Source organism: Dermochelys coriacea, chromosome 3, assembly GCF_009764565.3.
Source record: "Dermochelys coriacea isolate rDerCor1 chromosome 3, rDerCor1.pri.v4, whole genome shotgun sequence".
Lineage (NCBI taxonomy): Eukaryota > Metazoa > Chordata > Testudines > Dermochelyidae > Dermochelys > Dermochelys coriacea.
Window position 1 is genome coordinate 20,502,631 of NC_050070.1, and position 60,948 is coordinate 20,563,578.

The 60,948-nt window shown below is 41.2% G+C and overlaps 1 protein-coding gene across 2 annotated transcripts; it reads right to left on the minus strand.

Moving 5' to 3' along the window:
• Window positions 1-41,541: 41,541 nt before the first annotated feature.
• TDRD15 (tudor domain containing 15) lies at window positions 41,542-60,521 on the minus strand. 2 transcript variants are annotated; one of them, XM_038394086.2, is made up of 4 exons: window positions 60,387-60,521; window positions 57,337-57,449; window positions 56,271-56,361; window positions 41,542-48,055 (listed from the first exon to the last, which is right to left on the minus strand). In XM_038394086.2, exon 4 carries the CDS (start codon window positions 48,050-48,052, stop codon window positions 41,663-41,665), a length of 6,390 nt encoding a protein of 2,129 aa, XP_038250014.1. In that variant the 5' UTR covers window positions 48,053-48,055; window positions 56,271-56,361; window positions 57,337-57,449; window positions 60,387-60,521; the 3' UTR covers window positions 41,542-41,662. The 2 variants fall into 2 exon arrangements, with proteins under 2 accessions (XP_038250014.1, XP_043366121.1); XM_043510186.1 differs by lacking the exon at window positions 60,387-60,521 and adding an exon at window positions 59,790-59,903.
• Window positions 60,522-60,948: the final 427 nt, after the last annotated feature.

The window sequence follows — 60,948 nt, forward strand, 5'->3', positions numbered from 1 at the left end:
CTGTATAATTTCTCGAAGAATTTGCATCTTGTGCTGGATCTAGCTGTCTTATGAGCAAAACCCCCATTTGATTTCAGTGACAGATTCCCAAAGTCACAAAATAAGTGTCACTTCCCCTCAGCCTCATTTTCCCCTTCTTTAAAGCAAGGATAAAAGCCATATCACAGGGAAGTCCTGAGGCACATGTAGTTTTTGGTTGTTGAAAGCTTTCAAGATTAATTTTTTATAAATTCACTGTAAAATACATCAGCTGCCTTGGGCCAAGCCAACATAAACTATCGGGGTTGCGTTAATGTGTTCTTCTGTTTGAAGAGATATTTCAAGTTACGGCAATAGCCTCCATTTTCAGCACGGGGGAACCTGTCTTTAATTGAAAGATTTTTAAATCAATTTAAAATTCAAAACAAGAGGAAACTTTTTGAAGTGAAACCACTTGAATGTTAGAGTAGATCGATGTTACATTTTCAAACACTCGTTTTTTAATATATGAGTGTTTTGAGATCTGGAACGCAGACGTTCATTTTAATAAATGCAATGACTGCCACTAACTTACATGATTTGAAATGATTGTATGGTGTTGTTGTTTTTAAAGTGTTGGGCCAAATAAGAAAGCATATTTTTCTCTTTAAAATGGAAACAAGCTATCAGAACCACAGTAAGATACACATTGGAAGTTGGATTTTGCCTTGAATTCTGGTCTCTCTATTCAGGGTGTTATACTGTGCCCATTATCTTGGTATCGTGAGCAGCGTTGAAAATTGTAAAGCTGTCCCTTCTCAGCAGAAGTTCCATAGCTTGCCAGGCTAAATATATGGATGTGTATTTGTTCTTTTCCATAGATGAAGTTAAGCATATTATATCAAAGAAAATGGCATTCCAGATTTCTTGATGTAGACACAATGGTTCCATTTTTAGAACAATGCATATTTATTGTGCACAGACAAGTGTACATGCATAGCATACACAGTAAGCCAAAGCAACATTTCATGCTTTCATTTCATAATCAGGCTTAGTTCTTAAAAAATCTCATTCTAATCCCCACTGAGCAAGTATAAAGAGGGCATCTCATCGCAAATACCTTATTCTTGCAAAGAATAGGTTCATCTAAAGTGCAACAATGAATAAAATATGGGGAACATATTTTTGAAAGGTTATTTTACTGTGTCACCAAGTTAATTTTGGCACAAGATGACTCAAAGCATCTGCAGTCTGAGCAAGAAGAATGAAACATTTTGACAGGCTCGAAACCTCATCCTTTGATTGTTCCATTTTTAAAAATTCCCAATTTAATTTCACCCTTTCTTTTAAAACATTCTCTCTGCCATTAGCTCCCCATTAAATCCTAGCAATGAAACCACCCTCCCCCCGACTATCCAATACTGTTTACCTCAGCCAGATGTTGCTACACCAAGGATGGTTTTTAGACCTTTATCAGACAAACTGCTCCTTCACAAATTCCAGAGGTACATGTTAACTTCTCCAAAATGTCACCTTGCTGGGAATACAGACTCAAGACTTTTTTACCAGGCTACCTTGGAGCCACCTTACCATACTACCCACAGTTTATGAGAGTTTGGAATGCAACCGTGTACACTGTACTACAATATAAACATGACATGCTACTCAGGGAACTGACACTTCCTATCCTACCTCTAAGATACAGAATAACCTCCAGTCCCTTTAAAGAAACCATAAAGCTGTCACTTTGTACTTTTCCTGCTATACATTGTTCTCATCTAATGAATAAACCGATACTGCATTGATCCTCATTTGGGAATTTAGGCTCTGAGTCAGCAAAGCACTTAATTACATGCTTCAGTTTAAGCAAGTGTTGGGCTATATAGGGATAGAATTACTCGTGTTTATTGTTAAGCACGTGTTTAAGCGTTTCACTCAGTCAGGGTCTGACAATTTATTCCTTCACTCCTTTCTTCTTCCCATCTCCCTAGTTTCATTATGTATTAAATGTATATATTAAAAAAAATATTTGAGGAACAAAGTTGTGATGAAAGTTAAACAACAGCCCAAATCTTGCCCTATAATGCAGTGGGTCACAGAGCAAATGAGGGTGCACTCTATTGATGAGGGTGTTTTGCAGGTCTCTCTCTGTGGCCAATCTGCAGAGGGTATGAGTCTGTTACAAACCCTGCCCCCTGTTTCAGAGGCTTGGCGCTTTAGCTCTCGGTCACTGTTCATGCTTTTAGTTCAAGATCCTTGGTATATCAGCCAAGATGGTGCCTGTCACCAGAGAACTTCTTCCCTTCCACCCCTACCACACACAAGCTTCTCAGGGCCTTTGGCTACTGCTGATCAATGAGCTTCATGACCTGAAAGATGAGTGAAGCAGACATGTAGAGGACGGCTTCATCCTCAAGGGTGCAATTTATTGTCTAGAAGCCTCAACACCTCAATCAATGTACTTAATTGCTGGTCTGGATGATATTTTGTAATGCATCCTCAAATTCTTCCCTGATAAAAGTTTGCATGTTTGTTATAGCCAGATTCAATAAAGGTGTGACTCTTCCCTCTCTAAGCTTGCGTTTCAGCAGTTCAGATCTTCAGAGTCAACAGGCTTTTGCTTCCTATTCTTATTTCTCCAAGCTTTTCAAAGCCTCCTCTCTACAGAGACCAGCTTAAAGGACATTATCCCTTTAAATAGCATCTTCTGTGCCCCAAAGCCCATGGGGAATGTGTGAAATTTTCCCCATCTCTGTAAACTCTGTCAGAAGTCCATTTAGTTGCTAAAGCCTTGGTTCAGTGTGCAGAAGAATTAAGCTCCCCATTTGTATGTTTTTTTCAGCTGACAAAATGGTTTATCAGTTCCCAAAGGAATTCCTTCCTAGTTGGTTCTGGCATTTCTATGGGAGTTAGACCATGATCTTGTTGAACCTTTACTCAAATCCTCCCTCTTCCCTCAAGAAACAGTAACATACCGAATACACAGAGTACCTTTAAGCTCTATCTCCTTTGAACATAGCCCTTTAAAGGGGCAAAGGCTGTATGGCCATTCCCAAGACCCAAATTAGGGCTCTCTATCCCTATTAGTTATTAGCTGAAGTCTTGCATTAACTTGACTTGTCAATAGATGGGCAAGACTCCACCTCTGCCCATGAATAAGCACTCTAGTCAGGGCATTTCCACTTCCTGATTGGTTGCCTCACAATTTCATCTCACTTTCCCAGGATATAGATAGCAGAGTAGCAGAGGCCACCTTATCACTTAAAGCTTTCCAAATCACCTCTTAGTTAAATTCATCTCCTCTGGGGTACTGCTGACTAGTCATTTGATAATCTGGAATTTTTCACAGGATTGGAGCAGAGGGGAAGACAATTACTCACTGATAATTCAGCTTGTCAGCATCCTTCCTTCTCTCCCATCCCACATCCCTTCCTTGAGTTATAGGTGGATCCTGTTGATTTTGGCTTTAAAATTTACTGAAGGACAAAGTTGGTGTTGGTCTTCATATCCTTTGACTATTCTTTGCTTTCATGGCATAGTGCACTGAAAATATGGGTTGTATGCAATTAACCATATCACAGAAGAAGAGGAAAGATCTCAGCCAAACAATTACCGGTGGATCATTTTCTTTTCCCTTCAAAATCTGGTCACCTTTCTTATTTTTCCATTATTTCTTCTAAAATTAGAGCCAATATGTCCACCCAGAAGTGCTCTCCTCCATGTGCAATTTCTACTTTAAAGAAATGCACAGTCCATGGTTGAAGGAATATCTTTAAAATATGACTTATGGGCTGATCTATTAATCAACGTGAATGCTGTTAAGGAATAAAGACATTAAGATTTGGTAATGTTAAATGGCTCCTTTTTTGTAAACACATTACATAGTTCTGTTTGCATTTCATCATTTATGAAGCAGCTAAATAATTATTCAAAACTAATTTATTAGCTTGAAAGTTGTTAGTGTTAATGAGAAATCACTAATATATATTAGTGTCTCACACGACTAAATAATTGATACCCCTCAGTTCACATCAGTGCTTTGAGAATACTATCAAACAAAAATTATTGCTTTCATTTTGTCCCATAACTTGCAAAAAGACGAAACTATTATGGTTTTTTAAAACCAAAATCAAACAATATTTCCTGGTGACAAAATAAAGGGACAAATTCCAGGTTTAGAAGCATAGCAACATTGTGTGCTTTTTTTTGGTGAAGATTCAATGAAGACACACCAGATTAATATGAATTCTATGAGAGTAGTGAGCATGCTGCACTTCCCAGGCAGTTTCCAATTCCTCACAGGATGAGTCCTATATAAAAAATTTTTCACTCTGTAACAGAGTTCACTCACCTCTAGGCACTCACTTGTGGCCAGGCATGGTGTAACTACTCATTGGGCTAGCACCCCCCGCTGACTGTTGCTCCAGCACTGTGGTGATTTCTCTATCTGGTAACTTGTCCAGTGACTCAGCATTCTGGTCATGCCATAGTTTTTAGTCCACTCTTTCTCAGGTCACAGTTGACTAAACTAAAAATCCCAAACTGTCTTTAGCAGAAACAAAAATCCTGGGGCTCTCCCACAGCCAATCCTCAGTTCAACCTAGTGTCCCCTTGCTAGGCTCAACAACCATTACAATGGGCTCATACACCCACATTATGGGAATGGTAGGGGAACCCAGTCCCCCCCAGTTACTCTTGGTTCTGGTCCAGCCTCTGTACTGCACAGCTTGATAGGAGTGCTAGTGCCAATGTGAGATGCAGGCCTGCATTTTCACCTGAGATAATATTTTGAGTTTTGCTTGCCTGTTTGATTTTTTGATACACATACATTCTTACTAATATGTGTAAACAAAGGACAAACACACAGTGTATGTTGCTTCTCCCTCACCAGATGGATTTGTTAGTACAATGAGAACAGACAAGAGCAGTTAAAGTGCTACTGGAGCACACACTTTAAGATTGCCTCAACCCCTATCTCAGGGCAAGGTCAAGCAACCAGGGGAGAGGGGCAAAGCAGGGAAGGTATAAAACACTAAAAGACCAAAGAAATGCTTGTCCCTGACCATAGCACAACCTCACTCCTTACCCCTCCCATGGGGTACAAAAGAAGTGAGACAAAGACCCCCAGGTCCCCCTAAACGGAACATGACCATAAGTTGTAAGGGATGAGACTGCGGGCATGCATTACAGGTAAAATTATTCCTCCTGAGGAGGGGAGGGGGGATGGGACACTGGGAAACAAAGCCTGCTGGAAACTAACCCCAATAAACATCACATTGCCTGCACTTTCGATTTCTGGTCTTCTGCTTTCTGTCTGCATGACAAGAACCAGGGGAGCGGGTGAAGGGAAAGCCCTCTAACATAGCAAGGTTAGCACCTTTACCCATATTACAGTTTTCCCTAGGCTATTTCCTGTCTCCCCTCTTTACTTCCCACGTGAGTCTCCCAGCCTCTTCCCTAGGCCTCCCTGACTGGAGAATATTTCACTCCTTTCCCTGCTTAATCAGGATCACTTCCAGGCCTCCCTGCCTGGAGAGCTTTCCTTATCCACTCTTCCCTTCGGCTTTCTTTCCTACTCTGTGCTTTTCCCTACAGATTCAGAATGCATAGAGGCATTCTTGCTACCTGCTTAGCACCTCACTCCAGCTCTTTCCCCAGCTGGGCCTTGTCAGCATTTAAATCTGGCTCCCTTTATACAGGAACCACCTGATTGCTCTGAGGTGGGGCTTAGTCTATAATCAAGGTTGGCTTAACCCCAGACTCTCCAGCCCACAGAGTAGACCATCCTGTTAAACCCTCCACTCTATTCAACCCTGTCCCTTTCTCTTGTAAGGGGAATTGAGGGTGCTGCACACCTTCCTAGATCAGAACCATAGTCACTAGTTCAGGTAGATTTAAAAGTGATTCCTTTTTTTGCTGTAAAGGAGTACATGTCTTGTTTTCTCATGAAAATTTTATATTCTCTTAATATGGGCTATGGATGCTGTCTCCAGTCTGCCAACCATCCCATTAGCCACTGATGATGTTGATTTCTGGTGCCAGCAAATGTGTGGATTTAGATACTGTGTCCTATGTTTATTACAAAGATAGTATGAGAACAAGATAGAAAGCCAAATCCTCAAATGGTATGAATCAGCACAGCACCAACTTCAATAGAGCTTCCAATTTATATCAGCTGAGCATCTGTCCTCAAAGGAGCATTATTATTCTTTGGGGGCTTCCAATCCTTTTCCTTGATGTGAGCATTCTTCATTCATAAACTTTTTTGTGATCTAGTTGTTTTCTTCTCCCCACTCAATATCAAAAGTGTTCTCACTATATATTCTAACTATACTTGAAATATTTTGTACATAAGCCAGAAAACTTGCTTTGCAATACAGAAGCCTCCAGTTTGTATACCTCCCCCTAGGCCTATTTGTCTCTTTACTATGCACCCCACATTTTATTACAAATCTAGCATGGACTCATCAAAAAGAAAAGTACTTGCATCAGGCCATAATATTCGATTTACCTTCCCCGGTGAAGGATTTTTGTATACAGTACAGTTTCTAGTCCTCTATCCAGCTTCCTTGTAAAAGCCAAAAGTAGTGTGAATTTCCCACCACTTCCCCTGGAAGACTATTCTGCAGTCCAATAGAACTCACTCTTATGACACAGTTCCTATATCACCAGGAATTTTTCCTGTCTTAACTAGAAATATTGCAGTGAAAATATGTCAAGTGTGATAGGATGGTTCTTTCTCTAGCATAACACTCAGGCAGTTTCAGAGTTTCTTCCCCTCCAGAAGTTCTTTTCCCACCAGGGAACTTTATTCCAGCTTTTCAGGGTTCTCCATTATGTGGCTCTCACATTTCAGTGGGTGTCTAGTCTCTGAGTTTCCTTATAAAGGTCTGGCTTGCCCTTGTCAGCTGTTTCCCTCAGTCACCCTATACCAAAATCAGCTACTTCTGGGCACACATGCTCTTCTCCCAATTCCCACCTCTTCTTGTGCCAAGCTCTCCTTTTTAAGCTTGCTTCTTCCAGCTGTGGCACATGCTGCAGGTGTGCCTATTTGATAATGGTTGAGCCTAGAGGAGCTCATTAGCCTTCTCTTGACTGGGATGGGGGTGTGCCCCATCATATCCCCTTTGACTACCAAAAAACAATTTCTTTATTCTTCTGGAGGTATTTACACCCTGCAGCTTTTATCACCATTACCCATCTTAGTCATTGCATAACCAAACCTACATGTATTTAGCACTTTTAATCTTTAATCACAAATCACTCCCTCTACCCTCATAACCTCCTAGATGTTCTTATCTGAACACACTCCAGTGTGATATCACTCTGGTAGTTTTGTCTAACTGCTTCTCAACTACCACAACCAGTCCCTGACACAATACATTTATGTGTGCCTTTGTGTATGCATGCATCTGTGCTCCGCTTTCCACAGCTCCCATTGCCCCGGGAACAGCGAACTGCGGCCACTGGGAGCTGCAGGCAGCAGTGCCTGTGGACAGTCAATGTAAACATTGTCTCACAGCCCACCAGCGGATTACCCTAACGGGTCGTATGTGGCCCAAGGGCCCGCAGGTTGCCCATCACTGCTATATAGTGATTTCGTGAGAGTTTTGCCAGAATGAGGACTTAAGGACTGTAAACAATAATGATTAGCAATTTGAGTGTATGAAAAATGTAACATATCCAAAATTAAGGGTTCAAAAAACACTAATTTCTCAAATTCAAATGGAAACATCCCATTGAAGACAGTCACTGAGATGATGAAATTATAACTCTGGAGGAAGGTTCTAAGAAAGGAAAGAAAGGTCCTGAGAAAGGAGAGTAACAGCATTAAAAAAGAATGTTGCTGATATCGAAGAGAGAGCATTTATACAGGTTTAGTTAATCAAAATAGCTTGGGAACACCTAAGCATGGTTTGTAAATATTCCAAGTAATTGTTCTTTGTGCAAGTACTATACTTTATATCTTCCAAATTTAACATTGGCACAATATAGGCATTGCAGACTATAGATATGGATAAGTATTTTTAAATGGCTTAGCATATGATTATTAGCCAGGAAATGTGGTTAGGGAAGAAGGGTGTGTAATCTAAAATGGAATGCTCTTTATATCATTCCCTCTCACAGACTATATGATAAGAAGTGATAAGAGGCGGTTGGATATCAAAGTGTGCATTAATGGCTTGGGTAGTGCCTTTTCTTTCAAGTTTAATAATACATGATTATCATATCCTGTATGATGAAGCAGCCATTCAAGCCAATACCTGGTTCAACAAAGCATTTCTTCCACTGACACATCTATCAGCCAGAAGTAACATGTCATTCAAACAACATTTGTATGTCATCCAGGCATCAGTAGAACCAGCTGTCTAGGCTAATGGAAGTACACAATCATCCTGATGATTTCTGGAATAATCCAAGGGAAATTATGATGATGATTCCCTTTGAGACACCTGCCTCTAAAATGGCTCACACTAGTTTTAAACAGCCTGTAATCTCACCTTGAGTGACTGCCAGGCTTCATTTGGATCCTTCATGTTTAATATATTATTTAGATTGCATAGTTTTAGGCCTGAAAGGAAGCAATTTAGATTGGAATTAGCAATAGAATGAGAAATTATACTGACAGGCAGTGAAGGTTTAGAGAGTTATTCAAAAATGTATCTCTATTCTATGTGTGCGTGCGTGTGTACAAGACACACACACATCCGACTAAAAATGCTTACGGACATAAAGATGCCGTGGTTGAGCACTCAAATAATAAAATTCCTAAATTAAGGATGCATGCACAACTTCTACTCCTGCCCTTTGCTACATGCATTATGATATAGACTTTAATTATGTCATCATACATTATTTTACAAAAAGGACATTACATATTTTCCAACAGTTACAATATGTAAATCAATTAGTGCTACCACCTTACAGATTGGACTCTGTATGCCTCTATATGCGGAGGTAAATTTGGCTTTGGCAGACAAATAGTCAACTACTATTTGTGTAGAAGATAATATGTGAAAGAGTCAATGGTCTGGAAACCTTCAGCCCAATAGGTGAAAGTTTCTGGAACCAGGAGATAATAGCAGAAACACTTTGCCAGCCTGAAGTATAGCTCTTATTAATATGTTATGAGATATGGAATCACAGTTAATTTTAAACAGGAGGTGTTTATTAAAGAAAGCTACAAACTACAGAGACAAACAAGCTCTCTCAAAGCCTGAGTTCCAGCTTTGGTAATTGTTTATCAGGGACTATATGCTGTCTGGAACTCCATACAGCACCACAAAAATCAATCTGGAGGCAACAAAGGTATAGAATCATAGAAATGTTGGGTTGGAAGAAACCTTGAGAAGTCATCAAGTCCAGCCCTCTGTGCTGTGTCAGGACCAAGTAAACCTAGACCTTTCCTAATAGGTATTTGTCCAACCTGTTTTCAAAAACTTCCAATGATGAGGATTCTACAACTTTTCTTGGAAGCCCATTCCATAGCGTAGCTATGTTTATAGTTAGAAAGTTTTTCCTAATACCTAATCGAAATCTCTCTTGCTGCAGACTAAGTTTATTACTTCTTGTTCTTCTTTCAGTAGACATGAAAAACAATTGATCACTGTTCTCTTTATACCAGCCCTCAGTCTTTTTTTCTCAAGACTAAATATGCCCTGCCCCTCCCCACCTTTTTTAAAATCTTTCCTCATAGGTAAGATTTTCTTAACTTTTTCTCATTTGTGTTGCTCTTCTCTGGACTCTCTCCAATTTGTTCACAGCTTTTTTAAAGTATGGCACCTAGAACTGGACACAGTATTCCAGCTGAGGCCTTGCCAGCACTGAGTAGAGCAGGACAATTATTGCCCATGTCTTAAATACAACATTCCTGTTAATAAACCCCAGAATGATATTATCCTTTTACGCAACTGCATCACATTGTTGACTCATATTCAATTTATAACCCTCTATAATCCCCAGATCCTTTTCAGCAGTACTACCACCTGTACAATTAAACCTCATTTTGTAGCTATGCATTTGATTTTTTTCCTTTCTAAGTGTAGTACTTGCATTTATCTTTACTGAATTTCATCTTGTTGATTTTAGATCACAGATCACTTTTCCAATTTGACAAGGTCATTTTGAATTCTAATCTTGTCCTCCAAAGTGCTTGCAACCCCTCCCAGTTTTGTGTCATCTGTAAACTTTATAGGCACACTCTCCACTTCATTATCCAAGCCATTAATAAAAATAGTGAATAGTTCTGGAGCCAGGACTGACCTCTGTGGGGCCCCACTAGATATACCTTCACAGTTTGACAGTGAACCATTGATAACTACACTTTGAGTATGGTCTTCCAACTAATTGTGCACCCACATTACAGTAATTTCATCTAGACCACATATCTCTAGTTTGTTTATGAGATTGTCATGTGGGATTCCATCAAAAACCTGACTAAAATCAAGATACTTCACATCTGCTGATTCCTCACATCTACTAGGCCAGTAATCCTATAAAACAAGGAAATTAGTTTGGCATGATTTGTTCTTAACAAATCCATGCTGGCTATTCTTTATAACCCTATAATCCTCCAGGTGCTTATAAATTGATTATTTAATAATTTGTCCCAGTATCTTTCCAGTTATCAAAGTCAGGCTGATTCCCTGGGTTCTCTTTTCCCTCCGCTTTAAAGATACTTACTATGTTTGCCCTTCTGCAGTCTTCTGGGACCTCACCCGTCCTCCAGAAGTTCTCAAAGACAATTGCTAACGGTTCCAAGATTGCTCCTTCAGTGCCTTAGGATAAATTTCATCAGGTCCTGCTGACCTGAATATATCTAACTAACCTAAACATTTTTAACCTTTCCTTTCCCTATTTTGGCTTGTTTTCCTTCCTCCTTGTTGTTAATTCCCCCTTGTATGTTGAATATCTGGTCACCATTAACCTTTTTAGTAAAGACTGAAGCATAATAGGCATTAAACACATCAGCCTTCTTGATTTCATCAACTGTTAGATCTCCTTTCCCAGTAAATAGACGAACTACATTTTTGTTAGGTTTCAGAGTAGCAGCCATGTTAGTCTATATTCGCAAAAAGAAAAGGAGTACTTGTGGCACCTTAGAGACTAACAAATTTATTAGAGCATAAGCTTTCGTGAGCTACAGCTCACTTCATCGGATGCATTTGGTGGAAAAAACAGAGGAGAGATTGATATACACACACAGAGAACATGAAACAATGGGTTTTATCATACACACTGTAAGGAGAGTGATCACTTAAGATAAGCCATCACCAGCAGCGGGGGGGGGGGGGGAAGGAGGAAAACCTTTCATGGTGACAAGCAAGGTAGGCTATTTCCAGCAGTTAACAAGAATATCTGAGGAACAGTGGGGGGTGGGGTGGGGGGGGGAGAAATAACATGGGGAAATAGTTTTACTTTGTGTAATGACTCATCCATTCCCAGTCCCTATTCAAGCCTAAGTTAATTGTATCCAGTTTGCAAATTAAATCCAATTCAGCAGTCTCTCGTTGGAGTCTGTTTTTGAAGCTTTTTTGTTGAAGGATAGCCACTCTTAGGTCTGTAATCGAGTGACCAGAGAGATTGAAGTGTTCTCCAACTGGTTTTTGAATGTTATAATTCTTGACGTCTGATTTGTGTCCGTTCATTCTTTTACGTAGAGACTGTCCAGTTTGACCAATGTACATGGCAGAGGGGCATTGCTGGCACATGATGACATATATCACATTGGTAGATGCGCAGGTGAACGAGCCTCTGATAGTGTGGCTGATGTGATTAGGCCCTATGATGGTGTCCCCTGAATAGATATGTGGACAGAGTTGGCAATGGGCTTTGTTGCAAGGATAGGTTCCTGGGTTGGTGGTTCTGTTGTGTGGATGCTGGTGAGTATTTGCTTCAGATTGGGGAATGGATGAGTCATTACACAAAGTAAAACTATTTCCCCATGTTATTTCTCCCCCCCCCGCCCCACCCCCCACTGTTCCTCACATATTCTTGTTAACTGCTGGAAATAGCCTACCTTGCTCATCACCATGAAAGGTTTTCCTCCTTTCCCCCCCTGCTGCTGGTGATGGCTTATCTTAAGTGATCACTCTCCTTACAGTGTGTATGATAAACCCATAGTTTCATGTTCTCTGTGTGTGTGTGTGTGTGTGTGTGTGTATCAATCTCCCCTCTGTTTTTTCCACCAAATGCATCCGATGAAGTGAGCTGCAGCTCACGAAAGCTTATGCTCTAATAAATTTGTTAGTCTCTAAGGTGCCACAAGTACTCCTTTTCTTTTTACATTTTTGTTGTCTTTCTCTTGTTCCCAATGTATTTCAAGAACCTCTTCCTATTGCCTCTTATGTCGCTTGCTAGGTGTAACTCATTTTGTGCCTTAGCCTTCCTGATTTTTTTCCCTACATGTTTGAGCTATCCTTTTTGTACTCTTCCTTAGCCATTTGTCCATGTTTTCACTTTTTGTAGCATTCTTTTTTTGATTTTCAGGTCATTAAAGAGCTCCTCATGGAGCCATATTGGCCTTTTACTATTCTTCCTATCTTTCCTTTGCATCAGGATAGTTTGCAGTTGTACCTTTAATATTGTCCTTGAGAAACTGCCAGCTCTCCCAAACAACTTTTTCCCTTAGATTTTCTTCCCACAGTACCTTACCTATCATTTCTCTGTGTTTGTTAAAGTCTGCTCTTTTGAAGTATGGATGTGTGTAGCTAGGTCCACATGGAAGAAAAACAGTCCTACTCCCCTCGTCAGATGCTGGCTATGACCACTGAAAAATCTAGTAATAGTCTTGGGGCCTCCCCCTAAACTACAAACCTTGCAAGCAAATAGAGAACACCCCTTGTTGATCAGGGGAGCTGCTGTTACCAATTCTTCCAGTTGCTTCTCTCACTCTACCAATTATCTCTGTCTTATCAGTATTGTGCCTCAGAGTACCTAAGCGTTCATCCAGGCTTTTTATAATGGTACCCATCACTGTAATACCCATGTCCCAGTCTCTGGTAGATGTTTGGTGGTCTACATACTGCCTCACACTGCATTCAGTTCCCTATCAAATGGGGCAAATTGTCACACGCATTTTTTTTAAATCATAGAGCATCTTCTTCAGCTGTACATTTTATTATTACACAATATATTTTTCTTTTGCAATCCAGTTAAATTTCATTGGCAGTGGATCTTTTTTAGGAAACTGTGTAGCCCTCTGGAATAATTTCTTTTAATGTTTATCCTTTGCACTTTTCATATTTCTGTCAACCTCCGTGGTAACAGCTGCTATAACACTCTCCAGCCTTGTGTGGTTTGAGAACTGTGCAATCCAGTGTGGTTTGCAGTCTAGACTCCAAGCAACCACCAATTTGTCAGGCCAATAGATTTTTTTAGGGTATTTTTTTTTGCACTTTGGAAACTATTATATAGGTGTCATTTCTCTGTCCTTTTTCGCTTGTGGTTTATTTCAAGGATGGTTGATCAGTAGACTTTGTATATTGGTTTTTCATATTGTTTCTTACTCCTGAAAATGTTGCTTCTCACATTAGTAATTCTCTCTCTGGGTTGTCAAGCTTGTATGTGAAAATCTTTTACTCAAACTTTTACTTGTTTGGGAGAACAGAAACTCCTTTTAGAGTTTTTCAGTTTAACTCCAGATTAATTTTATTTTTTTAAAAATAGTAACAATCCATGTTGACATAATACGTCTCATCCAAAAGTCTTTTATAAGAAAACAAGTCAGTGAATCATTGTTTCAGCTACCACTGAAGATGAGGCCACCTCTAGTTTGGAACATGGCAGCAGTTTAATAGTAAAGAGCAGCAAATAAAACAGAATGATAATATCAGCTGACCTGCAGGAGAAATTTAGATAGGCAGAATGTATGTATCCAAACTGGAATCTGGCCAGGACATGTAAAATGTGAAAAAGACCATGGGATTGCTAATGGTTACAAAAGGATTTTAAATTATTTTCTGCAAAGGTTTACAATGATTGGGTGGCTCAGTGATTGGGTGGCCACTGAACCTCAGCTACACACATGTACTGTGACTCTGAGGAAGGATGGTCCTGTGATTAGGGCACTAGCGTGAAACTTAGGAGACCTAGCTTCAAGTCCCTGTTCTTCCAGATTTCCTATGTGGCCTTGGGCTTAGTCTCTGTGTTTCTCAGTTTCCCATCAGTAAAATGAGAATAACTACCTCACAGTGGTGTTGTGAGGGGAAATCATTAAAGCTTATGAGGTGCTCAGGTCTCAGGTACTGATATAGTCCTGTTACTCTAAGAAAGATGGTTTACATAGAAGAAAAACAGCAATTCTTACTCATCACTTGGCTTCCTGCAAACTGTTCACCACTGATGACTTTACTCTCCTTTTCTTCAAGCTGAACAGCAGAGCTATATCATAGCTAGTAAATTTTCAGGACCTTATGTTATCCCTCGTGTCACAATACCCGGGCAGAGAAGCAGGAGTTACCTGCATTTGATTAACATGGATGCACAAGGACTTTATTAAAATACTTTACTCTCTGCTCACTTTGACCAGCCTTGAGGACTAATAAAGAGAAAAAAACCCTGCAAATTGCTAACCCGGATGCTCACTTATATCACCATAGCAAGGAAAATAACTCAAGGGAACACTAAACATCACGAGGCAGGGAGAGATTTTTGTATGCAATGTAAATATTGGACTACTAGTTCTTCTATATTGTTATTGTTACATTCTTTACTATATAACCTGTGTGGTAGAATGCCTGTCAGTCTCTGTTGTACCTGAAGGTTCTTGTAAACAAACAGCATTATGATAAATCTCTTGAGTTTCTCAGAGGCACTTTCTGCTGCTCTAAGCCTGAGGTCATTGTGCAGTCAGTCCTGCAAATATTCCCCTTGACTATCAACTAAGGCGGCACATGCCTATGTGCTATGATGCTAGAGCGTTTTAATATTAAACTCACAATACAGACCTCCTGGAATTGGCATATTTAGCAAGTTTGTGAAATCTTTTCACTTCTTCTAAGGACTGGGGGGAAAAGACTATTAAGTGTCAAAATGTCAATGAAGAGAAGAAACTGTCCCTGAGCATATGTTGTTAGAAAGCAGACAGTTCTGACAGAGGCAGCCCTGCTACTTCTTAGTGATCCACTGTCGACAAGTCAAGCAAAGGTGCTTACTTTCTTTTGGGCTAAAAGTGCAATGAAACCAATAATCTGTGTCATATGGATTGGATGTTAGGGCCTAATTTTTAAACACTGGATTCTAAATCCGTATTTGGGCTCTGAAATGCCTATTCTGCGCATATAGCTGCTGATTTGTGTGTCTAAATTTGAATATAGGCACCCAATTTAGGCACTCAAATTTGAAAATTAGGACCTCTGAGAACTAAGAGCAACATATTCATTAATAACTATCCAGAGTAGATATTTTGGGCCACATTGTGCCCCACAGCATCTGTGGTGGAGGGGATCCTTCTTTGTGCAGATATGCCCCTGCCGTATGGAGGGGTTGGTCAGCTGCCTCTGCAGCATTGGTTATGTCAACACTGCAGTCAGGAGGTGTGACTGCAGTATCTGTAGACATACACTGCTAACTTTCATCTAGGTAGCAGTGAAGCCGGAGCAGCACAAGCAGCTGCATGGGTTAGCCCTGCCCACCCAGGACCTTGGGTACACACTCAAGCAGCCTCAGCCCATGCTACTACAGCTTCACCGCTATTGTTAATCAAGCCATCTTCAATCTAGTTTGATCAAAGCTAGCATTGGTATATCTGCAGGTGCTGCATTCATACCTCCTGATTGCAGTGTAGACGCAATCCCTTCCTAGAGCCCCACAGAGGGCTCTGCAAAAGTTTGTATCTGCATTGTGGAGACTGAAGGACAAGCAGTGAGTGGTCCCAGAAGAAATGGACATGGAATCACAATAAGGGGAGATGCACATTGTTAGACACAATGAGTAATTTAAGATGGCAGCTGCATTACCTTCTTTGTGGAGCTGCTTTTAGGAGGTTTTAGCCATGGCCAAGGTGGGGTGGGAACCCTAGAAACTTGAACCCAATGGAGCAGCACTGCCAAGGGCACAGAGGAGTCACAGAAACATGGGGCCATGCCAAAAGCCTGTCCCTCTTGCAGATCTCCCAGGAATTCCTCTGGTCCCTGGGATCCTCCAGGGGTTAAGAACCTCCCAGATGAGTGCACTAACCCCTGGGTTATAGAATAGTCTAAGGTAGGTCTTTCTCAGTCCTGCCTGTGGCAGTTGTTCCACTTTCTATAAATAATTATAAAGGCATTGGGCCAGAGAGAATGATTCTATAGCCTGGTGATTAGTATACTCACCAGGGTGGTGGGAGACCCAAGTTCATTTCCTTGCTCCAGTGACTATTTACTTACTTATATACAATGGAGCAGCTTCCACAGGAGAAGCTGAGAGAGACCCACATCAGAATATCCCACAGCAGTTCAAATCCCTTCACCACATCAGGCTAAAAGGGAAATTGAACAACCCAGATAAGTGTCCTAATTCCTGGGCTTCAGCTTATTATGGAGGCACCACCATCACCTCTTCCTCTGGCAGTTTTGAGAATCTAGCCTTTAAAAATGCCAGGAAAGAAAATGTTTCAGGTCAAACAACCTGTGTTATTCAATTTGAAATGGACACTCTCAATTTACCAAAAGTTTTCAGAATTTTCAAATTTGGTTTGATCCAAACCAAATTTTTTTCCAATTTTTCAGAACCGCCAGTGAACCAAAGAAATCAATTATTTGCCTAGCTATACTAAGAGTTTATTCTTTATTAGGCCAATCCCCTTGCAATGGCACAGTTGGGGAGGAATTCTACAAGCAGACTCTTCCCCTTGGCATCCTTAGGGGGTAGGGGGTATCCTGTTCTGATATAAAGTAGTTTTAAGTATTGAGTTAAAGAAAGCCCTCTCACATTTAAAGCAAGCTAAGATCTTGAAAAACAACATATCACTTTCTACAAATGCAACCAGGTCTTCTTTATTAGCGGCTGTACAACCTTAGCTGTTAGACCACCTGAAGAGCTTTGGGCTAGCATTGCCATTGGGGTGAACTTACTTCTGCTTAAAATATGAACATTATTATTTTTACCAGTTCAACTGAGTTGGAATTCTATTCCAAAAAAACTTCAAAAACAGACTCCAACGAGAGACTGCTGAATTGGAATGAATTTGCAAACTGGATACCATTAACTTAGGCTTGAATAAAGACTGGGAGTGGATGCATCATTATACAAAGTAAAAAAGTATTTCCCCATGTTTATTTCCCCCACACACACACTGTTCCTCACACGTTCTTGTGAGCTGCTGGAAATGGCCCACCTTGATCATCACTACAAAAGGTTCACTCCACCCCTCCAAACCAGAGACCAGTGTTTTATCTTAACAAGGTAAAATACTCAGGGTAGATGGATGGATGGGCAGACAAGGCACATTAGAACTACCTATAATAGCTGAGTGGTTAAAACAGAGGGATATTTTTCTGTCTCGTGCCTGTCGTGTGTGTGTGTGTGTGTGTATTCTTAAAGTGGAGCTTCATTTATTTTCTTCAATATTGGAAACAAAAAGCCTAAACAAATTTTATCATAGTCATTTCCAAAGTTTATTAGCTCAGGCAGATAACGAAATACATTTCTTCCCAATTTCAAAACAGATATAGTGAAATTTGTGTGCAAATGTCCAGTACATTTATGTTTTGAAGGGTTATTGATGCAAGTAGCACCTGACATTTAAAAAAAAAAAAGCCTCTGGCTCATTCTTGCTCAGGATTTTTCTTTGTTGCAGCACTGAGAGTAAACATTAAAGTGGAAAAGTTAAACTTAAAAAGGTCTCTGTTACACTCAAAAAAAGAATCAATGTCCTTTTTTCGGTGTGCTGTGCAGTTCTGCAACACTGATTTGATGCACACATGGTGTACAGCTGTTTGTTGAGTCCAACCCTTGAGGGGAATAAGGATGGAAGGGAGAAACAAATCCCTGCAGAGACCACTTTTTGGGAAGAGAAGGTAGTTGAAAATGGTTACTTGATTATTTTTAGTTATGTGTAACTATCTAAGGTAATGACCTTGCAAACAGATGTGCAAACAGACTCCTGCATAGCCCCATTGACTTCAATGGGGGTCTGCCTGTGTCTAAATGTCTATTTTCCTGGATCCAATTGCAACATCAAGGCCTGTATTTGTATTTATGTATTATTATGATGTATTCTAGATTTTTCAGAAACAATACTGAAGACTTGCCAATTCTATGGCACCTAATAAAAGGTAGGATAGGATTATTCAGAGGTGATGATATTGATATATTGATTAAAGAAGTCTGTCAATGATGATACCAAACCACAGTTGACATGGGAAATAGCTTAATTCCTTATTTAGGGAATATCAGTTTTAAATATCTTGGAATGTAAAAGGACAAAGTAATTGCACAAACAGGTGCAAGGGTTTAAAATTGATAGAGAGTGCATCATAATCCTTCCTTTAAAAAGAAGATTAATATTGAAAAAATTCTGACTGGGAAGGGTTTTATAAATTCTTACATACAAAACCAGAGAGTTTTAATTCCATTGTTACTTTCTAAAGCTCTGGTAGTTAAAATTATTAAATAATATAGACAAATATTGATCGTAACCTGCCAAATAAAAGACCAGAAATTAGCACCCCAGCCCACCTACTAAGAAAATGTCTGCCAGATGAGATGAGCCTTGCCACCTGCCCCATACATTGTCAGACAGTAGAAGAGAAAAAGTGGATCAAGGCAGAGGTAACAAAAGGAAACTGCTTATGACGATACACTGCTCACAAACAAGATGACTCCCAGGGATGCCAAAATGTTGACTGTTACAGAGAGGTCAGGCTCCAAAGGGGGAGCCCTAATATTATACCTAAATAGAACAAGATTTCCGACTCGGTGGCAAGATTTGGGCTGGTAAAAAACAACTTCCACAGCCAGCAATAGTGATCTCAGGGTTTTATAGTACATTAAAATAAAGATAGTTGCTGCCTCCGTGAGCTTACATTCTAAAGGACAGAGACACAGAAATTCAACAGTGGGGATGCCCTGGTGTGTGTGTTTCCCCCTTCCCTTTCTTTTATATGGCTATAAACTCACTTTTGGGGTATCTGTCAGTGTGTAAGCTCTTTGGAGTGAGGGGCAGTATTTTTGTTCTGTATTTGTACAGCACCTTGCTCAATGGCATCCTGTTCCATGACTAAGGCTCCCAGGTACTATGGTAATACAAATTATAAATGAATTAAATTTTAAGAGGGACTGAAATGAAAAGAGTGTGGCGGTTTGATAAATGGGGACGAGAGAAGCATTCCATATACAGAGGGCAATGTGCTGACATACAGAATAGTGGGAGGAGATGACCAAGGCTTAAGACTGGTAGGACCACGATATGGGACTCGTGGTTATGCAGGATCCAAGATAGAGTCAGGGATAGAGCTGTGGAAGACTCTGAAGACAAATTAAACTTGATGCAGAGTTTAAGAAGGAGCCACTGGAAAGATTCAAAGTGACGTGATCAAATGTATGAGAAGAAATCTTCTGGAGATCTTTGGATTAAGAGTGCTGTATAATTGCAAAATATTACTACTTTTCTGCAGTGGCCATCTTTTGACACTGGTCTGAGAAATGCTGATTTTAATTAGAAAAATAATTGGCAAATCCAGTTCAGAGCTAGTGAGAAGTGTTTCTCAATGTGTTAACTTTCAGATAAATGGTGCTGAGCCAAATGGGTACAGGTTTTTCTCTTTTTCATTTAATCCATCTAAGCTGTAGGTCAAATGTTTGGATAAATTAAGTCTATTCAAATTTGCCTTTTGTAGTACATAAGCTATCTTTCCCTATTATATTATTTCAGAGTTTTCTGTTAAAGTTAGAATGCTCTTAATCTTCTTCTCTATGATATCTACAGGAACAAGGACAATGGTGGAAACATTCAGCTCTAATAGTTCTGCGGCTTAGGCCGGCACATGAATTCATCATATGCAAATAGTGTCTATAACAGGCTGTGTTATTCTCATTTTTCAACAAATCTCAAAAGCTTATTTTTTAAAAAATAATCTCAACAAATGGTTTAATTTTTTGCAACAGTTTATGCTTTTCTTTAGTCTTAAGCACACTGTCCAATTATTATATAAACTCTACCAATCTCACCTCCCTTTAAGAAGTTTGTTAAGTATTTTGTATTTTAAAGTATGCAGCATTTTTCCTTCATGTATCTCACAGGAAGTGACCCCTTTCAAACTGCATTTTGTACAATATTCTCCTGTCTGTGGAGGATGCTCACACCCCTGAAGGGTGAGACCCCCATGCGGCAGGTACCTTAAAACTAAGGTAGATTAGAAAATGGACCCTGTAGATTTTATGGCCCTGATTTTCCTTTCATTAACAATGGCAGGATGCCATTGGCTTCAATGGGATTACTTCAGGTTTACAACAGTAGAAGGAAAAGGAGAATCAGGCATTGTGTTTATCTTCATTTTATATCTTCAAAGAGACTACTGGGGGTGGTGTCATGGGGAAACAATGAGAGAAATGGTAAGAAAAGGGAGACCCCTCTCTCTACCCAAATCCATGCAAAATGAAGAGCTAGAACATGTTACAGTCAATGAAGAAAATGTATTTATCCCTATGAGAGTCCTTTAGTGTTTATTCCCATTGCATCAGGAGGATTCTCAGGATCAGCTGGTAAGATCGACGAACTAACATCAGCATTCTCTTTGCAGCCAACATCAGCAGTGTAGAAGCACAGGTCATGAAACACCAACTCTGCTGGGCTGGCCACTGTGTACATATGCCTGACACTTGCCTCCCGAAGCAAGTACTCTTCTCTGCTAAGTCCGGGAAGAAGTGCTTCAATACTGAAAGTACATGTTAAAAAGGGAGGCATCAGCCTAACAAACTGGGAGGATTTGGCGTGGAACAGAACACAGTGGCACCACACCATACACCAAGCCACAGCCTACTTTGAGAACAGATGTGCTCATGAGACAGAAGCGACCAAGGAAGAAAGGGCACAACACTCCAGCTAACAACTATGTCTGCATCAATAAATAGCTTGTTTGGAAAACCCACTGGCAGTATAGATTATCAAAGAACCAGTTAGCAAAATGATACTAAAATATGACACAGTCTAGTAGTATTTGTATATGACTGTCACTGACAGATGAGTTTCAGTGAAGTCTTTTGTATTAACTGTGCTATACAAAAAGTTGTACTAAAATCTTCTGCACATTTTAAAGGCCAAATAGGTTTTTTTTTTTAAAATGGCTTGGTCATTTTTAATGGGATCTAATTAAGATGGATGAATTCCTCCCATTTTAACCCATGAAGACAGAACATATTTCAGTATTCTGGATTCTAAATTAATTGAATTTCATCTGAATAAAGCCCTCTTTTTTTTTTACTCATTTACTTTATATATAAAAATTCACATTCATGAGGTGAGTTTTGGAATCAGGCGCTGTAATATTTCTCCATTGCAGTAATTTTAACGGAACATTTATTATTTGTCCAAATGGTTATTTATGCTGTTACTTTTGTTCTCACAGTTTCACAATTAGGAAAATTAATGCAAAGTCTCCACCTAGTGGCCAAGTATATTTCAGTGGCTTTAAAGTATTTTGGTGCTTATTCATTCAACACACACTTCCAATACCTCTCATTTAATCAAGTCAAAATAATGCATGCCAAGTATTTTGAATCACAAAATAGGAGTAAAAATCTGAGCTGTGGAAAAAATAAAATCCCTATTCTACTGTGGATACAAAGACATTCACAGCTGCATTTCAGATTTGGTATCCAGTACACTCATTCCTATACTGTACCAGTCTTGCTAGTGTCCTGATAGCAAGACATTCAGGTTTGAGATAGACAGATTTCAGGGATCCTGGACAGGCAGAGAACCATGGTTTTGTACAGGTGGTAAATGTAATGTCTTGTTAGTGCAGGGTGCAAACTGTAAGACTTTACAAGCTTTGCCTTTCAGATGATCAAAGGTCAACAATAACCTTGGGAAAATACAGTGCATTGTACTCCTCTGAACCAAAGGGAAGCAATACAATGGCAATCTAGGAGAAAGATGATGAAGGAACAAGAACTAAACAGAAAACAAAATCTGGATTCAAAATGAAGAGAGAAGGCTCTGCCTATGCATAAATGTTTGGAGAGAGGAAAAGTAAATGGCATGTCCTCATTTCTGTTGAGATCTCTAGGTGCTACTATAATACATATAATATTATGATCATCATTATTGCTACTCCTAATAATAGCTATAATACTAAATAATGTAACCCATCTCCTTTCTAGTACAGATTTACTCCCCATTCTATACGTATTAGAGCTTTGTCTAGATTTATTATTATTGCCAATAGCACCTAGAGTTTCTAACGGAGACTAGGGCCACATTGAACAAGGTACTTCATAAACAAATATGGAACAGCCTCTGCTTTGAATTGTACTGTAAACAAAGTAAACTTTTCAAAATCACCTAAGTGACTTAGGAGCCTCAGTCTCATTGAAAGTTAGTCACGTGTGGAACTCTTTAGCAGGAGACAGGGTGTAGGCAAAAATTACATTTTGACAAAGAAGCAGCTTGAGTTTCTGTCCACACAGACTTTGTCGCTTGAACATCAGCTGGAGATGATTCTTGCGCAAGAGTAAGGGCTATAAGAGGAGTGAACAGATGCCCCAAATAATTTCTCCCTTTCTCTCTACCAGTGGCATCAACACCACTTGAAGAAAAAAGGAAGCGGCATTGGACTGGGGGGAGATCCTGATTGGAGGTCAGAAAGTAAGACAGAAAGTAAGACTGTTGAAACTTGTGGTGAAATAGACTTTTGCTTTGAATTGACTTAGCTTGTTAAATTAGGTATTAGTTGTGTTATCTTTTGTTTCTTTGTAACCAATTCTGACTTTTATGTCTCATTACCTGTGATCACTTAAAACCTATCTTTCTGCTGCTAATAAATTTGTTTTACTATTTTATCTAAACCAGTGTGCTTGGACTGCAGTGTCTGGGAAACTCCATTTTGGATAACAGGATTTGTGCATATCATTTTCCATGAATTAAATGAAGGACTTTATATGAGCTAGTATTGTCCAGGAGGATGCTGGGCAGTACACGATGCATATTTCTGGGGGAAGGACTGGGACTGGGAGTTTGCTGGTGGTGTACTGCAATGTAATTCATCAGTGGCTGGCTATAGCACTCCTACAGTATAGCTGGGAGTGATTTACATGCTGGAGGCAGACCAAGAGAGGTTGCTCTCACAGCAAAGCCATGTAAAAGGCACCTCAGGTTGAAGAAATGAGGAGACACAATTGTCCATCAGTTCAGATTGCACCCTGGTAATATCACAGTACTCCTAGCAAATCGTTTCATCCTAGAGTGTGCAAACAAGACACAAGAGGGGCCAGCTGAAGCAGCTAAGATTGACCCTTTAGAATTATAAGTTTAAAGGAACAATGAAGTAGGAGTTTCAGCCCAACTAAAATCCTACCATGCTCTTGTTCCAGAGCACAGAGGTAAAGAACCTCAGCATTCAAAGGAAATGCCTCTCCAAACTATTTCTGTCAACTTCATGACGCACCAAGTCCATCAAAAATTCTGAAAATTCTTGAGCTATGCACCCCTACAAAGCCATGCCCACAGGGAAGCATTATGCCCCATATCTGCACAGTACTCATTAAATAGACAGCAAGAACTGTGGAAATTTTCCTACAGTCACCACATCATAGAATAAAAGAAATCAGGAGCAAAAAACACCTCTCAGGTCAGCTACTCTACCCCCAAAGGATCAGCCCAGGGTTGTTCCCTTCAAGCACGTTGTCTAATCTAGTTTTAAATAAGCCACATAATGAGGCTTCCACAGCTTCTCTTGGGATTTTATTCTCCATTCTAATAGACCTCATTTCCAGGAAGTTTAAACTATTTTTAATTTCCTCCCATTAGTCCTAGTTACTTATAATTATATTACACTTTATGCAGCAAAACTTATTTGAAATGCAATAAATAGTCTTTTTTTAAAATATCCTTTACCAATATTAATAAGCTTCCATTATTTACAGAGGTTTTTCTTTTTAAAGAGAATTTAATTCTGGTGAAATGTTCCAGAGTAAGCTCTGGAGAGCAAAATCCTCTATTTATATCCACAAATCAGCTAAAACATCAGTGCAAGATCCCCTACAAATGTGACCCAACCAAGAACTAGGTTTTACTACAAGGAAGACAGATTAGATCAGTCTCCAAGCTCTTAAATCCAAATTCTCCTTTGCTAAGACAGAGAGAGAGAGAGAGAGAGAGAGAATGTCTGTGTGTGCACGTCTGTGTGCTTTTGCAAAATGGACCCTTTAGGGCTGCAGCTGCTTGGCTCAGCCAATTTTAGATTTCCAGCCCTTACCCCCAGCCAGAGAGGCATGCTAGTAAAAAAGGTAGATGATGGGGTTGGGTTTTTTTTGTTTGTTTGTTTTTAAAAAGATAGTAGGAAGACTGTTTTGGTGTGTTATCTGCCATCACTAAATCATATTGCCAATAAGCATTCTATCGTTATGGCTGGTTTAAATAAATGGATATTTGTCACTAACCAATTTAATCCAGGGAAGTCAAGTTGAACAACTCACCCTCCCCAGACACACACACAGACACACACACCAAAAACCCTCAAAAGCTTCCTAAAGGAAAAAAGCAGCAACAAAATACTCTCCCCCTGAAACTGCTGTTGCTAAGATTGTCAAACTCCAGACCTTTCCCATGACTTTTCAATTGCTATCCCCCAAGAATTTAGGTCAGGAACTGTGCTTGTGTGCAGCTTGCTGGAGCTGACTTTATATTCTTGAAATAGGATATCCCATCAGAACAAGTTTCCTTTCAAAAAAAGAAAAGAAGAAAAACAAAATAGACACACCTGGATCACCTCGATCGATCATTAGCTGTTTAGTCTGTGCCGATCACAACACGTCTGCTATTCTTCTTGCATTCTTGCCTTTCTTTTCCATGTTCATCCGAAATGTTTAACAATGTCTCAATTTCCGCTCCACCACCGAAGAACAGTTCGATGATGTACAGGGAACTAAGACCTATTTACTCATGTTGTTTTAGACATTAACTTCAAGCCATCCCACTGGCTAGGTGGGCAGGCATACGTACCTCCTCAAGCTTAGCTAGCCTTCAACCTTTAAGGAGAAGGAAAAGCGCTCTTTCCTCTGAGAGAGCAATCCCCCTCCCTGGATTGGATAGTCCGACTCCTTTGTAGCATGGTTAGACCTACCAGGGCATACACCCCACAACCATAACTGTCAGATGGCCAGGGTCACCACTGTGCCATGATGAGGAGCTGAGGTAGGATTTTTTAGCAGAAATTGACACAATCTTCCCTAAAGAGATTCTGTTTCTGCATTTTTAGAGTCTCTGTCACACTCCCCTCCTCTCCCCTGTGGCAGAGCTCCAACCTTGTCCCCATGGGTCCCACACTTCCAGGCGGTTTATGCTAGCTTCAGAGGCTCACTGCAACTCTCCACATAGCCCTTCTCTCTCTAGGGCCAGGGATAAAGTCTACAGAGCCCTTTTCATCATAAGCCAGCAATGGAGGTTGGTGAGAGAATTCCCACAGTCTCTGCTGCTCCTACAGCCTCATGCCAAAACAGTTTAGCCTCCTATCCTGACAGGGGCCTGTTTTCCCCTCCCAGGAGGTATTTCTGTAGTGGTGGGTTGGGGGGAACCCAGGTCCACCCTCTACTTCGGGTTCTGGACCAGGGACCCTAATGGTACCAGCTGTTTGCAGCAGACCTTTCACTACCAAAGTTGCTACATTTCCCTGGGTCACTTCCCCACAGCTCTCCTGCTTTTCCCTTCTTCATGATTAATTTAGGGCTCCCTTACCAGTGACTTGAGGATGTCTTCATTAACCAGCCCTTCAGTCACCCTTCCTCTCCCCTGGCTCCTCTCTGCCTGACTGGAGTGAGCCCTTTTATATTATCAGAGGGGCCTTAATTAGAGAGTCAGGTGGTCACATTAGCTTAATGGCCTCATCTGACTCTTTCCAGGTTAATTGGAGTCTGGTGTTCTCATGAGCTTGGAGCAGCCCCTGCTCTGGTCAGTCAAGGAACAGAAAACTGTTAATCCAGTGGCCAGTATATCTGCCTTCTGCTACTCTGCTGTACCCAACTGGCCTGGGTCTATCACACTCCCCATGCATAGGCTCTACTTATGGGGTGAGGGACAATGATTACTCTAAAAAAGACTTACAAGGTCATTATTGATAGCCAAGGCCCCAATCCTTCAAAAAGGCATGTACATGCTTAACTTTATGCACTGGCCTTGATAGATTCAAAAATGTGATTTAGGCAACTAGCTTATGCTTTAGGTACCTAAATCCCAGGATCAGGTATTTCTGAAGCCCTAGGTGCCTATGTTTCTGCTTCTTCACGCTGCTGCTCCACTCTAGGCATCCAGAGCAATGCACAAACTGGGGCATTCCTTAACAGATCGAGCTCCACAGTCAAGCTCACACAAAACAGCCGGGGAACTTAGGCACCTAAACTGTTTCTAGCAAGAATGGGTTAGTAAGACACTAAACTCCATGCAAAATGGCCAGAAGAAATGCTGGCACCACCCACCTTATAACCCACTAGTAAGAGCAGTCATCTGGAATGTACGAGACCCAAGCTCAATTCTGTCCTCCTTCTGAGGAGAAAGGAATTGACCAGTTGGGTCTCCCACTGCTCAGAAAATTGTACTGGTCTATGGGGATATTCTGATGTGGGGCTCCCTCAGTCTTTCCTGTTGAAGCTGTTCCACTGTGGATAAATAATTGAAGAACCATTGTTCCAGAAGAGCGAGAGAGAGAGCACAAGCATGAGAATGACTCTATACCAGGTTTCAGAGTAGCAGCTGTGTTAGTCTGTATCCGCAAAAAGAAAAGGAGTACTTGTGGCACCTTAGAGATTAATAAATTTATTTGCACATAAGCTTTCATGAGCTACAGCTCACTTCATCAGATGCATGCAGTGGAAAATACAGTGGGGAGATTTTATATACACAGAGAACATGAAACAATGGGTGTTACCATACACACTGTAACAAGACTGATCAGGTATGGTGAGCTATTACCAGCAGGAAAGCAGGGAGGGGGCAAACCTTTTGGAGTGATAATCAAGGTGGGCCATTTCCAGCAGTTGACAAGAATGTGTGAGGAACAGTAGGGGGGGGGAATAAACAAAGGGAAATAGTTTTACTTTGTGTAATGACCCATCCACTCCCAGTTTTTATTCAAGCCTAAATTAATCCAGTTTGCAAATTAATTCCAATTCAGAAGTCTCTTGTTGGAGTCTGTTTTTGAAGTTTTTTTGTTGAAGAATTGCCACTTTTAGGTCTGTAATCGAGTGACCAAAGAGACTGAAGTGTTCTCCGACTGGTTTTTGAATGTTATAATTCTTGACGTCTGATTTGTGTCCATTTATTCTTTTACGTAGAGACTGTCAAGTTTGGCCAATGTACATAGCAGAGGGGCATTGCTGGCATATGATGGCATATATCACATTGGTAGATGCGCAGGTGAACGAGCCTCTGATAGTGTGGCTGATGTGATTAGGCCCTATGATGGTGTCCCCTGAATAGATATTTGGACAGAGTTGGCAACGGGCTTTGTTGCAAGGATAGATTCCTGGGTTAGTGGTTCTGTTGTGTGGTTGCTGGTGAGTATTTGCTTCAGGTTGCGGGGCTGTCTGTAAGCAAGGACTGGCCCGTCTCCCAAGATCTGAGAGAGTGATAGGTCATCTTTCAGGATACGTTGTAGATCCTTGATGATGCATTCGAGAGGTTTTAGTTGGGGGCTGAAGGTGATGGCTAGTGGCATTCTGTTATTTTCTTTGTTGGGCCTGTCCTGTAGTAGGTGACTTCTGGGTACCCTTCTGGCTCTGTCAATCTGTTTCTTCACTTCAGCAGATGGATATTGTAGATGTAAGAATGCTTGATAGAGATCTTGTAGGTATTTGTCTCTGTCGAGGGGTTGGAGCAAATGCAGTTGTATCGTAGAGCTTAGCTGTAGACAATGGATCGAGTGGTGTGATCTGGATGAAAGCTGGAGGCATGTAGGTAAGTATAGTGCTCAGTAGGTTTCTGGTATAGGGTGGTGTTCATGTGACTATCGTGTATTAGCACCGTAGTGTCCAGGAAGTGGATCTCTTGTGTGGACTGGTCCAGGCTGAGGTTGATGGTGGGATGGAAATTGTTGAAATCATGGTGGAATTCCTCAAGGGCTTCTTTTCCATGGGTCCACATGATGATGTCATCAATGTAGCGCAAGTAGAGTAGGGGCATTAGGGGACGAGAGCTGAGGAATGCCATAAAAATGTTGGCACACTGTGAGGCCATGCAGGTACCCTTCGCAGTGCCGCTGATTTGAAGGTATACATTGTCCCCAAATGTGAAATAGTTATGGGTGAGGACAAAGTCACAAAGTTCAGCCACCAAGTTTGCCATGACATTGTTGGGGATACTGTTCTTGACGTCTTGTAGTCCATCTTTGAGAGGAATGCTGGTGTAGAGGGCTTATACATCCATAGTGGCCAGGGTGGTGTTTTCAGAAAGATCACCAATGGATTGTAGTTTCCTCAGGAAGTCAATGGTCTCAAAGATAGCTGGGAGTGCTGGTGGCATAGGGCCTGAGGAGGGAGTCTACATAGCCAGGCAATCCTGCTGTCAAGGTGCCAATGCCTGAGATGATGGGGCGTCCAGGATTTCCAGGTTTATGGATCTTGGGTAGCAGATAGAATACCCCAGGTCGGGGTTCCAGGAGTGTGTCTGTGCGGATTTATTCTTGTGCTTTTTCAGGGAGTTTCTTGAGCAGATGGTATAGTTTCTTTTGGTAACCCTCAGTGGGATCAGAGGATAATGACTTGTAGAAAGTGGTGTTGGAGAGCTGCCTAGCAGCCTCTTGTTCATATTCTGACCTATTCATGATGACGACAGCACCTCCTTTGTCAGCCTTTTTGATTATGATGTCAGAGTTGTTTCTGAGGTTGTGGATGGCATTATGTTCTGCACGGCTGAGGTGATGGGGCACGTGATGCTGCTTTTCCACAATTTCAGCTCGTGCACATCAGCGGAAGCACTCTATGTAGAAGTCCAGTCTGTTGTTTCGACCTTCAGGAGGACTCCACCCAGAATCCTTCTTTTTGTAGTCTTGGTAGGAAGCTCTCTGTGGGTTAGTATGTTGTTCAGAGGTGTGTTGGAAATATTCCTTGAGTCGGAGACGTTGAAAAAAGGATTCTGGTCACCACAGAACTGTATCATGTTTGTGGGGGTGGAGGGGCAGAAGGAGAGGCAGATTCTGTCCGAGATAGGACGGATTCTTCTGCTGGGCTAAGAGTATAGTGGGATAGATTAACAATATTGCTGGGTGGGTTAAGGGAACCGCTGCTGTGGCCCCTTGTGGCATGTAGTAGTTTAGATAGTTTAGTGTCCTTTTACTTTTGTAGAGAAGTAAAGTGTGTGTTGTAAATAGCTTGTCTAGTTTTTGTAAAGTCCAGCCACGAGGAAGTTTGTGTTGAAGGTTGTTTTTTATGAGAGTATCCAGTTTTGAGAGCTCATTCTTAATCTTTTCCTGTTTGCTGCAGAGGATGTTGATCAGGTGGTTCTGCAGTTTCTTTGAGAGTGTGTGGCACAAGCTGTCAGCATAGTCTGTGTGGTATGTAGATTGTAATGGATTTTTTACCTTCAGTCTTTTTGGTATGATGTCCATCTGTTTGCATGTGGCCAAACTTACTGTCCCTTCGACTCACATATGACAATCTTCAGAAGTTCGAAAGCCAGGGCATGCCTGCTGGGGCTTGGGGTTTCAGTCCCGCTCCTGCTGAAGCCTGGAGACCTGGCAAGTACACCCTGCAGGGCTGAAGCCCTCAGAATCTCTCCCTGTTGGGCAGAAGCCAGAGGTGATGCATGGAGGGGGCACATCGGGTCATGTGACCCCCCACAATTTTGCCAAAGTTTGCTGGTCACATGGTGGCACCAGGCCCTCTCCTTGCACGGCAGCTGCTGGAGCTGGCAAGCTGGGAGCTGTGACCATGGGGTGAGGCAGCCGCAAACAGCTGGGAGCTGCAGGGAGCGTTGCTGCTTTTGCTATTGCCTCTGCTAAAGCAGTGTCCTCCCTCTGCAGCTCCCAGCTGTTTGCCGCTGCTTCTTCATGTGGAGTTAACACCTGGGAGATGCAGATAGGGCCACTGAGGGTAAGACGGTGAGCATGCCTGGAGGTGTGTGACTCAAGCTGTTGGGGAGGGGGTTGGCAAACCTTTAAATTGTACCCCTCCCAACTCTCAGCAGGCACCAGTCATCTCTGACAGAAGCCCCAAACCCCACCACTGGGCAGAAGCCCCAAGCTCCACCCTCCCCCACAATCTGGTAGGCAGAGAATGGGGGGCGGAGCACGGGGCTCCACAAGCCACATTTTAACTGTAAAAGAGCCACATGTGGCTCGCAAGCTGCGGTTTAGCCACCCCTGCTTCATAGCCAGGTGGTTAGCACACTCGTGGGATGTGGGAGACCCAGTTCCCCTGCTCCAATCACTCACTGGAACAGCTTCAACAGGAGAGATACCCCCCATCAGAATGGAAGTTAGGAGTTTAAATACCTTTATGGATCTGGACCCAAATGACTTTCTAAGAGATATGCTCTAGTTCAACCAAAAATTACAGGCTAGATTCAGGAATCACTGGGTGAAACCCTATGACCTATCCTATGGACGAAATCAGATTAAATTATGATAATGGTATCCTTTGGCCTTAAAATCTATATGTGGAATTCTGGCCTCATTGAAGTGAATGGTAAAACTCCCATAGATTTAAATGGAGGAAGGATTTCACCCCAAGAATCTATGAATTAGATATAACATTAATCCACCACTTCTCAATCTTTTCCACTGGTTGCTTTAGTGAATTGGTCTTACTCGTATGTCTCCAGCTTTCTAAGTAAATATAAGACTTGAACAACATTGTACCTGAACAGTGGTATAATGAAATGTTTAAAGGGAGCAGTAACTAAGATACCAAGCTGAGAAGGCCAGTATGAGAACTTGAAGAGAATACTAGAATGAAGGCAATTTGTTTTGCTTATGCGATGACTATCTTCCATACAGAGCTTGTATCCAATTCTGACCTCAGACTAGTGTAATTCAGGAGTAACTCCATTTAAACAGAGTTAAATTACTGTTCTACTAGTGTAAGATATCTCATTATAAATCCGATATACATAGGGGGAATTCGTTAGTCGACCCAATCAGCCTTTATCTGTCTTTATATAATTAGTAAGGATTGGCAGGAAAGAGTTTTGTGTCCTTTGAGAATTTTCAAATTTGTAATTTCTCCCTGCCCCATCTCAGATTGGGATGAAAAGTCAAAATCTTGCAATCTTCTACAAACAAATACACCAAAACAAATGAGTCTGGGTCAATCAGATAATTTCAATTTCAATCTTTTTCTCCACTTTTTAAATTTATACTAAAAAAAAATAAGTTAAATTTCAAAAGGAAAAGTCATTTTGAACTGAAAAGCTGAAACTTTTCACTTGGAAAATGTCAAAAAAGGACATTTTAACAATTCAAAACTTGTTTTGAACATTTACTTGAGTTGTGAAATTGGTCAAAACTGACCCTTTCCCAAGAACAGTACTGGTTTCAATTAATGTGCATTGTTTGGCAAAAAATGTTCTGTCAAAAAATTCCCCACTAGTTCCAGCAATTAGATAAATCTTCAAGCACATTTGGCCTATGTACATTGAGCACTGGGCTCAGTACATGGCAACTGGGTGAAATTCTATGGCCTGTGTTATACAGGAGATCAGATCTAATGGTCCTTTCTGGCTTTAAAAATATGACTCTCTGAACACGAATATAAATAAAGAGTCTGATCCTATGGTCTTTATTTATAACAAACTCCTATTAAAGCCAACTGGATAAATACCGCAAGATCAGGTCCAAAATCTGCAAGTTATTTATTCTCTCCTAATACCTTAGCATACTGATTATTTTGGAGAACCAATTATGGCAATATATATTATACTGGAAAAACATAACTCCTGGAATGAAAGAATTGAGGGTGAGATTTTTCAAAAGTGCCTAAAGGACTTAGGAACATAAACCCCACTGAAAGTTAGTGGGACTTGCACTGCTAAGTCAAGCATTTTTGAAAATTCCATCCCCTCTGTGTGTGCATATGCGGAATTAGAAAATTTTGTAAACAACAACCGTCTCTCAATTAGTGAATGTAATTGCAAATTTTAATGGTTCCTAGACTCCTTGCCTTTTTCTTTTTAGTGTTATAACTGCACTATCAAGTCTATCATAGGTTTTTTTTTTTGTCTTTATCCTACAGTTAGACAGAAAAATTCTCAGGGCACAAACTTTGTCTTTTTGCTTTAATTCAAATATCTTCTTTGTTTTATAATTTGCATTTTTCATTGTTCTTTCACAATGCCAGGCCTGTCTGTAAGATACTGTAGCGATTTAACTTCCCATCTATAATCCTTTTCTATAATACAGTGTCACCATTTTCCAACATCAACAAGAAAAAGAGAACAGAATTCAAATCAAGCTCAGGAAAGTGGAAAAACAGGAATAAGCATACCAAGATCACATACGCCACACCATTTAAAGTTTGCCTTACATTCACAGAGCCACCAGATGGCAGCATAACTCAAACATGAACTATCAGAAACAGAGACTGACAAGTTTCAGAGTAGCAGTTGGATGGTTATAAACTGTTCAGGAAGGACAGGCAGGGCAGAAAAGGTGGGGGAGTAGCACTATATGTAAGGGAGCAGTATGACTGCTCAGAGCTCCGGTACGAAACTGTGGAAAAACCTGAGTGTCTCTGGATTAAGTTTAGAAGTGTGTGCAACAAGAGTGATGTCATGGTGGGAGTCTGCTATAGACCACCGGACCAGGGGGATGAGGTGGATGAGGCTTTCTTCCGGCAACTCACGGAAGCTACTAGATCGCATGCCCTGATTCTCATGGGTGACTTTAATTTTCCTGATATCTGCTGGGAGAGCAATACAGCGGTGCATAGACAATCCAGGAAGTTTTTGGAAAGCGTAGGGGACAATTTCCTGGTGCAAGTGCTAGGGGAGCCAACTAGGGGGAGCGCTTTTCTGGACCTGCTGCTCACAAACCGGGTAGAATTAGTGGGGGAAGCAAAAGTGGATGGGAATCTGGGAGGCAGTGACCATGAGTTGGTTGAGTTCAGGATCCTGACGCAGGGAAGAAAGGTAAGCAGCAGGATACGGACCCTGGACTTCAGGAAAGCAGACTTTGACTCCCTCAGGGAACAGATGGCCAGGATCCCCTGGGGGACTAACATGAAAGGGAAGGGAGTCCAGGAGAGCTGGCTGTATTTCAAGGAATCCCTGTTGAGGTTACAGGGACAAACCATCCCGATGAGTCGAAAGAATAGTAAATATGGCAGGCGACCAGCTTGGCTTAATGGTGAAATCCTAGCGGATCTTAAACATAAAAAAGAAGCTTACAAGAAGTGGAAGGTTGGACATATGACCAGGGAAGAGTATAAAAATATTGCTCGGGCATGTAGGAAAGATATCAGGAGGGCCAAATCGCACCTGGAGCTGCAGCTAGCAAGAGATGTCAAGAGTAACAAGAAGGGTTTCTTCAGGTATGTTGGCAACAAGAAGAAAGCCAAGGAAAGTGTGGGCCCCTTACTGAATGAGGGAGGCAAGCTAGTGACATAGGATGTGGAAAAAGCTAATGTACTCAATGCTTTTTTTGCCTCTGTTTTCACTAACAAGGTCAGCTCCCAGACTGCTGTGCTGGGCATCACAAAATGGGGAAGAGATGGCCAGCCCTCTGTAGAGATAGAGGTGGTTAGGGACTATTTAGAAAAGCTGGACGTGCACAAGTCCATGGGGCCGGACGAATTGCATCCGAGAGTGCTGAGGGAATTGGCGGCTGTGATTGCAGAGCCCTTGGCCATTATCTTTGAAAACTCGTGGCGAACGGGGGAAGTCCCGGATGACTGGAAAAAGGCTAATGTAGTGCCCATCTTTAAAAAAGGGAAGAAGGAGGATCCTGGGAACTACAGGCCGGTCAGCCTCACCTCAGTCCCTGGAAAAATCATGGAGCAGGTCCTCAAAGAATCAATCCTGAAGCACTTAGAGGAGAGGAAAGTGATCAGGAACAGTCAGCATGGATTCACCAAGGGAAGGTCATGCCTGACTAATCTAATCGCCTTTTATGATGAGATTACTGGTTCTGTGGATGAAGGGAAAGCAGTGGATGTATTGTTTCTTGACTTTAGCAAAGCTTTTGACACGGTCTCCCACAGCATTCTTGTCAGCAAGTTAAGGAAGTATGGGCTGGATGAATGCACTATAAGGTGGGTAGAAAGCTGGCTAGATTGTCGGGCTCAACGGGTAGTGATCAATGGCTCCATGTCTAGTTGGCAGCCGGTGTCAAGTGGAGTGCCCCAGGGGTCGGTCCTGGGGCCCGTTTTGTTCAATATCTTCATAAATGATCTGGAGGATGGTGTGGATTGCACTCTCAGCAAATTTGCGGATGATACTAAACTGGGAGGAGTGGTAGATACGCTGGAGGGGAGGGATAGGATACAGAAGGACCTAGACAAATTGGAAGATTGGGCCAAAAGAAATCTAATGAGGTTCAATAAGGATAAGTGCAGGGTCCTGCACTTAGGATGGAAGAATCCAATGCACCGCTACAGACTAGGGACCGAATGGCTCGGCAGCAGTTCTGCGGAAAAGGACCTAGGGGTGACAGTGGACGAGAAGCTGGATATGAGTCAGCAGTGTGCCCTTGTTGCCAAGAAGGCCAATGGCATTTTGGGATGTATAAGTAGGGGCATAGCGAGCAGATCGAGGGACGTGATCGTTCCCCTCTATTCGACACTGGTGAGGCCTCATCTGGAGTACTGTGTCCAGTTTTGGGCCCCACACTACAAGAAGGATGTGGATAAATTGGAAAGAGTACAGCGAAGGGCAACAAAAATGATTAGGGGTCTAGAGCACATGACTTATGAGGAGAGGCTGAGGGAGCTGGGATTGTTTAGTCTGCAGAAGAGAAGAATGAGGGGGGATTTGATAGCTGCTTTCAACTACCTGAAAGGGGGTTTCAAAGAGGATGGCTCTAGACTGTTCTCAATGGTAGCAGATGACAGAACGAGGAGTAATGGTCTCAAGTTGCAATGGGGGAGGTTTAGATTGGATATTAGGAAAAACTTTTTCACTAAGAGGGTGGTGAAACACTGGAATGCGTTACCTAGGGAGGTGGTAGAATCTCCTTCCCTAGAGGTTTTAAGGTCAGGCTTGACAAAGCCCTGGCTAGGATGATTTAACTGGGACTTGGTCCTGCTTTGAGCAGGGGGTTGGACTAGATGACCTTCTGGGGTCCCTTCCAACCCTGATATTCTATGATTCTATGATTCCATCCACCATGGTAGGACACTTTACCACTCCAGGCCAGTAGCACGTACTCGGGAATCATTGTAGAACAAAGCATTGCAGTGTATGTTTGCTAAAGAAAAGGAATACTTGTGGCATCTTAGAGACTAACAAATTTATTTGAGCATAAGCTTTCGTGAGCTACAGCTCACTTGATCGGATGCAGTGTATGTTTGCTGGCGTTCAAACAATAGCCATTCTTTATCTCTCTCTGTGTTATCCTCAGGAGAGTGATATCATTCATGGTCACCTGGTTGAAATAGGGTGATTTTCTTAAGGGGACATTCAGAGGTGCCCGTTCCTGCTGGGCTGTTTGCCTATGGCTGAACAGAAATGTTCCCCGCTGTTAGCCACGCGGGGGTGGGGGGGAAAGCAAAATGCGACCTTGTAACGAAAGCACATGTGCTATGTATGTAATGTTAACAGCAAGGTTTACCGTGAAAGAGTGTACCCATTATTCTATAAAATGTGTCTTTTTAAATACCCGTCCCTTTTTTTTTTTCTCCACCAGCTGCATGTGTTTCAAGGATCACAGGATCTTCTCCTTCCCAGAGGCTAGCAAAGATTAGAAGGCAAAAAAAACGCACTCGCGATGAAATGTTCTCTGAGCTCATGCTGTCCTCCCACACTGACAGAGCACAGACGGATGCATGGAGGCAGACAATGTCAGAGTGCAGGAAAGCACAAAATGACCGGAAGGAGAGGTGGCGGGCTGAAGAGAGTAAGTGTCAGGCTGAAGCGAGGGCTGAAGCTAAAAGGTGGTGGCAGCGTGATGAGAGGAAGCAGGATTCAATGCTGAGGCTGCTGGAGGATCAAACTAATATGCTCCAGCGTATGGTTGAGCTGCAGGAAAGGCAGCAGGAGCACAGACTGCCGCTACAGCCCCTGTGTAATAATAAAGAATGCATGAATATGAAGCAAAAATGACTTTATTGCCTCTGCACGCAGTGATCGAAGGGAGGTGGGGAGGATGGTTAGCTTACAGGGAAGTCGAGTGAACCAAGGGGTGGGGGGTTTCATCAAGGAGAAACAAAACAGAACTTTCACACCGTAGCCTGGCCAGTCATGAAACTGGTTTTCAAAGCTTCTTTGCTGCGCACCACACCCTCCTGTGCTCTTCTAACTGCCCTGATGTCTGGCTGTGCGTAACCAGCAGCCAGGTGATTTGCCTCAACCTCCCACCCCGCCATAAACGTCTCCACCTTACTCTCACAGATATTGTGGAGCACACAGCAAGCAGTAATAACAGTGGGAATATTGGTTTAGCTGAGGTTTAACCGAGTCAGTAAACTGTGCCAGCGTGCTTTTAAACGTCCAAATGCACATTCTACCACCATTCTGCACTTGCTCAGTCTGTAGTTGAACAGCTCCTGACTACGCTCCAGGCTGCGTATGTATGGCTTCATGAGCCATGGCATTAAGGGGTAGACTGGGTCCCCAAGGATAACTATAGGCATTTCAATATCCCCAACGGTTATTTTCTGGTCTGGGAAGAAAGTCCCTTCCTGCAGCTTTTGAAACAGACCAGAGTTCCTGAAGATGCGAGCGTCATGTACCTTTCCCACGTTGATGTTGGTGAAACATCCCTTGTGATCCACTAGTGCTTGCAGCACTATTGAAAAGTACCCCTTGCGGTTTATGTACTCGCTGGCTTGGTGCTCCGGTGCCAAGATGGGGCTATGGGTTCTGTCTATGGCCCCACCACAGTTAGGGAATCCCATTGCAGCAGCACCATCCACTATGACCTGCTCATTTCCCAGGGTCACTACCCTTGATATCAGCAGATCTTTGATTGCGTTGGCTACTTGCATCACAGCAGCTCCCACAGTAGATTTGCCTACTCCAAATTGATTCCCAACTGACCAGTAGCTGTCTGGCGTTGCAAGCTTCCACAGGCCTATTGCCACTCGCTGCTCAACTGTGAGGGCTGCTCTCCTCTTGGTATTCTTGTGCCTCAGGGCAGGGGGAAGCTGTTCCACTTCAGATAAATATTTAAATAGTCACTGTGCCACAGAGAGATAGCAAGAATGCCTCTATAGCCTAGTGGTTAGGGCTCTATCTAAGGAATGGGAGACCCCAGGTCTAGTTCCCCTGCTCCAGTGGCTCTTTAGATAACTAAAGTGGGACAGCTTCAATGGAAGAGAATGAGGGCCTACTAGATCAGATCCCACAAGATAGGTGGGAGAATGCTTATCCCCATCTGGTTTGTGGATCATGCTGGGGTTTAGGCATGAGATAGGCATCTGAGAACCTGCCTGAGGCAACAGTGCACACACCCAGAAACTTTAGGGAACTTTTACAGCAAAAATGTAGGCATCGAGTGAGTTTAGGCGCTTTCAGGATTAGATGGCAACAAAGTGGGGGGTTCGTAGATAGCAGTGGGGCCTAAAACTATGACTTAAGGGCCTAAAGCCCTGCTATAGGCACTGAAGTTCCTTTGTGGATCCGGACCCAAGTGCCCTGGATGTGAAATTGCTAAATAACCTAGCCTTCCCACCCTTGCTTGGGAGCAACCCATGGATTTGGGTTGGTGACATTTTGAAGATCAGTTCAAACATAAGATTAGCTCAGGTCTGCTACTAAATTAGACACCTCAAGATCATTTGCAACAAGAATCAGAATAGACACTTCCACTGATGTTGAATGACTGACAAAAGTGACAAGGCAGTTTAAGGAGTTTTTCCTTATCTTTAGCTTTAAAGATTTGATTTTCTGACTTGCATTTTTGCTTGACCGACACTTCCAAAGACCCTTAAGTACCAGAATTCCTCTCCAATGAAATCCCTATGACCCCATTCTTAAAAGTCTCTCCCTCCCTATGGATCTTCAACAGAGATCCCCTCTTCCACACTCTCTCTCTCTCTCTCCTTTCACTGGCCCATTATTTATTCTGGCTAAGGACTGAAGACAAGTTCCCTTAGGACATAGCTCAGGTTACTCCACTGTCAGCCAGGGAGGATCACCAAAATCAGCAAGAGGTAATTCCCTCTCTAGGGACTAATGCATATGCCATCATATGGTTCTTGTCAGTGGAGTAAATTGCCACTCTCTCACACATCTCCTCATGAATTTCCACACTATCTTAAGACCTCCCACTTTTTAAATAAGGCATATTATAATTAGGCTTATACAGTATTATAAATCACTTCAGTGAAGACAATTTTATTTAAACAAGATAATACAGTTTACATACTTTAAATATATACTGAAAAAAGCTTTCAAAAAATAAATGCACATAATTCTAACCATCTAATTTGAAATGTTGGTATTTATCCTTTTTCACACCATTTACCAACCACTTAAACCTAAGTGAACCTCAAAATGAAGTTAATTATTCAAAATAATTTAGCCATGGCTTGCCATATCCAACACATCAAAACTCTGGAGATTTACTATGTGTATTACAGAATGAGAGTAAAACACAAGCTGTATTAATATATGCATGTATAAAATATTTGAACATGCTATGTTTTTTCCAACAAAATACAACCGTTTTGCTGTAATGTGTATATATCATGAATAGAAAATTAAACAATTATATTGTATAAGCAATACTAGGCAATATATACAAATTAAAAAATACAATCAAATGATTAGCAATTAAAAAAAGCTTTCTTATGATCAAATTTAATGAAACATAAGCTTCAGTTATATTTAGTATCAAGTTTGGTTAAAAGCCAATAGAAAAAATACTCTTTAGGCTTTTCAGGCTTAAAAATATGTCAATTCCTTTCAAATACAAATACCTGAAAACAAAGTTGATTTAGTTAAATTAAAGTGTTGTATTTTCTCCCTTCTAATACACAAAGCACAAATGCTACTGTAGCTGGGATTAAAGAGGAAAATCAATGAGAGCTGCACAAAAGTATGCAATTCCAAAGCATGGTCCAACACACCTACGTATGGTATAAACCCTACAATGGTTGCAGTCTAGATTTGGACTTAAAGAAGGTGTTATCCCCCCCATATTAAATTTATTACACACACACACACACACACACACACACAAATTAAAACGGGGGGGGGACAACACCTCCTTTAAGTCCAAATCTCTATATATTACACTTTTCCATGTTTGAAACTTTACTAGACATTTGGCAATCTTTTAAATTAATTTACACACTTTCTATTTCTAGAACATTTGGTTGAAATTAATACCTATTTGGAACTGCTGTTTTACAATGGTTGTCATTTCTATGCTACACTTCATATTTGGTTGTATTAGAATTATATACAAATAAACTGAAAAACGTGGCCACACTAACAATATTCTAATATTCCAAAAAAATTCAGTAGCCTACCATAAGCGTTCCATAAAAAAAAAATTAACAGTAAAATTAACAGCTGTAGATGTGGCTGGGTCCTGTTCAGCTTTACTTAACAAAAAAAACCCAAAAAACAAACAAACAAACAAACAAAAAAAAAATGCATGTCCAAGGTTACATTTGCTTATGAGTACACCTATATTTTCTGAATGAAAAATGGAAACCCAGGGCCAAATTTTGACCTTGGAAAAGTTCAAGGGGAGCTTTGTGAACACACAAAGGGTAGAATTAGGTCCTGAATATTTAGGGCCAGCTTGGGGCACCCTTTCTCATACCAAATAGCACCCGACAATAATTCCCACTGAAATTAACAGGATTACTTATAAAATATGGTACAACTTTTTCATAAATTGTCCCTTAAACTTTGGATTGTAAAAGTTAATAGTATACTGAAACAAAAGACAAAGGACTTGCTGGAAAACAGCCTACAAGAAGTTCCATTAGGTTATTATGTTAACAGATAAAAATAAAAAAGTTTCCTTATCTCTCTAACTTTGCAAACAAATAAACATAATTCAAAATTACCTATGAATATAAAGGAATGATAAAATATAAGTTACTTTAAGTAAAATGATTTTAATATATTCATAAGCAGAAGCAAAATGTTTTATCAGTTCCAATGCAACATTCTTGGTATTTCATCATGCTACACACTAATTAACAATGATGAATTTCAACTTTGTTTTTGTTTTGATATGAATAGAATACTGTAGTTTAATCTGAGTACTGAAATAGATTTTAGCATTTTAAAAGTATTTTACACCTATTTTGAATAGTTTACCAATGGCAACAAGAGAGGTTAAATTCTAGATGTAATGCGAAGCTTTCATATCCTTTATTTTCCCCAGGTGGCAGGACATCATTCAATCCTTCTGTATCTAGAAAATCTATGATTTCAGTATTTAAATTTTTTTGGGGGAAAGTTATGTATATCCCATAATACCCAGTCCATATTTAATACACATTTCTTAAATCTTATATGTGTATAATACAGTAGCTGCACTATTTGAAATGTCTATTAAAGATGAAAAACATTTTCCATTCTAATCTACCATTTTCACACACTCATAACAGTAAGAAGATTTACACTTTTGGCCTAAAGTTCTTCATGCTGGGTCTCTGTGCAAATGTAAATTCTTTAGGAAAGTTTGAGCGAAGTCACTGCAACCATTCTGGAGTTATGAGGTGTTAATAAAAAACCTCAAAAGAAAGGAAAACAACATATTTTACACAGATATATTATTGGAAATGTCCATTTGTAAAGAGATTTTAGCATCCTTACATGATAACTGATATTACAAAACAATCATTTTCTGAAACTCTCCCTTGGAAGAAAAAATCTAAACCTTCTAATATCCATTCCAATATATCAAAGATAGCAATAGGGCTAGATTCCATCTGCCCTTGTGTACACGCAGTGTGTAGAGAAGAGGGAGTATGGAATTTGCCACACACACCCCCACCCCCAGGCATAAGGGCCAGGCAAAATTCTGGTCCCATCTAATTCTGAAGACCTTATCCCAGGCCAGGCCTTATCCCAACCCAGGAGAAGTCAATGGACATCTTTCCATTGAGTTTAATGTGTTGGTTCAGGCCCATATTTACTGATCCTTTTTCTAGAAATAAGAAGGTGCTAGGTACTAAAATTAGGTTCCTTTCCTTCTTTATAAAAATAATTTGGTGTCGTGCCTTTTTGTAATAAGCCTTCCTGGATGTATAAAAACAGAAATAAAGGCCACAATTTGCACTGGAATCAAAGGGAAGTAAAATCTATTTGAAATCAGAGTGAGGCCAAAAAGCTTTATAATGTAAATAAACGTAACTCTTGCAAACATATTACAGAACTGAGGTAAAAGTTCAATCTGTATTACTGTCCTGAAAAAAGTACTTTTAACACTGAAGCTTACTTACTATTCAAATATTATTTTGATGCCACCTCTTTACTAATCTTCATTTCCCTCATTCTGGTGTTCATGTCAGCAGAGTCACATGTCTCATTCATTGCTTCTAGAGACAGATTTTCAGTAAGACTGTCTGTTGAAATGGTTTTACATTTCTTATCCAAAAATTGCATAAATAAATTTCTGTCACACTTAAGTTCATCTTTTCCAATATTTTTGCCATTACTATATAAACCTGGTTTCTTCCTGGGTCGTTTTCTAGAATGTGGTTTAATGGTAGATTTAATTCTTGAAAGTGTACCACAGGCATTTCTATGTTGCAGATCTGGTGTTTGCTGCTGTGCATTCTGTTTTTCACCTGGCAAAAAACTGCTTTCAGTACAGTTATGTTTTGGTTCAGAAATTTGCAAAAAATATGATTGTTGTGCTTCACCTTGATGTTGTGAACATGGTTCACTTGGTTTTGTATTGTCAATTCCAACAAGGCAGCATGTACTTTTACAGTAGACAGCATGACCGGCTGCAACCAAGGTATCTGCTAGATTACTCTGCTCACACAAAACATCTACTTCTAGTTTCATTCCAGAACCATAGTGCTTAAACTGGAAAATCAGGCCTTGTTTAGATAGAAATTGCTGAAACAAGAGCTTAGCTTCATCATTCCAGTGTTCCCCTTTAGCAGGAATCACACCAGATAAGGAGCAAGAATAAGATAACCGTGGTAAACAAGTAAGTTCTTCTGGAACAACTTTCAGTTTATTGATATCTGAGTAGGGAATATATGCAGAAAAGCCATAATCAATAAACATAAGAACAACAGACTGATCTGAAACTTCTGAAACTTCTACCCTGTTCCACTGTGCTTCCAACCCAAACTTGATCAAACAACTTGCACCAGGAGTCACAAGGTCCCGTGGCAAAGTTGGCAAATTGCCTGGAAGGTCAGAAAGTAGCATAAATAAGGTTTTCATAGTGTCAAATAAGTCTTCTAATTGAATGCAGAAGTTTGAAGGATCAGTAACTGTAGTTGCAAATCCAGGGTACTGATTACCACTTTGGAGTAGTGCCCATGTAACTGAATTTATTCTAAAAGAGAGTACAGATGTCTTGGAAACCACATTATTTGCACTTTCTGTACAATTAGGTTTGCTGATCTTGCCTTGCCCAGAGATCTGATTCAAATATTCCAGAAGTAGAATCCCATCTACTAAGATATCTACTTCCCATATACAAGAAGATTCCAAGTATCTCAAAAACAGAAGCTTTATTTCACGATGTGCAATTTTATTTACCACACAGTCACATGACATTTTACCTGAATTTTCAATCCAAATCCATTTACATGATATGGCTTGTTTAGGAATACATTTGATCTCATTACTGAGCACTTTTGTATTACGCAAGGATACCATTTCATGTCTACCATGATCCATGAAGAAAACTAACATTTTCTCCTCACTAACAAGCTTCATCACTTCTGATCGGTACCACTTCAAGGTGTTTTTAGATTTTGTCAAGCATTCCAATCCTTCTTGTATATTTTCTACTGCAATCAAACGGTTTCTCTTTGCTTCTTTGGCAACCATTACATTTAAATCCGAAAATGTTCGCACATTTCTCATTAATTTTACATGGAAATTTCCACATTTTGAAAAATGAATTATTTCTGCCATTTCTAGTTGTCCAGGATATAGATCTTGGTTAGAGATTTGAGAGAGAATTTCAGAGGTGTTTCTAGTCTCGACAGCCTCATATTTATTATGACCTCTAGAGTTCTTCCTTAGTTCTTCATCTTCAGGATCTGTATTTGTGACTGGAATGTCTTGTTCTGTATTAGTTTCCATATTTAGCACCGGTGTGCTCTGTAATTCTGAGCTGTCATGTCTCTGCATTAACTCATTAACCACAGACTTTCCATCACAAATTATATCTACCTCCCACTGTTGTTCATGTTGTTGCAAAAATACACAAGTGATTTGTTTATCATTTACTTTTCTGGAGAAGTAGAACATAACATTGCTATTCCAGCTTCCATCGGGAAGAGTACTTTTTACTCTAGTAAGAAAACAATGGATACTGAACCTTGGCAAAGTTAAGAACTTTTCTTGAATTTTGTAGATTTTTGATGGACTCACAACTGCTGTATTACCATAGTCAATGAATTCTACCTCATAGGATTTTCCATAGCTAACTGTTTTAATAACTGCTCTATATAAGAAACAATCAATTACATATTCTGCTAAAACAAGATCCCCTGCCACAAGTTCATTCAGGTAATTTTCATGGTCTACATTTATTTTTCCTTCATTTAGTTCTTCTGCAAGTTGAATGATTATGTTTTCATCCTCTGCAAGCTGAATATAGAAACTAGATGGGCTATTTATATTAGAAATGTACCCTGCTGACTGAGAATTCAGCTCAATGTTACGTGGAGGAAGATTGATATATTTGGGTCTATTTACCATACCTTCTTGTTGTCCTGTATAATTTTGTTTGTTGGTGCAAGATTCAGTCATAATATTTGCAGGTATTTCCTGCAAATTGAAAACAGGACAAAGTAGCGATTCAGGAGCAAATATTCCATCTGCATTTTTCTCTTTGTGTTCCAAAGATATATTCACATTTCTACAAACTGGCTTTTTATTGCCATGGAATGTTGGTAGTATAAAGGGCATATTGCACAATTTTTGTGGAACAAGCACAGTTTGTTCTTTATCTTCAAAATCCTCTTGAACACCAGTCTGAGAAGATATATCATGTACTTCAGTTTTTATTTCAGTTTTCAAGGCAATTCTCTCAATATATTTACCTTTTGTTTTATTACCTTCATCAGGTTTTACTTTGTGTACCTCCTTACTATTTTCAACAGACTGCTGTGACCAACTTTTCACATGCTCCAATTCCTCTGTGTATTTTTTCCCATTCTCAGACAATAATTGTAGAATTTTGTGATTTATCTGGATATGTCCATCATACAGCTCCACACCAATCTGGCCATCTGACTCTCTGGATACTACTACTGCCTTCAATGGTTTACCCATGAAATTCTCCTCAAACCATCTATTGACTTCTACTGGAATTTCTCTTGCCCTAAGATCTGACAGATAACATTTAATGGCTTGCATGGGTGTCAACAGTAAATCTGTGGCATGATCTGGAATAGGCATCAGTTTGTCTCTCACTACCATCTGTTTATTCCCAAAGTCCACAAAATAGGCTAGTAAATAGGATGATGATCTCACAGATGATGCCAAAGCTCTGTAAAAGAGACCATCTTCAAAATATTTGGCTATGCATAATCGTATTTTGCTCGGGTCATATTCTGAACTGTTTTGTATGTTACTAATCTCTGCAATCTTTTTCATTAATTTGTCTACAATTTCAGTGTTACGATTAAGCTGGCAATAAAATTTTGCAGGGCTGTATATATGCGTTATATATACCTCCTCTTCACTTCCAATTTTTATATTAAAAGATGAGTAGCAAAAACTATACAGAAAAACTGATGGTTTAAGTGCTTTTGTGAATCCAAAAAATTGGGACTGGCCATGGCCATGCTCTATGAGAAACTGCTGTGCACCAATAAATGGAGTCTGTAAATCAACTAAGTTACACAAGCAATTAGGCCTTATGAAAATTAGGGCATAAATGACACAAGTCAATAGCCCACTGTAAGCAGAAATGAAGTTTCCAAAATCCTTACATGCCTCTTTAGTCCAAATGAATGGGTAAAATTGTGGGGGTTCATTTATATTCTTAAGACTACATATAAAAGCTTGATTTTCCAAAGTTAAAAAATCTGGAAGAATAGCTTGAAGATCCTTAAGTAAAACTCTTTCCTGATTACCATAGTCTACAAATATCACATCAACTTCATTTCTGGATACTTGTTTCAGAAAAGATGCTCTGTACCACTTCCCATCCTTGGAGTGTTTTGCAACACAGGCAATCTGTCCAGTTTTATAGGGATTGCTATACACTTCATAATAACTCTGAATTTGCTCCATTAAATTCATTAGTTCTGGTAATTTGCTTTGCAACTGACAAAAAAAATGGGATGGAGATATAATATGAGAACATACGACATCAAGAACTGCTCCTGGTTTAAACATTAACTCTTTATAAGAGCTGATAGGGTCACTTCTCCCAGATATTATACAATGCTTTTTGGAAAGAGTACTTTCCCAACTTGGAAAAGATTCAAGAGACTCTCTTGCCACAGAAAAACTGTTTAATAACTGTTTGTTTTGACAGATATTTCTAGTTGCTGATACTTTACTTTTAGGTATAACATATGTACCTGGTGTATTTACATATTTTTTGTTTTTGTTTTTTGAATTTAGGCCTTTAGAATTTTTCACAAAGTTCAAAAGAGAATCCGGTTTCACTTCCCAGTACTCTGCATATCCAGCCTGAACCATAAGCGTGACAACATCCATTTGTTCCAAGCCATCCATAAATTGGGCATTAACAATGTACTTGTCATTTTGCTTTGCAATGACATAAAGCAAGAGCTGTTTGTCAAATACAACCTGTTTAAAGAAATCAGTTTCTTTTTTAACCCATACATCCTCAATGGGAAATGCATGAGCAAGTGCACAATGCATAGCAAGTGCTGGTAATTTACAAAACTCTGGAAGCAAAGTTTTTACATCATGAACAGGTACGGTATCTGTATTTCCAAAATCCAAAAAATAAACATTAATGTTTACACCTTCCACTTCAGTGATAAGTCCCCGATAATACACCATATCTTTCCTATACCGGGCACAGCAAGGTAACCCAGGCTTTGGGTTTTCAACAATCTTATCATAAACTCCATATCTATTATACACATCTGCAATATTTTTCATCAAAGTCTGAAACTCATTGTTATAGTCATTAGTTTGAACCCAGAAGTTTGATGGATTCAACACATATTCGACAAAAGCAATATGAACAGAATCTATTTTCATTTCTACTGTTTTGCAATAGATTGATAAAGGGTCCTTTTCAATTAAGCAGTTTCCCACTTGTTTTGTGTTTACAATCAAACTCTCAACTGAAACACAGATCTCTTCATAAGCTTTGATGTCTCCAAGTATATTAGTGACATTTGTACTAGAAACTAGGGAACATGCTTGAACTACCTCATTCACCTGGGGTAGATATTTAGCATTAACTTCAGATTCTTCACTATGTAATGTAACATAATACAAACATTCATTGGCATTGAACAAATCAATGCTGGCATACACAGCAGTCTGTCCTAACAAGGCCTTTTTAAATTCTTTCAGTTGAGAATTTCTTTTTACAGCTTCACTCTGATCACTGAAACATGACAGTGCACATTGAAATGAAATCACTGGTAAGGAAGTGAATACTGGTTGAAGTTTCAGAACATGATTAGAAGGCACAGCTTCACTGTTGCCAAAATCCATGAACCAGACCTTTACTTGGTTATCAGAGAGGAGCTGCTGTATCACTCCCCGGTGCCACTGTCCTTTTTGTCTTTTTGCAGCACAGAGAGCTCCAAAACTATCACAAGATAGAACATTTTCCCTACTGACAGCTTCATAATGCAAAGTCATTGTTGTGGTCAAGTCTTCTAGCCCTTTCTGCCATTTTAGCATTTGACAATAAAATTTGCTTGGACTGATTGCAACAGTTATTTTTACCTTCTCTACACTGCCAACAGATAAAGAAGGCAGGAATCTATCCAGAATTGGCTGAAACTCTGGTAGATTTTCTGCATTGCTGAAAGAGGATGACTTTGGCCTTGTGTATTTCTGTTGTAGCAAATCTGGCATTTGTTTGCAAAGGAGCTCTTGGGGTAATTCCTTTAACATTTCTACGATAAGACGAAACGAATCTCCATCAACAAGTTTTCCTAGCTGCAGTTCAAGAACATCGCTAGTGACTTTCGGTACTTCCAGGAGAAACAATTGGTATGGTAAAATAGCTTGCACATGACCTTTAATCTGTAATCCTATTAGAGAAGAAAAATAATTTAGAGCTTTTGGACCCCATTTTTCCCCTACTGGAAGTATGTTTGCAAAAACACCACACACCATCTTTGGAGGCAGTTGGAACAATTCACCACATGCAGAAGCAACATTTATTTCGTTAACTATTTGCACTTTCCCAATGTCTATGAGAAACACTTCATAAATTTCTTCTCTTTTTTCCAGCACTCTTCCTCTGTGCCATTCTCCATTTATGTCCTCCACCAAACAAAACTCGTCAATGCCAATACCGTCCTTTACTTTCGATATATGCTGTATTTCCTTTTGCAATATGTGGTAATCAAAGTCGTATTCTGTCTTGTATTTCCCCCGAAATGTCACAAGCACTTCCTTTGGATGGCACTCTATGTGAGTTACCTTCAGATCCACGTCTAAAAATTTTGGTGATGGAGACAAAGAATCCATTGTCTACAAAATAAAAATAAGATCAGTTTTGATAATCAGTTTTGATAAGATCAGTTTCGATAAAAAAAAAAAAAGATTTATGTTAATTATATGCTGAATACCTCTTTTACTGTACTTACTTGTAGCATTCTATAACGAGTGGATTTTATTAAAAAAGTAAATATTTTCACATCACTTTTTAAACAAAATGCCCTGACCCACATTTAACCAAGTGTCCAAGGTTCAAATAGAGCTTTATTCAAATTTAATGCAACTGATCTGACTTCACATTCTTTGAATCAATATCATGCCCCTGCAGTTTCACACCACTACCATCACATGCCTATATACTAAATATGATAATCCAGTTAATAATTAACAAAAGTCAGATTGTCAAACACATTTGCCCACTGTCCAAGAGCAAGCTGGTAGGAATCAATCCTTATCAAGCAGACGCTTAGTTTCTCAGAAATTAAGCTTTACATTTTTAAAAAATATGTATTCTTAGCTCTTATGGAGGAAGGTAACATAAGAACACAAGAATGCCCATACCAGTGATTTATCTGGTCCAGTATCCTGTCTGCTGACAGTGGCCAGGGCCAGATACTTGAGAAGGCACGAACAGAACAGGGCAATTATTGAGTGATCAATCCTCTGTCATCTAGTCCCAGCTTTTGAGGTTTAGGGACACCCGAGCATGGGGTTGCAACCCAGACCATCCTGACTGAAGCCATTAATGGACTTATCTTCCATGAATTTATCTAATTCTTTTTTGAACCCAATTATACTTTTCTGGCTTTCAAAGCATCCCCTGGCAATGAGTTCACAGGTGGACTGTGAGTTGTGTACACCATAGATTTTTATAATGGCATTATGATATTTTTTGTCTTAGCTATCCCTTCTCTAATAGTTCCTAACATTCTGCTAGCTTTTTTGACTGCTGCTTCACTTGGAGAAGACGTTTTCAGAGAACTATCCACAATGACTCCAAGATCTCTTTGAGTGGTAACAGCTAATTTAGAGGTTTCAGAGTAGCAGCCATGTTAGTCTGTATTCGCAAAAAGAAAAGGAGTACTTGTGGCACCTTAGAGACTAACAAATTTATTAGAGCATAAGCTAATTTAGAGCGTGTCATTTTGTATGTATACTTGGGATTATGCTTTCCAATGTACATTACTTTGCGTTTATTAACACAAAACTTCATCTGCCATTCTGTTGCTCACTCACCCAGTTTTGTAAGATCCCTTCACAGTAAGCTTTTATCTTAACTATCTTGAGTAATTTTTAGAGTAGCAGCTGTGTTAGTCTGTATCTGCAAAAAGAACAGGAGTACTTGTTGCACTTTAGAGACTAACAAATTATTAGAGCATAAGCTTTCGTGGGCTACAGCCCACTTTTTCGGATGCATAGAATGGAACATATAGTAAGACGATGTATATATACATATAGAGAGAAGGTGGAAGTTGCCACACAAACTGTAAGAGGCTAATTAATTAAGATGAGTTATTATCAGCAGGAGAAAAAAAACTTTTGTAGTGATAATCTCGATGTCCCATTTAGACAGTTGACAAGAAGGTGTGAGGAGGATACTTAACTTAGGGAAATAGATTCAATATGTGTAGTGACACAGCCATTCCCAGTCTCTATTCAAACCCAAGCTAATGGTATCTAGTTTGCATATTAATTCAAGCTCAGCAGTTTCTCCTTGGAGTCTGTTTTTGAAGCACAATATTCAAAAACTGGAAGGAGAACACTTCAACTTCTCTGGCCACTCAGTAAAAGATTTAAGAGTGACAATTTTGCAACAAAAAAGCTTCAAAAACAGACTCTAATGAGAAACTGCTGAGCTTGAATTAATATGCAAACTAGATCCCATCAGCTTGGCTTTGAATAGAGTCTGGAAGTGGCTAGGTCAATACAAATATTGAATCTATTTCCCTATGTTAAGTATCCTCCTCACACCTTCTTGTCAACTGTCTAAATGGGCCATCTTGATTATCACTACAAAAGTTTTTTTCTCCGGCTGATAATAGCTCATCTTAATTAGCCTCTTACAGTTTGTATGGCAACTTCCACCTTCTCTGTATGTGTGTGTGTATATATAATCGTCTTACAATATGTTCCAGTCTATGAATCCGAAGAAGTGGGCTGTAGCCCATGAAAGCTTATGCTCTAATAAATTTGTTAGTGTCTAAGGTGCCACAAGCACTCCTGTTCTTTTTGAGTAATTTTGTATCATTTGCAAACTTTGCGACCCTACTGTTTACCCCTTTTTCCAGTTCATTTATGAGTATGTTGAACAGCACTGGTCCCAGTACAGATTCTTGGGAGACTGCCCTATTTACCTCTCTCCACTGTGAAAACTGATTATTTACTTCCTACCTTTTGTTTCCTAGCCTTTAACCAGTTACTGATCCACAAGAGGCCCTTCCCTCTCATCCCATAACTGCTTACTTTGCTTATGAGCCTTTGGTGAGGGATATTGTCAAAGACTTTTTAAAAGTCCAAGCACACTATGTCCACTGGATCATCCTTGTCCACATACTTGCTGACCCCCTCAAAAGATTTCAAAAGATTGGTGAAGCACAAGTTCCTTTTACAAAAGCTATATTGATTCTTTCCCAACATATCATGTTCATCTATATGTCTGATAATTCTATTCTTTACTGTAATTTCAGCTAATTTGTCTGGTACTAAATTTAGGCTTATTGGCCTGTAATTAACAATCACTTGTGGAACCTTTTTAAAAAAAAAAAACCAACATTACATTAGGTATTTTCCAGCCATCTAGTAGAAAGACTGATTTAAGTGATAGGTTATGTTTCAGTTAGTAGTTCTGCAATTTCACATTTGAGTTACTTCAGACCTCTTGGGAGAATAGCATCTGGTCCAGGTGACTTATTGCTGCTTAATTTATCTATTTGTTCCAAAATCTCCTCTATTCAATACCTCAATATGGGACAGTTCCTCAGATTTATCTCCTAAAAAGAATGGCTCTGGTGTGAGAATCTCTCTCACATCCTCTACAGTGAAGACTAATATGAAGAATTCATTTAGCTTCTGTGCAATGGGCTTGTCTTCCTTGAGTACTACTTTAGCACCATGATTGCCCAGTGGCCCTATTGATTGTTTGGCAGGCTTCCTGCTTCCAAAGTACTTTAAAAATTTTTGCTGTTAGTTTGTGCACCTTTTGGTCTGCCTAATTACATTTTTACACTTGACTTGCCAGAGTATTCCTTTGTATTTTCCTCATTAGGATTTGACTTCCAATTGTAAAGGATAACTTTTTGTCTCTAAACGGCTCTTTTACTCTGTTGTTTAGCTATGGTGGCATTATTTTGGTCCTCTTACTGTGTTTTTTATTATGAATTAATTAATTATTATTTGTGGTATATAATTAGTTTGAGTCTCTATTATGGTGAGTTTTTTTAAAAGTTTCCATGCCGCTTGCACGCATTTCATTCTGATGACTGTTCCTTTTAATTTCCATTTAACTAGCTTCCTCGATTTCGTGTAGTTCCCCCTTTTGAAGTTAAATGCTACTGTGATGGGTTTCTTTGTTATTTTTCTCACTGCAAGTATGTTAAATATAACTACAATATAGTCACTATTACTGAGCAGTTCAGTTACATTCACCTCTTGGACCAGATCCTATGCTCCACTTAGAACTAAATGAAGAACTGCCTCTCCATTTGTGGGTTCCAGGATTAACTGCTCTCAGAAACAGTCATTAATGGTGTCTAGATTTCATCTCTGCATTCCTTCCTGAATAACCTTGTGAATGTCAACTATTGCAGTTGTGTCTTCCTCAATCAGCAGACAGCCTACAACACAAAGGTCTGGACATGCGTCTATTCAACTTAATAGGACATTAATTGGCTAGTTATCCAGTTAGTCACTTTACCAACTTATTGAAATATTAATAAAGGACCCAATTCTGCAAAGTTCTGTATGATCTCATCTTTCACTGACATCAACAGCTGAAAAAGTTACAGAACAGGCTGGGGAAAAATAGAGAAGAGCTTGGATGTAGATGTGGCTTCTTTTTCTCCCTTCTTCCCCCCTCCTTTTTGGGAACAAAGTCCATTCTCGCATTTCTCTTTTGCGCTATCAAATTACCTCTGCAGGAGAATCTTATAAAGGATGACAACCTGTACTACTACCTATACAGGGTATTGTCCTTACTGACATTGTGAGAGTTGAGAGCTGCAAGGAACAGAAATATTCAGGAACAAGGTGGGAAGTATGAGAAATAAGCGACAGAAGGGTTCAGTGAAAGAGGAAAAAAAAAGACAGATGAGAAAGATGCAGGAACAAGACAAATAGAGCAGAAGACTTAATAAAAGGTTGAGTTGGCTGTCTCCATGGTCCAGAAACAGCATAAAGAATACAAGAGAGAACTCAGTCCCTGAGGGCACCAGGGTGGGCGAATATGGAGGCAATGCATTCAGTCCCCAGAAGGAGGAAGCAAAGTATTTTTGTGTGGCAACCCTTTCTTGCCAACTGAAATATCAGAATATTTGGACTCTAGAGCACAGGTTCTAATTTTTTTTTTTTGGCTGTGTACCCGTTTCTGAAAAACGGTATTTCCACACACTGTAAGGAGAGTGATCACTTAAGATAAGCCATCACCAACAGCAGGGGGGGGAAGGAGGAAAACCTTTCATGGTGACAAGCAGGTAGGCTAATTCCAGCAGTTAACAAGAATATCAGAGGAACAGTGGGGGGTGGGGTGGGAGGGAGAAATACCATGGGGAAATAGTTTTACTTTGTGTAATGACTCATCCATTCCCAGTCTCTATTCAAGCCTAAGTTAATTGTATCCAGTTTGCAAATTAATTCCAATTCAGCAGTCTCTCGTTGGAGTCTGTTTTTGAAGCTTTTTTGTTGAAGTATAGCCACTCTTAGGTCTGTGATCGAGTGACCAGAGAGATTGAAGTGTTCTCCAACTGGTTTTTGAATGTTATAATTCTTGACGTCTGATTTGTGTCCATTCATTCTTTTACGTAGAGACTGTCCAGTTTGGCCAATGTACATGGCAGAGGGGCATTGCTGGCACATGATGGCATATATCACATTTGATTCTAGGTCACCACAGAACTGTATCATGTTCGTGGGGGTGGAGGGGCAAAAGGAGAGGCCCCGAGATAGGACAGATTCTTCCGCTGGGCTAAGAGTATAGTTGGATAGATTAACAATATTGCTGGGTGGGTTACGGGAACCATTGTTGTGGCCCCTTGTGGCATATAGTAGTTTAGATAGCTTAGATTCCTTTTTCTTTTGTAGAGAATCAAAGTGTGTTTTGTAAATGGCTTGTCTAGTTTTTGTAAAGTCCAGCCACGAGGAAGTTTGTGTGGAAGGTTGGTTCTTTATGAGAGTATCCAGTTTTGAGAGCTCATTCTTAATCTTTCCCTGTTTGCTGTAGAGGATGTTGATCAGGTGGTTCCGCAGTTTCCTTGAGAGTGTGTGGCACAAGCTGTCAGCATAGTCTGTGTGGTATGTAGATTGTAATGGATTTTTTACCTTCAGTCCTTTCGGTATGATGTCCATCTGTTTGCATTTGGAGAGGAAGATGATGTCTGTCTGTATCTGTGCGAGTTTTTTCATGAAGTTGACAGATGGAGCCCCGACCTGGGGTATTCTATCTGCTACCCAAGATCCATAAACCTGGAAATCCTGGACGCCCCATCATCTCAGGCATTGGCACCCTGACAGCAGGATTGTCTGGCTATGTAGACTCCCTCCTCAGGCCCTTCGTTACCAGCACTCCCAGCTATCTTCGAGACACCACCGATTTCCTGAGGAAACTACAGTCCATTGGTGATCTTCCTAAAACACCATCCTAGCCACTATGGATGTAGAAGCCCTCTACACCAACATTCCACACAAAGATGGACTACAAGCCGTCAGGAACAGTATCCCCGATACTGTCACGGCTAACCTGGTGGCAGAACTTTGTGACTTTGTCCTGACCCATAACTATTTCACATTTGGTGACAATGTATACCTTCAAATCAGCGGCACTGCGATGGGTACCCGCATGGCCCCACAGTATGCCAACATTTTTATGGCTGACTTAGAACAACGCTTCCTCAGCTCTCGTCCCCTAATGCCCCTACTCTACTTGCGCTACATTGATGACATCTTCATCATCTGGACCCATGGAAAAGAAGCTCTTGAGGAATTCCACCGTGATTTCAACAATTTCCATCCCACCATCAACCTCAGCCTGGACCAGTCCACACAAGAGATCCACTTCCTGGACACTACGGTGCTAATAAGCGATGGTCACATAAACACCACCCTATATCGGAAACCTACTGACCGCTATTCCTACCTACATGCCTCTAGCTTTCATCCAGATCATACCACTCGATCCATTGTCTACAGCCAAGCGCTACGATATAACCGCATTTGCTCCAACCCCTCAGACAGAGACAAACACCTACAAGATCTCTATCATGCATTCCTACAACTACAGTACCCACCTGCTGAAGTGAAGAAACAGATTGACAGAGCCAGAAGATTACCCAGAAGTCACCTACTACAGGACAGGCCCAACAAAGAAAACAACAGAACGCCACTAGCCATCACCTTCAGCCCCCAACTAAAACCCCTCCAACGCATCATCAAGGATCTACAACCTATCCTGAAGGACGAGCCATCGCTCTCTCAGATCTTGGGAGACAGACCAGTCCTTGCTTACAGACAGCCCCCCAATCTGAAGCAAATACTCACCAGCAACCACACACCACACAACAGAACCACTAACCCAGGAACCTATCCTTGCAACAAAGCCCGTTGCCAACTCTGTCCACATATCTATTCAGGGGATACCATCATAGGGCCTAATCACATCAGCCACACCATCAGAGGCTCGTTCACCTGTGCATCTACCAATGTGATATATGCCATCATGTGCCAGCAATGCCCCTCTGCCATGTACATTGGCCAAACTGGACAGTCTCTACGTAAAAGAATGAATGGACACAAATCAGACGTCAAGAATTATAACATTCAAAAACCAGTTGGAGAACACTTCAATCTCTCTGGTCACTCGATCACAGACCTAAGAGTGGCTATACTTCAACAAAAAAGCTTCAAAAACAGACTCCAACGAGAGACTGCTGAATTGGAATTAATTTGCAAACTGGATACAATTAACTTAGGCTTGAATAGAGACTGGGAATGGATGAGTCATTACACAAAGTAAAACTATTTCCCCATGGTATTTCTCCCTCCCACCCCACCCCCCACTGTTCCTCTGATATTCTTGTTAACTGCTGGAATTAGCCTACCTGCTTGTCACCATGAAAGGTTTTCCTCCTTCCCCCCCCTGCTGTTGGTGATGGCTTATCTTAAGTGATCACTCTCCTTACAGTGTGTATGATAAACCCATTGTTTCATGTTCTCTGTGTGTGTTTCATGTTCTCTGTGTGTGTGTGTATATAAATCTCTCCTCTGTTTTTTCCACCAAATGCATCCGATGAAGTGAGCTGTAGCTCACGAAAGCTTATGCTCTAATAAATTTGTTAGTCTCTAAGGTGCCACAAGTACTCCTTTTCTTTTTGCGAATACAGACTAACACGGCTGCTACTCTGAAACCACAGAAGTCTGGTTTCCAAGAGTGCATCCCAACCAGGATACCCCACTGTTCAGCCTGTGAACATCCCCTGCCTGTGATATGTTCTGGGCAGATGACCCCAGCAGAACACAACAGCTCGGCTGCACCTCTCTCCTCATATCCCTGACTCTGGGACCTCCTGCCCCTATCACTCACAGGCCACAGGCTCCTCCAGCCTTGGCGTGATCCACAGCATGCAGGCAAAAGAGCTTGAATGGGCAGAAAGGAACTACCTCACACAGGGGTGCATGGATATCAGCCTCTGGAGATGCAAGCAAGCTGGAATGCCTCTTCCTCCATCTCCCACCTCCTGCAAAGGAAGAGGCCACACCTTCTCCCTCCTCCTTGTTCTTCCAGCCTGACAACTGGAGCAGGAGATTCAGCTAACGAGAGAGAATTCTTATTCCTCTCTTTGATTACCTCACCGTGTCACAGCAGGAACACCCCACAGTTTGAAAACCAATGCTCTAGAAGTCATGCATAGCCATGCTAAGTTTGAAGAGGTGTTGCCATGCTGTTACCGCCAATGCTGGCAAAACTAAAAATAGACTAATAAAACAAAAGCCCTTTCACTCCTTATAAAAAAAAAATAATAATTTTGTGTACTCAACTCACCAGTACATGCACTCTGGCCTACTTGTATAGATCACCCAAAATGCACATGTAGAAGCCCCTCTCCTATACACTTCAGCAACTCCACAGCTGTCTGCAAGGGATGAGACAAGCGTTAGGGTGAAAGTTGCATAAAACTAAGGAGCAACTGAAATCCAGGGACAGAATGAAAACTGCTATGCCATTTTCCAGTCCCTTCTGCCACAACAACGACAACTTTATACCAGAACTCTTACTCCTGGTGTAATTCTGCGCCCAAAAAATAAAAATTCTGTGCACAATATTTTAAAATTCTGCAAAATTCTGCATATTTTATTTGTCAAAATTACATAATAGTATCATGATAGTTTCAATTATTTCAATTTATTTCAAAATACTTGTGAGCAAGTATATCTCTAGCAATACAAACAACAAAAAAGATTCAGGAAATGTTTTTTGATAAATAAGATTCCTTGCTATGCGTATTAATACTTTGAGTAATAATTCATTTAAACCACAACACAGAAACTTATTTCCCACATCTTCCCGAATCAGTGCAAAGGCTTGGGGTAGTCAGGGGTAACAGAGGAGCTAAGAAAGGGGGGCGTAATTGCTGGGAAGTAGCCTGGGAGTGAACCTGAAGGGCTGCTGGGTGTGGGTCGGAGAAGTATGGAACAGGTTTTTTTTGGGGGGTGCCTGTTAGGTAGTTGGGGAGCCGCTCCCATGCAGACCTGGCTGATCCATAGCCTCTCCCATTCAGCCAGGCACATTTGCCCCCGTCTCCATATATCCCTGCACTCCCCTTTTCCCTGAGGCCCTGCATCCCCAATCAGCCACCACTTCTCTCTCATCTCCAAATGTCCCTGCACCCCCACTCAGCCAACCTTCCACCTTCCATCCCATGTGGCCCTGCACTTCCACTCCCATTTAGCCCCCAACTCAATGTTGTCACTCCACCTGCTCTTGTGCCGTCACCCCAGTCTGTCCCCCCCACTAGCCCTTCTGAACTCCAGTCTACGTGACCCCCCAGCAGCCTCAAGTGACCTGTTCTGTCCATGTCCTCCCCCCACCGCATCCTGGTTCCCCTTACCTAGCCCCGCAGGCAGGGTGCTGTGAGGAACAAAGCCTCTCCTCCTCCCTATCCGCAGCTGGTTACTCCATCCAGTGAGCAGGTACCCCTCTGATGTGGTGCCACAGTAGCTCCTGGTGGGCAAAAGATGTAATTATAGCACCTGGAAGAATCTATTTTCTGCAGAGAAAAAAAAAATCTGCAGGGGACATGATTAACTCTATACTAACTGTATTTCAGTTTTTTTAACATGATCAATACACAAAGAAAGCCTAACCAATTTAGTGATGCCTCATAATCAAGTATATACTAGAGATGTAAAATAGTAAATGGTAAACTGGTGAACCGGTAAGCCTTAGTCTTACCGGTTAAGCCATCATAACCGTTAACCCCCAGCCCCGAGCTGGTAGGAGAAGCCCCAGCCCTGCCGGACGATCCCGACCAGAGCAGCAGCTGCCCCATGTCACACAGGCCAACCTAAGCAGCAGCTGCCCCGGGGCGTGCCGGCTGACCTCAGCAGCAGCCCCAGCCCCACGCCCACCAGCCCGAGCAACCCCAGCCCCAGCCCCTCTCCTTTTCATCAGTTAAATATAACTTTAACTGGTTAACTTTTTAAACAATGTTTACATCCCTAGCATCTACTATGTTAAAAAAGATAAATGTCTTTATTTCTGTAGTATATAGGCTTGTCTGTCAGCCTGAGGTAGAATTTTGAGTTTGACTTTTTGATACTCTTATATCTTATACTTATATGTGTAAATAAAGGACAAAGACACTGTATGTTATGTCTGCCCACAAGCAGATGGGTTAAAAAGAGATAAGAATGGAACTAAAGCGTTACAGGCTGTGGTGGGAGTGTACTATATCCTTTACATTTGGAGAGTCAAATCCTAATGAGGAAAATACAAAGGAATACTCTGGCAAGTCAAGTGTAAAAATGTAATTAGGCAGGCCACAAGATGCACAAACTAACAGCAAAAATTTTTAAAGTACTTTGGAAGCAGGAAGCTTGCCAAACAATCAATAGGGCCACTGGGCAATCATGATGCTAAAGTAGCACTCAAGGAAGACAAGCCCATTGCACAGAAGCTAAATGAATTCTTTGTATTAGTCTTCACTGTAGAGGATGTGAGAGAGATTCTCACACCAGAGCCATTCTTTTTAGGAAATAAATCTAAGGAACTGTCCCATATTGAGGTATTGAATAGAGGAGATTTTGGAACAAATAGATAAATTAAGCAGCAATAAGTCACCTGGACCAGATGCTATTCTCCCAAGAGGTCTGAAGTAACTCAGATGTGAAATTGCAGAACCACTAACTGAAACATAACCTATCACTTAAATCAGTCTTTCTACTAGATGGCTGGAAAATAACTAATGTAATGTTGATTTTTATTTATTTATTTAAAAAAAGGTTCCACAAGTGATTGTTAATTACAGGCCAATAAGCCTAAATTTAGTACCAGACAAATTAGCTGAAATTACACTGGTGCAAATTAGCTGTTTATTACAGTGGTGCAAAGAGTCAATCAGAAACAGAGCCCCATTGTGTACATAGCAAGACACATTCCCTACAGAAAGACACAAGCCAGACAAAATGAACCATGTAATATCAGTAGGACCCTACCAAATTCACAGCCATGAAAAACACGTCACAGAGCATGAAATCTGATCTTTTGTTTTCTTTTACTCTGTACTATTCAGATTTCATGGGGGAGACAGCGTTCCTCAAACTGGGAGTCCTGACCCAAAAGGTGGTGTCACAATGTTATTGGGGGGGGGGGTCATCACAGTATTGCCACCCTTACTTCTGAACTGCCTTCAGAGCTGGGTGGCTGGATAGCGGCAGCTGCTGACCAAGGGCCCAGCTCTGCAGGCAGCAGCACATAAGGAAGGGTGGGAACATCATACCATTCCATCCTTTCTTCTGTGCTGTTGCTGGCGGCAACTCTGCCTTCAGACCTGAGCTCCTGGCGTGCAGCTGCCGCTCTCCGGCCACCCAGCTCTGAAGACAGCACAGAAGGGAAGCAGTACTGAAACTCCCCTACAATAACCTTGCCAAAAAAAAAAAAAAAACCCCACACGCGCCTTTTTGAGTCAGGATCCCTACAGTTACAACACTGAAATTTCAGATTTAAATATGTGAAATCATGAAATTTTCGATTTTTTAAACTCATATGACCATGAAATTGACCAAAATGGACCACGAATTTGGTAGGACCCTAGATATCAGCAATTCTCTCTCTCTCTCTCTCATATTGTGGGGAAAATTAACTATCACAGCCCTTTCTTTTGGTTACTTAAATTATGACTGCAGGGAACGTATTCATTTCCTGAAATGACAAACTACTCGCCGTATGTAAAGCTTTCTTGTTTAGCGTTTGACCTGATTCAAGCTCACTAACAATACTATTTTACTAAGTGAAAGAAACCTGTGAAAAAACGAAGGCGTTGCCTAAACAAGACTCTCTTACTCTAGAAACAGCTCTAATCGGATGACAGGAACAAACAGAACTTCAGTTACAGGCAACCAACAGCGCCTCGTTGTTAAGAAGCGTCTCCCCCCTTGATCCAAACGCAGAAAAGGCTGGGGGGGGGGGCAAGGGGGAGTGAAAAAAAAAGGCTTTAACCGTCTCCAAGGCCTAGCTTCCCGTGCGCGGGTTGTAAGGACAGCACCATCCAGGGCACAGCCAGCGGACCCGTCACCTATCCGTGTACTAAACGCACCCCCGGCCCCGGCTCCAAGCACCAATCTGCCCTTTGAGACGGTGGGAGAAAATTCGCCCATCGACACTTTTAAAGGAACCGCGTCTGCAACTTCCCCCGCCAGCCCGGGACCGGAAGGCGGGAGCAGGCAGCACGCGCGCCGGACGGTTAACGGGGGCTGTCGCTGGACGCGGCAGCGCGAGGCGCCACGGCGGTTCTGCCCGCGGAGCCGCGCGCTAGCCCTGGGCTTCGCCGGAGGTGCCTCAGCGGGGCTGGAGCTAACCGGGCTGCGGGCGGACCCAGGCTGGGGCTGCGGAAAGGATGCGCCGGCCGCACGAAGGATGCCTGGGCGGCTGCTCCCTCACCCGCGGTCGGACGGGCACCGACGCCTGCTCTAGGCGCTGGGGCCGCAGGGAGACATCGGTCGGCGGGCGCCACCCAGCGCAGGCAAAATGGCGGCGCGACTGCCCGTGCCCAACGCCGCTGCGCCGGGCGCATGCGCCGTAGGCCGCGCTGACGCCAGCGTGGGGCGGCTGAGGCGGAGCTGGGTGTGAGGCGGGAGCGGGCGCTTGAAGGATCCTCTGGCTCTAGCCGCGCTGGGGGGGCTGATGCTGGGCAATGCACTTCCTGAGCCTCCCATCCTATTCACTCACAGGGGTCTTCAGCATGGGGCTGGGCCTGGCTGGCTGGCGGGGCTCCCCCAGAACCCCACGCTTGCTTCACCAGGCCCCTCTGCAGAGTGGGGTCAGGCCAATATCCAGCACCTCTGAAAACCCACCTGGAAATCTGCCCTGCTTCTGCAAGCCCGTCCGGGTGTGGGCCATGACTGTGCCCACCCGGCGTTCCGCGAGCTGCCCCCTTGGGTTCCCATTGGCAGCTTCTTCCTCCTCCCAACAATGAGCAACATCCAAGTCCATCCAAAACATA

Bases quoted from the DNA above. Each gene is read 5' to 3' on its own strand.
- TDRD15 (XM_038394086.2), bottom strand. From the start codon at position 48,052: ATGGATTCTTTGTCTCCATCACCAAAATTTTTAGACGTGGATCTGAAG.